The sequence below is a fragment of the Rhinolophus sinicus genome, linkage group LG06, assembly GCF_036562045.2.
Source record: "Rhinolophus sinicus isolate RSC01 linkage group LG06, ASM3656204v1, whole genome shotgun sequence".
NCBI classification, from domain to species: Eukaryota; Metazoa; Chordata; class Mammalia; order Chiroptera; family Rhinolophidae; genus Rhinolophus; species Rhinolophus sinicus.
In genome coordinates, this window is record NC_133756.1 from 96,197,494 (window position 1) to 96,269,582 (window position 72,089).

Here is a 72,089-nt window from a genome sequence, read left to right on the forward strand (position 1 = left end):
CTAAACTCAGTGATAAATTATCTGACATTTGCCCTGTGGATTAGGGGGCTTCGTGCCAATGTTGTTTAACCCACGCTCAGCTGTGACTGAGGAAGACCATGGTGGCTATAAAAACAGACTATATCAAGAAGCTTAAGAATGCACAGAAAATCCCCAAGCACCGTAAAAGCAAGCTAGCTATAGAGTTAATTCTCTGTCCTGTAAAAGAGCAGAAGAAGTCCATACATTGCCATCCAGTCCTTTCTCGCTTAGAAAGAAAATACACACAGAACCCAGGAGCAGTTTAGGACCATGGGAATCAAAACATAAAGTCCAATGTTTAAAAGTCCATGGAGTGCTCTGTGTGGTGTACGTTATAGTGTAGATAGTAAGGGCCATTCTTAGGATAGCACAGAATTAATAAGAAAATACACTGTAGGGGATGGGGTGCTTATTTTTGTTGATGTCCTGTTTGATCATAGTCATGAGATTGCAAAGGCAAACATTAACCTGATGTATGTACAATCTCTGATGAATGTTGAGACAGCCCATTGCAAATGAAGAGGATATAAATCAGACAGCTTTTGCTTTTCTGAGGATGCAAGGACCCTAACTAAGGGGGAGACTGCAAACTGAAACCCAGAGCAGCAGGAGGTGGGGAGCCATCCATTTCCTTGAGCTGAGAAGGAAGCCAGAAGCCAACATGCCCAGTCTTCCTCTGCTCCTGCTGCTGCTCTGGGATGGGGAGTCTCACGGCTTCCCAGTGACTTCAGAAACACAAGAGCAAGATACAGAAATTATAAACACCGAATTCCACATGCCAGAAATGCAAGAACACAGTCTTTAACTTTATTTTGGAAAACACCAACTTTTTTGCCAATTCTAGGGAAGTCATGTTAACTCTTTGTTATAACCTGCATGCATGGACTGCATTTTTTCACCATACCTGGAAAAAAATATTAGAAGTATCAGAATATGTAAATAATATAATAACAACAAATAACACAACATTCACAGAGGACTCTCCATGTGCCAAACACTATTCTAAGTGCTTTGTGTATACTGATTCATTTAATCTTCACAATAAATCTAGAGATAGGTGCTATCTTTATCTCCATTTTGCAGAAATCCAATGACTACTTAAAACAATTCTGTGTGGGCATATCATTGGCATGAAAATGATAAAGCATCCTGGTTTAATGGGGTTATAAGATTGGGATAGACTAGACCATCCCTAAAGTGACATCAACTCTAAAAATCTGATTCAAATTTTATCTCGGGCTCCGCACTTGGCCATATCAAGGGAAATATGCTATGGGAAAGAGCGTTCCCTTTGAAAGCCTCTGCTTTTTATGTCCTTTTAAAATTCAATCCTACAAGTCCCTTGCCTTCCAAGGACAGGTATAGTGTGATGATAACAGGTAGGGGATTAAATGCTGCTCAGCCTGGCTTCATCAATTTGCAGAGGAGGATGGACTTCCAGCACAAGTGAACGATATTTGTAAAAGGCAGCTCTCCTTTCACTGAAGTGATCTGATGCCCTACTATTTCCAAGGGTCTGTCTTCACCTCCTTCAACTCTTATTGCCAACAAAGAAGAATGTCTTTCCAGTTTTCTCCTCGTGAACAACAGCATTATTTTTCTTCACTCTTTCGGGGACACCAAAGGACCTGTAGATATCCCTGGGGTATCCATACAGCAACCAATCCCCGTTAGTGACTCAGTATTCACTGCACATCAATCAAAAAAAAAAAAAAAAAAAAATTAGCTCTAAAAAGATTTGCCTGGGACTCTGGAAGACAGTAGGCAGGGTTTCCTCCAGACATTCCCATCACAAGAAGTGGACGGAGAGTTTTATTCTAATGCAAGCTGCATCTGAGTGAGACATTCCTCCTTGGTGTAATTAGCTCACTTCTCTAGCCGCACAGGAAGTATGCATGAGCATGAGTGGTCCTGCAGTTGTCCCACAGCTCTACAATTTTTTTCCATAGCCTTTAACACTTTCTAGCATATTAAATAATTTAATCACTTACTATGTCTACTCTTTATTGCCTGTCTTCCCCTGCTACAATGGAAGCTTCATGAGGACAGCAGCCATTGCAAATTTGTTGTTTTGTTAGTTTGTGTTTCGTTTGTTTGTCTGCTGTACTGGTGTAATTTGTGAGCCAACTAGGTGCTCAATAAAAATTTTTTAAATAAATTAATGCAGAATTAATGCTGCTTGATGCCAGCAAAACTAGGAAATCAATAAAAAGGTATGTAGCTCAGCTTAACCAACTCCTGAAGGACTCCTTCTTTTCATCCTCCCCAGCCCAGATATTAGAAAATTACAGACATAGCAGCAGCCCTCAGAAATGCTCAGAACCTGAAGCAGAACTTCTGAATGGTCCCTCAAGGGAAGACCTACTGATGAGGATGAGAAATGAGAGTAGTTGAGTCCAGACTTTATCACCAAGCACCCTGTCCTGAGTTGCTTCAATTCTATCCCAGTCCCCAAACTTGGAAAGACAGCAAGCCAAGACCCAGGCTGTAACCTATCTAAAGAAGCCAGGAAAACTGATAGTCCCATGGAAATATGAGCATACGGGGAAATATTTATTTGTAACACATATATCTGACACAGGATTTTTATCCAGAATATATTAAAAGGTCCTATAGATCAATAATCCAATTAAAAGTTCACAGAAGTCTTACTCAAATCAGACTCTTCACAATAAAAAAGACATAAATGGCCAATAAATGCACCAAAAAAGTACTTAACATCATTAGTTATCAAGAAAATAAAATTCTTGCAAGGTATTAACTACAAAACCACTAAAATTATTACTATTAATCAGACTGACAACACCAAATGTTGATGAGGAGCTAGAATATCCAGAACTCTCATACAGTATGGAAATTGCTCATAAAGATAAATACTTATCTATTTTATGACCCCTTCTACATATTTTCTCAGGATAAATTAAAACATAAGTATACAAGAAGTTTGTTCAAGAATGATCATAGCAGCTTTATTCATGGTAGAGCAAATCTAGATACATTATATTAATACAATATTATAGAAGAATGAAAGTGAATGATCTATTGGTAATAAACACAACATAGGGGCCAGCCTGGTGGCTCAGGCGGTTAGAGCTCCATGCTCCTAACTCCAAAAGCTGCCGGTTCGATTCCCACATGGGACAGTGGGCTCTCAACCACAAGGTTGCCAGTTCAACTCCTCGAGTCCCACAAGGGATGGTGGGCTCTGCCCCCTGCAACTAAGATTGAACACGGCACCTTGAGCTGAGCTGCCTCCCAGATGGCTCATTTGGTTGGAGCAAGGGCTCTCAACCACAAGGTTGCCAGTTCAATTCCTCAAGTCCCACAAGGGATGGTGGGCAGCGCCCCCTGCAACTAAGATTGAACACAGCACCTTGAGCTGAGCTGCCACTGAGCTCCCAGATGGCTCAGTTGGTTGGAGCGCATCCTCTCAACCACAAGGTTGCCAGTTCGACTCCCGCAAGGGATGGTGGGCTGTGCACCCTGCAACTAGAAAACAGCAACTGGACCTGGAGCTGAGCGGCACCCTCCACAACTAAGACTGAAAGGACAACAACTTGACTTGGAAAAAACAGGCCTGGAAGTACACACTGTTCCCCAATAAAGTCCTGTTCCCCTTCCCCAATAAAATCTTTAAAATAATAAATAAATAAATAAATAAATAAATAAATAAATAAATAAATAAATAATAAACACAACATAGATTAATTAATCTGAAAACCATTATTCCAGGCAAAAGAGGTCAGGCACAAAAGAGTATACACTTTTAATTCCATTTATATGAAATTTATGATTAGGAAAAGAATCTATATGGAAAGAAATCAGAACAGTAGCTGACTCTAGGGAGAGATTAGGCTTGACTGAGAAAGTGTGCAGAGAACTTCCTGGAGTAATGGAAATGTTCTATTTCTTCATGAGGTATGGGTTCCATGGGCATACACATTTATGAAATTCACTGAATTATTCACTTACGATTTGTGCACTTCACTGTATGTTAATATCTCAAAAATACATAAACAAAAAAGAAACCAACAGAAGAAAGCCTTAATTATTATTTAACTGCTAAAACAATTAAAAACAATGGTTTACAAATGTTCCCACAAAGAAAACACTGGGCACAGATAACTTCATTTGTTTGTTTTGGTTTGAAGATGCATTTCAAGGAATAGATCATTCCAATCGTACATAAACTCTCTCAGAAAAAACAAAGAGCACATATTCTACTGTCACCATACAGTACATATGGAGAAATTTGAGTCATTTCCTATTAATACTGGAAACATAAGAAGGATACCTGCTATTACTGATACTTGTTCAACATAATCCTTGATGTCTGGCCAAAAATTAAGACAAGAGAAATAACAACAGTATGAGGGTTAAAGAGAAGAGTCCAAATTATCATTATTTGCAGATAATTTGATCATTTACATAGAAAAACCCAAAAGAATAAAAACTCTTTAGATAGGAAAGACATTTCAATGTTTCCAAATATAACATCAACATATCAAAATCATTTATATTCCTATATTCATAATAAACAAACAGGTAAAAAAAAAAGGTAAAAATAAAATACTAGTAGCCACAGTAAAATCTATAATCTGTCTAGGAAGTAATCTAGCAAAAACAGAATTAAGACCTTAATAAATAAAATTTTAAGGTTATTAAATATACGAGGTGTGATCAAAAAATATGGCGAATGTTTAAATAAAAAAAATTATTACAGTAAAAGACATATTGTCATTAATCCTCCTCAAAATGCCCCCGTGACTTCAAACACACTTATCTCATCATTCTTGCCACTTTCTGAAGCAGTTCTGGAAGTGTCTTTAGTTGTGCTGTCATGGCTGCCTTGATGTCTTGAATTGATTCCAAACATTTACTTTTCATGGTCATTTTGACTTTAGGAAGAGCCAGAAGTCACATGGTGCCAGATCTGGTGAATAAGGTGAATGAGGACACACTGCAATATTTTTATTTGGCAGAAATTGCAGCACCAGAAGCAATGTGTGACATAGAGTGTTGTCATGATGGAGGATGAAGTAAAGACACTCACAAAAGAGGACTTCCAGAACTGCTTCAGAAAGTACAAGAAGGATGGGATAAGTGTGTTCGAAGTGAGGGGGAATATTTTGAGGTAAATTAATTGCGATGTGTCTTTTACTGTAATACAGTTTTTTACCTAAAGATTCACTGTATCTTTGATCACACCCCATATATAAGAAAAGCTGAGTACCATATTCATGTATAGAATGACCTAATACTCTAAAGATGATAACTTCCCCAAATTAATTTATAAATGTAAGGAAACTTCAATTAAACCCCAATAGGATAATTGGGGAAATTTTAAAAACTTATTTTGGTGTTTTTATGACAGAAAAAATACACACCGGAAATAAGAATTTTGACAAAGAGTAGAGAAGGAGAGAACCCCACCAGACATTAAGACATCTTACAAAACCACTGTGCACCAGCAGTGTGGAACTGATACAGAAGCAGAAGTTAACGGAACAAAATATGAGTCCAGAAACATGTCTTTGATGTGACAGAGGTGGCATTATAAATTGGAAATAAAAGAATGAACTATTAAATAATGGTTTGGAGAAACTTGGTATACTATGTGGAAAGACATAAAGATGGGTTCTATCTCCCATCAAGCATGCATGATTCACACTCTCCACTATATACAATGTCTGACAATTAAGTTCTTGAACTTGTTGCACTGATGTTGCTAACTTTTTTGATATCAGGGGAGAGGGATTATTCATTATGAATTTGTACCAATTGGACAAACAGTTAACCAATTTACTATTTGGAAGAGCCGAAAAGGCTGCTTGAAAAACATGAAAACTACCTGAAATTTTTGCCGACAATTCAAGGCTATTGCATCATGACAATGCACCAATTCACACGGCCCTGTCTGTGAGGGAGTTTTTTTGTTGTTTATTTTTGTTTTTTAAGATTTTATTGGGGAAGGGGAACAGGACTTTATTGGGGAACAGTGTGTACTTCCAGGATTTTTTTCCAAGTCAAGTTATCCTTTCAGTCGTAGTTGTGGAGGGTGCAGCTCAGCTCTAGGTCCAGTTGCCGTTGTTAGTTGCAGGGGGCACAGCCCACCATTCCTTGCAGAAGTCGAGGAATCGAACTGCAACCTTGTGGTTGAGAGGACGCGCTCCAACCAACTGAGCCATCCTGGAGCTCAGCAGCAGCTCAGCTCAAGTCACTGTGTTCAATCTTAGTTGCAGGCGGCAGAGCCCACCATCCCATGTTGGATTCAAGGAGTTGAACCAGCAACCTTGTGGTTGAGATCTCACTGGCCCATGTGGGATCAAACCAGCAGCCTTCGGAGTTAGGAGCCTGGAGCTCCAACCGCGTGAGCCACCAGGCCGGCCCTGTGAGGGAGTTTTTAGCCAGTAAACAAATAATTGTATTGGAACACCCTCCCTACTCACCTGATCTGGCCCCCCAATGACTTCTTTCTTTACCTGAAGATAAAGGAAACATTGAAAGAAAGGTATTTTAATGACATTCAGGACATCTAGGGCAATACAACGACAGCTCTGATGGCCACTTCAGAAAAAGAGTTCCAAAATTGCTTTGAAGGGTGGACTAGGTCCTAGCATGGGTGTATAGCTTCCCAAGGGGAATACTTCAAAGGTGACCTTAGTGATATTCAGTAATGAGGTATACAGCACTTTTTCTAGGATGAGTTCACGAACTTAATTGTCAGACCTCATATGTCCAGGACACATGGAAGAATTATACTTTATAGCTTAATTGCAGTAGGTTGGGGCCAGATAACTAGTTCTGCATAGTAAATTGTGAGTGGAGATGACAGATGGCTCTTCTGGGCTGGAACATTTAATTGTCTATCCAAAACCCTTCAGACATCTTTTTCCATTCAACAATAATTGACAGAATTCAAGATCATGGGTCCTCTGGAACTCGGAAATCTGGGTCACTGCCATGAGCAGAGTCCTTCGATCCAACCATGATGGACATGTAGCATGAGCAAGAAGTAAATTTTTGTTGCTTTAAGAGATATTAAAGGACTCAGGGCTTATAATCACAGAATAATTTGGCCTGTCCTCTGATGTACAAAATTAAACTTTGAATGAATTTTAAGAACTCAGTGTGAAATGTAAAACTAGAGAAACATGAATATTTTTGACACCTTAAGGTGAGGAAGAATATTTCAAACAACACCAAAGAAGCATAAACTATAAGAGGTAAAGCTGATAGATTTGACTGCCTCAATTAAAGAATTATATTAAATGAGGGACGTTAAAAACAAAGGCAAAGAAACACTGAAAGACAGAGAAGATACTTGAAACATAGGAAACTAAGGAAGGATTAATACGTGGTCCATACAAGAAATTCCTGCAATTCAACAAGAAGATAAGGAATCCAATTGAAATATAGGCCAACAAAGTAAACGGGCAATTGACAGAACGGGAAATTTGCATAGCAAGACAATATGAAGAGATATTCAATCCTACTTTTCAATCAGAGAAAAACAAATGTAAACAAGATACAAATTTATACTCACCAAAATGGCAGAAATTAGAAGTTCCAATAATATTAAGTGCTGGTAAAAACATGAGGGAAATGAACATTTATTCATAGCTGGTGGGAGTGTTAATTGCTAGAACCATTGTGAATCAAAATCTGGCTGTATTGTAAGAATGCGTATGCCCTAACCCCAGTAATTCCACTCTTGGGTATGAATTCTGATCATTGTCCATAGGAGACTTGCAGGAGGATAACCGTTAAACAACAATTTGTGAGAGCAATGAACTAGCAGCTGTATGGGTAGCCTTTGTTTGGAAACTAATAAAAAGGATGTGATACACACACACACACACACACACACACACACACACACACACACACACACGGTTGGACAATTAGGTGACAATTAAGTTCGTGAACTCATCTTACAAGCAGTGCTACATACCCCATTGCTGAATATCACTACAGTCACCTTCAAAGTACTCCCCTTGGGAAGCTATGCATTGATGCCAGTGCCTAGTCCACCCTTCAAAGCAATTTTGGGACTCTTTGTCTGGAATGACCATCAGAGTTGTTGTATTACCCTTGATGTCCTGAATGTCATCAAAATGTCTTCCTTTCAATATTTCCTTTATCTTCGGATAAAGAAAGAAGTCATTGGGGGCCAAATCATGTGAGTAGGGAGGGTGTTCCAATACAGTTATTTGTTTACTGGCTGAAAACTCCCTCACAGACAGTGCCATGTGAGCTGGTATATTGTCGTGATGCAAGACCCGTGAATTGTTGATGAAAAGTTTAGGTCATCTAACTTTTACATGCAGCCTTTTTAGCAATTTCAAATAGTAAAGTTAGTTAACTGTTTGTCCAGTTGGTACAAATTCATAATGAATAATCCCTTTGATATCAAATAAGGTTAGCAACATCGTAGCAACAAGTTCACGAACTTAATTGCCCGACCTCACACCCGCGTGTGTGTCTGTGTATGTGTATATGAATGAATACCATGCAGCAATGAGAAGCAGTACACTGGAATATACTACTAGTAGTACACTGGTAGTACACTGGTACACTAGAATGACTTTAGAGCAACATGGACCAAAAACAAAATATTAGTCAAAAAAGGAGGAAACAATGAAATGTAAAGTGCAAAGCCATCTATGAAAACAAAATAAAATCCACACAAAACAATACTATATATTTTTCAAGAATATATGCAGATTTAAATGAACATTTGGAAGGAAAACTACTGGGTTTGTGCAAAAGTAATTGCAGTTTTTGAAATTATTTTTAGCCTTTGAAACCACAATTACTTTTGCACCAACCTAACAGAAGGATAATATTAGATAATATTAAATACATTACATACAGGGGCGTATTTGACCTGTAGTTTGGGGTAAAGAGGAAAACAGTGATAAAAATAATAAAAGGAATCATGTATAGACTAATGAGGATAGTGTGTCCTGAACTGAGGGCTACAATTAACAAAATGAATGTCTGAGTTCAGAAAAACAGGAAAAATGGAAAAGGGAGGGGAAGGAAAGAGAAGGGAAGGAAGAAAATGGGAGAAAAGGAAAGAAAAGTTGAAAAATACTAAACACTCCAAAAATAAAACAGAAATCGTCTGTAATCATACTACCAAATGATAAGCACTGTTAACGTTTTGGATTGTAAACTTCTAACATTTTGATACTTATGTTTGTCTTTATAATTATGAAAATATATTGTACATTTTTTATAGCTTAGATTTTTCGCATAGTAAATATCATATCAAGTGGTTCCCTGTATGTATTAATTGAAAAGTACTTACTCATCACCTACTGTATGGATGCTCTGTTTTAGGCATTTTGGATATATCAGTAAACAAAATAATAAACACTGTCTTCATGGGGCTTACATTTCTGTTCAGGAAAGACAGATAATAGATAGAAAATATAATTTTAAAACAAAGTATATAAGAAGATGACAACTATTATGGGATGGAGTACACAGGATGAGGGGAATGAAGAGTTCTGGGGAGGGGAAGTCAACCAATCGCTGATTCATTAGGATAGTCTGCTTAGGATTCATTGACAAGTTGTCCCTTAAGGGAAGACTTGAAGGAGAGGCAGGGACTGGCCACTTGAATACCTGAAGAAGACCATTCAAGCAGAGGCAACAGCCATGACAAAGGCTCTAAGATGGGGCATGCTGATGGGTTCAAGGAAAAGCTAGGTGATCTGTGTGGCTCCAGAAGAGTGAGAGAAGCCACAAGTAGGAACTGAGGTAAGGTTCTTATAGGCCATTGTAAGGAGTTACATTTTCACTGTGGGTAAGAGCAAAATGGGGAGCCCATGCAGCATTTTGAGCAAAGCAGTGTGTATTCACTGCTGTGTTAAGCATATATTGTAGAGTAACAAGAATAAAAACAAGAAGGCCTATTGTCATGGCACGAGATGATTGTGGTTCAGACCAAGGTAGTAGTAGAGGAAATAAATGAAAGAAAACATTTCTATGTTTCTTTCTAGTCTCTACACAAATATCAATTTTCTTGCAGGTTCTTCTGGGCCTCTTTCTCGTTGATGGTAAGTAATCATCAAGTCTTCAACTGTTATTTAACAGATGTACAATTTTTTGTTTTTCCACGCTCCAAAGCAAATTGAGATGTGCCTGGACTTTGGGGAGCACCCTCCTCCACATATGAGGTCCACTTCCACTGAATTTGTTGAGAACTTCTTCTCAAGTGAGAAAGCTTCAGATGCTATACTACCTTGTTGCCTCAAGACCAGTCGTGGGACAAACTGTGAAGCATGTTCAAATAAGCTGTGTGGTGGCCACTGTGTGGCCATATATGGTCCTATCAGAGACCTTCTAAAACTGCTAGCCACCATATGGCATTAAGAAGATGTTCTTCTGGAGGACAAATTGTGTGCTTAGGGAATTTGTGGCCACTCTACAGAATTTCTCATTCTGTATTCTCACCTACAGCAAACTATACATTTTAATAAGCCTTAGCTGAGTCTCTCGAATGCCCAGTGCTCCGACTAACCTGCCTTGTTCAAACCCTGGGCTCATCCTCCTTAAATAATATAATAGTGACCATCTGTGTTTCTATTTCAGACTGTAGAGCTGACTAAATATTTCACTGTGGACTTTGAGCGCCCTCTACTGGTTTATATAGGCATGACCACCATTACCTTCCCTGCGTGATCAGAGTCTTCTATGGTTTTGATTTGCTTCTTGACACCATTCTACACTGTAGACACACTATAGTCCTGGAAACTTCTTCTACAATAAATAACAATCTTTACTCTTTGACATTAAGACAGAAAATTATCTGGATGAAACATATCAAAATGTTAACAGTATGCATTTGTATGTACTAATAATAAAACATCAGAAGGAGAAATTTAAAAAAAATCCCATTTACAATTGCTTCAAAGACTATAAAATAGCTGGGAATAAATTTAACCAAAGAAGTAAAAGATCTGTACTCAGAAAATTATAAGACACTGAAGAAAGAAATGAAAGAAGATAATAACAAATAGATGGAAACACATACCATGTTTATGGATAGGAAGAATTAATAAGTTAAAATGTCCATACTGCCTAAGGCAATATACATATTCAATGCAATTCCTATCAAACTACCAATGACTTTTTCCACAGAAATAGAACATATAATCCTAAAATTTATATGGGACCATAAAAGACCCCGAATAGCCTCAGCAACCTTGAGAAATAAAAACAAAGTGGGCGGTATAACGATACTTGACACCAAATTATACTACAAGGCTACAGTAATCAAAACAGCATGATACTGGCATAAAAACAGACACATAGATCAATGAAACAGGCTAGAGAGCCCAGAAATAAATCCATGCCTCTGTGGCCATTTAATCTACGACAATGGAAGTAAGAATTTACAGTGGGGTAAAGACAGTCTATTCAATAAATGGTGCTGGGAAACCTGGACAGACACATGCAAAAAAAAGCTGGACCACCTCCTTACACCATATACAAACATAAATTCAAAATGGCTTAAAGACTTAAATGTAAGATCTGAAACCATAAAATTCCTAGAAGAAAATATAGGAAGAAACTTCGCAGACATTCCCCGGAGTAAGATTTTTACTGATATATCACCTCATGCAAGGGAAGTAAGAGAAAAAATAAACATGTGGGATTACATCAAACTAAAAAGTTTTTTCACAGCAAAGGAAACCATCAATAAAACAAAAAGGGATCCTACTGAATGGTAAAAGATATTTGCCAATGATGTGTCCAATCAGTGGTTAATATTGCAAATTTATTAAAAACTCAACTCAACTCCAAAAAAAACAAACAACCCAATTAAAAAATGGGCAGAGGACATGCAGAGACATTTTTCTAAAAAGGACATACAGGTGACAAACAGATATATGAAAAAATGCTCAACCTCCCTAACCATCAGATAAATGCAAATAAAAACCACAATGAGATACCACCTCACCCCAGTCAAAATGGCTATCATCAATAAATCAACAAACAACAAGTGCTGGTGAGGATGTGGAGAAAAGGGAGCCCTTGTGCACTGTTGGTAGGATTGCAGATTGGTGCAGCCACTATGGAAAACAGTATGGAGGTATCTCAAAAATCTGAAAATGGAACTACCTTATGATCCAGCAATTCCACTCCTAGGTATCTATCTGGAGAAATTAAAACTCTAATTCAAAAAACTTTGTGCACTCCTATGTTTATTGCAGCACTATACACAATAGCCAAGACATGGAAACAACCGAAATGCCCATGGGTAGATGACTGGATTAAGAAACTGTGGTACATTTATACAATGGAGTACTACACAGCCATAAAGAAGAAAGAAATCTTAGCATTTGCAACAACATGGATGGACCTAGAGAACATTATGTTAAGTGAAATAAGTCAGACAAAGACAAATACCATATGATCTCACTTATATATGGAATCTAAAGAAAAGAATAAGTGAATGAACTAATCAGAAACAGTTGTGGAGACATAGAGGAAAAACTGAGGGTTGCTAGATGGGATGGGAGTGGGGATAAGGGGGAAGGTGAGGGATTTAGAAAGCAGTCAGTAACCACAAGATTGCCACAGGTTACGAAAGTTAATTTGGGGAATGTAATCAATAATGTTGTAAAGATTTTGTAGGGTATCCTATGGACACTTGTCTCATTAGGGAGACCACCTCAGGGATGATGTAGATGCCTGATCACTGCACTGTACACCTGAAGCTGAAGCTGAACAATAATGAATGTCAACTGTCACGCGTCCAGCGCAACACGGGCATTGAGGGAACGTGAAAGGGCACGGCTTTAGGTTAAGTTTTAAGAAGGAAAGAAACAGAGACTTAATGCAGTTGAATCTCAGAGGGTCAAGGGTCTCACAGTCATGAAAGACTGGAGCACAAAATCAGGCCAACTGGTGGCTTTTATTGATTGTACAAGGGAGTAAAAATTATCTATGGTCTGTAAAACTCATCCATCATATCACAAAGGTGATTTAATCCAATTGTCCCGGCCTGCAAACAGCCGGAGCAGAAAGTCCTATGATGACTTATTTAAGGTGTGTTCCCTCCTGGGGATAAGTCTCTCATGATAAAACTTTGTTGTTGAGCTAAACAAGGAGAGCAGATATTATCACTCTCCTAACTTCTCTCACAATCAGGTGAGAGGGAAAGCCAGTGTCAGCAGTGGCTTCCTTTAAGCAGGGGGAAGGGGAGGCAATGCTACTTCCCATATTTTCCATAGTAGCTCATTGGGGGTCCCCACATGGTTCTGCCTGTCTTAGGTTGTTCCTCATGTGAGAAATCTTACCCATCCTTGGCTGGCAAACCGTCCTTTGGGGACCGGACAGAGAGACATGAGGTGTAAACATAAAGATGAAGCAAAGTCCCAAGAAGGAACAGTCTCACAGACTCTTCTTTCCTTAGGGAAAGGTATGAGGGGACAGTCGGCTAGACTGCTGCGTGACAACAGTCAACTACAAGTTTATATATATATATATATATATATATATATATATATATATATATATATATATAGTCATGTGGGGGACCCTGCTCGCTGTGCCATTTGTCGTGCGGGACGGCCTGCGGGGTCTCTGGTCCCGCTCCCCATACAAGAACGCAGGATATGGCGAGGCCAAAAAGGAACACCCATGGAGCCATAGGTAGGGGAGCCATACCACTATATTCTCTCTGGTGGCACTATACTCTCACTGGAGGCTGGCTCCACACTGTCCGCAAACCGCCATCCACACTTGCCAGCCCAGCCGCCATGTCCTTGCTAGCCCCCATCCTTCTCCTCTCTCTTCTCCTAGCGTAGCCACAGCAGTCATATTAGTGGCCAATGGCTCACTGGTTACAGCTGACGGCCAACTAGCCACAGCTGATGGCCATGCAATCACAGTTGATGGCCATTTACTACCTGAGCCAGCACCTGTCTATGTGAGGCCGAGAGCCTGGAAACTACTTTCTGGGGCTCTGCCCCCACATATATATATACACACACACACACACATATATGTATATATATACATATATATATGTATATACTTACAAGAAGCGGAGTACAGCATTAGGAATAGAGACAGTGGAAATGTATTGGCTGTGTGCGATGTCAGAGGGATAGTGGATGGGGGGGGTTGACACAGTGTGAGGGATATAAATGATAAATATCTAACTATTACTTTGTTTTGTGCACCTAAAACTAATTAAAACAAACAAGCAAACAAAATAACGTTAACAGTAGTCACCTCTAGAGGACGAGAGCAAAGTGAAGTGTGGGGCTTAGGCAGTTTCACATTTATTTTTCATACTTCTGTGTTTGAATTGTTTGAATTTTTAAAACAAATTAACATACATTCTTGTATTACTAGACTGTTTTTAAATAAATGGTTTTTAAAGTAAAATATATTCTTTAAACAGCATTTCATAGTTTATAATCTGCTTTTCATCCATTATCATTTTAGAACCCACGGCGATTCCTGTGAGATATTTTCATATCCACTTGTCAGAAAAATGTAATTCTTATCCTTTGTTTTGCACTGTGTCCTAGGCCGTGTGTTAAACACTTTCCAGGCATATCTATAGTTACTCTTCCCCACATTCCGAAGATGTAGTTAGTATTGATTGTTATGACCATTTTATACATAAGGAAACTGAGGCTTAAGGATTTGAAGTCAGTTGCTCAGGGTTCCATGGCAGTAAGTGGCCAATCAGGAATGTGAAACTGAGGCACAGAGATGAAGAAATTTGTCCAAGGTGAAGTGGATGGTAGAGAGGGATCAAATCCAGGTCTCCAGACTTCCATTCCACATACGGCCTCTCAGGCTTGCCACCTCAGGCTTCTTTGAAGTTCTATCCTCATGTACTAGGCAATCACACTTGTAGAATTTGGAGGAAGGAAGGGTCAGAATAGACGTTTGGTGAATTAGTGTAACATTTGAACTAAAGAAGCTACAAAGTGAAAGGTCAACTCCCGTCTATTACTTTGTTGAGCTTTAATGAAAAGAGCTTTGGAGTCAGAGTGATGAAACCAAACCTGGATCCCACACTCCACCTTCCATTACACACCTGCTAGCTGTGTGACCTTGCGTAATTCACTTAACTTCTATGTTCCTCAATTTCTGTATTGCTTTAAAAACCCACACTTAAGAGATTTACATGAAAGTGACTTTGCAAAGGAACTTACAGGCATACCTTGGAGATACTGCAGGTTCGGTTCCAAACCACCACAATAAAGCAAATATAGCAATAAAGTCTGTCACAAATTTTGTGGTTTCCCAGTGTATATGAAAGTTAAGTTTATGCGATACCATAGTCTATTAAATGTGCAATGGCTCTGTCTAAAAAGAAACAAACATACAAACCCTAATTTAAAAATACATTATTGCTAAAAAATATTAACCATCATCTGAGCCTGTAGAAAAAAATGACACCAGTAGACTTGTTCAACACAGGGTTGCCATATAGCTTCAGTTTGTAAAAAAAAAAAAAAAAAGCAATATCTGTCAGGTGCAATAAAGGTACAATAAAGCGAAGCACAATAAAAAGAGGTATGTCTGTACTACAGCACCTAACTTATAATGTGTGTTCAGTAAACACTCAAATAGTATGTTCTTGGCATTGAAAGTCAAAATGGGGACCAGATCATCCTGAGATTGTAGGGCATAATCTCCTAAAGCGTTTTCAAAGCACCCACAGGTGTTCAGGTAACCTTTCTGTGCAGTCACTCCACACACATTAACTCACCACCCCCATCTCTTCCCATTGAAAATTATTGCCTGGTGGGTGGAATAATGGCCCCAAAGATGTCCACTCCCTAAATCCCTGGAATCTGTATGTTGGTTTACATGGCAAAAGAGACTATAGGTGTGATTAAGGAGAAGGCCCTTGAGATGGGGAGAGTAGCTTAAATTACCCAGGTGGGCCCAATCTAATCACACGAGTCCTTAAAAGTGGAGAACTCTTCCCAGATGCAGTCAGGGGAAGACATGATAATGGAAGAAGGGTTAGAGGAAAGCAATCGTGCTGGCTTTGAAGATGGAGGGAGGGGGGCCACAGCCAAGGCAGCTTCTAGTAGCTGGAAACAGCAAGGGGACAGATTTCCCGCTGGAGCCTCCAGAGGGGAATAGAGCCCTGATGACACCTTGATTTTAGCTCAGTGAGACCCATAACAGACATCTGACTACAGAACTGTAAAACAATACATTTGCCTTATTTTAAGCCACTAAGCCTGTGGTAATTTGTTACAGCAGCCGTAGGAAACCAATACACTACCCTTGATAAGCCAGTCACCAAAGGGCATATGCAGTGTCTTTTTGATACATTAGACTAAAAAAATAAAACTAAGTTGGGAGTGAGAACAGTATCTAATAGGGACTCTATAGACGTGAGACAGTTTATTCAAATGAGCTCTCCTCGACTCCAACAGTGTCGCTCAGGGTGGAGGCTGGACTATGTGGGGTAAGGATCAGGTGTGTGGTGTGAGGAACTGGAGCACCCGACCAGGCCTCCAAAAAGGTTGAGTGTGAGGGAAAGAGAGCAAAGACTGCAACTCAAGTGGTTAGCAGGCTGGAGAGAAGGCTATTCGTTTTTGTTTTGGTTTTTGTTGTTTTAATAACATCTCATGGCATTTTTTTGTAGACAGAGGGACAAGTGCCAAAAAGGGGGAGGGGAGAAAAGCATAAAGACGATAGTTTCTGGGTAGAAATACAGAGAGATCCATGGACATACTTGTTGTGAGTGCCTGAAAGGGCAGTTGCTACATTTCAGTCTCTTCCTGAAAGTCAAGGGGACATTAACCCGTCATCAGGGCCCTATGTCCCTGAGTGGTTGTCATGCGGGAGACCCTGCTTGCTCCGCCATTTGTCATGCAGGGAGGCCTGCGGGGTCTCTGGTCCCGCTCCCCACATAAGAACGCAGGACATGGTGAGGCCAAAAAGGAACACCCATGGAGCCATAGGTAGGGGGGAGTCATACCACTATAGTCTCACTGGAGGCTGGATCTACACAATCTGCAACCTGCTTTCTGCTTCTCTGCCTGCCAACCAAACGACTGACTCGACTCACCAGTGCAGCCACAGCAGTTATATCAGGGGCTAATTGGCTAACTGGTAACAGCTGATGGTCAATTAGCCACAGCTGACAGCCATCTACTACCTGAGCCAGCACCTTTCCTTGTGAGGCCGAGAGCCTGGAAACTGCTCTCTGGGACTCTGTCCCCACAGTGGTAGTCGTGAGTCTAGTGGGGAACAAAGTCCTGGCACACATGTTCAGATAGAGTGAGTAACACAGCTTTATTTGGGAACCAAAGTCCCTCCAGAGGCCAATGCTCTGGGAAGCACAGAAGGTTATACAGAATAAAATAGAATTTAATAACAAACCAAATCCCAGAGTCAATTGAGATGAAGAAGTTTCCTGATCTGGAAGAGCCGACTGGGGCCACACCAGGTGTGGGGCAAGTTGGTCTTGCAAAGAAGAGCTTCAGAGAGTCCCGGAGTATCGTGGCTTGGACCTCGCAGAGAGTCTTAGCCAGAGTGTCCAGTCAGACTAATGTCATCGCTCTGGAGTTCTGCCTTTATCCTCTTTTCCTTGGACTTGTTTACTTTACTTCTTAGGTGATAACTGGAAGTTGTTTTGGTGAACGTGATTACCACTCAATTTTGTTATTCTCAGTTTCACACAAAAACATGTTTTTCACTTCACTTTTATCAGTCTTACACATGTCTGGCCATATTCCTAGCTCACACCTCTACTAGTAAACAACTTGTTTTGCAAACCTCCATCTAATGTATACAATATATTTTATATACTCTACACAACACCAAAGACAGTTGTCAGGAGTCTTGGACAAGAGAAATCAGACTTTACATGATGGAAATGAGAGAAAATGAGGCTTTTCACCTACGGTTAGAAGTAATGTCATCTCTTGGTAGAGTTGGGCATGAGGTTAGACAATAAAGAGTGGAGAAGATTTAGAAAACACACGGCTCAAGAAAAATGAAATCTGAGACATCCCAGCCACAGAGCTGGACTAATTGAGGAAGGAAGAGAATTTCGGCAAATTCAGTCAGCAGTTTCCTGCCGCCACCAACACAGAGCAGCTTGGAATGGAAATGCTTATCATGTCATGGTCTGTTCTCCCAGGTCTCTGTGAAGCTGGTTTGTGGACAGTTACTGTCTGTCAATGGGCCATTTTCTCCATTCTGTCTTATCCTCAACATTCTCCAGTTGGGAGGGGTGCTAAAGGGGAAGAAATAGAAACGCTTGAAGCTAACAGATAAGTTAGGGATTGGGTTCTCGTTGCTAACTATAGTTACCTTCTCACTTGCCTGAGCCAACACAGCTGCTCAACCAGGGTTACTGGACTCATCTGCCTGTTGAATTTACTACCACAGCTTTTGTAAGTCCTCTCCAAATCCTTCAAGCCCCAGCCCTAACGTCGCCTCCACCTGCCATCCCCAACAAAACAGCTCTTACTGTATCCACACAATTGGTATTATCCAGTTTGGACTCCCCAGTCTACTTCTGTGATGTGAATGGCTGCCCCTAGAAATGTGCAGTGTGTTGGCCCAGGTGCCCTCCTGTCCTCTTCGACCTCATTTCTTCACCACCCATCCTGCATAAAGGGAGATGTGCCTGTCCTCTTCATGGAGGGGGACCTGTGACCACCCCCAAAGCCAGGTCCTCGGGAACTTGCACTGAAACTTTTATTCCACCCTTTAATTATTCTCCTTATTTACAGCTTCTCCCCACCTCAGTCTGTCCTAGACACTGTGGCCAGGTTAGTATAACTCAGCTCAGAAACCAACAATGGCTGTGTGCTATTGACTTTTTGATGTCGAATTCCGGCCCCTCCATTGTCTGGTTTCAGCCTACCATCTCAATCTGCTTCTCTTTATAAATTCTATGCTTAATCACCTAGAACTGTGTTAATTCCTACCTATCACCTAAGGTTTCTCGTCTCTCTGCTTTTGCTCTCTGTTTCTACCAATCCCACCCTCATTCATTCCAATCTAACTGCCACAATTCAATCCATCATTGGAAATTCATCTCAAGGGCCACTGTCTCCATGCAGAGACTTTGCTGATCTCCCCAACAGGACGTTGATTGTTCCTTCTTTTAAATCCTTAAGGTGTGGATGTTCACCTCTCTTGTTCTATGTCTTCTATCCTCCCTTACAATAGAAGTTCTCATGTCACCCTCAGAGTCACCTGGGTGCTCTCTAAAATTGTATATGACTGGGCCCCACCCCAGAGTTTCTGACTTAGTAGCGGGAGTAGAGCCCACATCTGTATTTTTAATACAGATTCTGATGTAGAGCTAAGACTGAGAACCATTGCCTTATTTTGATTTTTTCCTCACCGACAGAACAAAGGAGACTACTAGGAAGCATCAATGGAAAGTTAAGTTTGAATCAGCTCTCAGAACCTCAGTTTCCTTATCTTTAAAGTGGGAATAATAACCCCGACTTCTTTGGGTTGTTATGAAGCTGAAAGGAGATAATAGTGAATCTCTAAGAAGGAGTACTACAGAGAGAGTGCAGATGATTAATACACACGTTTTCCTCACTGGAGAGTAAAGACTGCAGCTTAGCACAGTGCTTAATACATGCTGGTTTCTGTGATTGTAACTTAACCATTTATACTCTGTGCAAAGGCTATATAAGTTACAAGCCTATGTTTCCTGGCTGCACTGAGCCCTGGATACTAAAGGAAGCTGTATGGAAGTTACTTCATCACTCTGTGGCTTAACTTTGAAGCACTTCTCTTTCTGGAAAAGAGGGCCTTTTCAACATTGCTAACTCAATTCTCAGAATGGACGCACGAACTAGCATGGCCATAACTTCATCACATTTATAACACAAAGAGGACACCACACTAGAGGGTTTACACAGAGCTTTTATGTATACTATCTCATCTAATCCTCTGGATGCCATACGAGGGGGATGTTAATTTACTAGTTTTAAAGATGTGGAAGTTGAGACTCAGAAGAATTGAGATGATTTGCTAAAAATTGCATAAGTAGAAAATGACAGAACTACGATTCAAACCCGGGTAGTATAATTTCAAGTTCAAAGCTCTTTACCCTTCTCCACAACTGACCCCAACAATTATCCTATTAACTTGATCAGACAGGTATGTAGACATCCATCTTGATCATCAAAGTTAAAAATTCCTAATGCAGAGGACATTTTGCCTTGGCTTATATGAGTCAAATTAGCCACATGCTTCACTGGGTATACGTTTGAGTTTAGAGCACGTTGTTTCCCCTGTTGGCAAACTCCTACTCCTCCTTCAAGATTCAGGCACACATGCACACTTCCAGGCAGCTTTCCCAGCTACTTATGCCCATCCCAACTGGCTGGACCCAGTCTTTTTTTCTCTTTAACTAAAAAGAAAACAGACTATATTTATGTTCTCAGTTTCATCTCTTGAGGTCTCAAAAGCAAAACTGAGCTGTAAAAATACAAGTTGCGATCTCTGCTGTGGACCAGCGCATCAGGTGATCAGATGAGGTTGCTGCCTACAGCGGTGGCCTTAGGGAGACAGAACGAGCCTCCATTGCCTGTATTGTATTACCTCTGTCCAAAACTAAATTTTCTTCATCTTATATGCTCTGAAATTCATCTTATAGGGAACAATGCTTCCTTTTCTTTTTTTAATTTGTTTGCTTGTTTGTTTTTTGTTTTGTTGTTTTGTTTTGTTTTCTTAGTAAGTAATTGACTTAAAAGGAAATAGTTCACACTGAGGTATAAATAACGGTAGCTGATCCTTTCCCAGAAGCAGGATTTCCTGTAACAGTTCTGGGTTCCAGGCATGAGAAGGGGTGAGGCATAGAAACAATGTAGGCAGGTGGTGGTAATGTGTAAAGAAAGGATTCAGAAAGCAAAAGCTAGAGGTCCTGGAAACAAATGAGGCCTTTTCCGCCACTGCACTGGGGTTAGACCTATTGTCAGGGATCCAGACCCAATAATTCTTTTTAACGCAACATTTATACAAATGCCAGAGAACTGCATCCACCAATGTGTTAAATTATTATGTTGAAAAGAAAATACATTTATAAATCTTTTAAACAAGTCAGTGCAGCAAAATAACTCAACATAGGGTAGACCAACATCACGGCATTCTTATTCAGAAAAAACAAAGGTTTTTTTCACTAAAGACCTAACGTGGAGGAAGCCACATCTGACTAAATTGTGCACCCAGGGAGGGTTAACACTATCATGACCGTAGAACATCTTGAACAACTTGTCGGAGAAAGCTACCACATGCATACAGGGAACAGTTCACCACGTTTCTGCCTATTCACCATCTACTCCTTCAAGGCTCAGCTGAAATTCTGCCTCCATCATGAAGCCTTCCTTGAGTCTACTTCCCCCACATTGCTCTTTCCTCCAGACTCCCACAATATTTCATCTGAACCACTATTAACTTATCTCCAATAATCTATTACCCATCACAGCCCCTGGCATATGGTAGATGGCAGGAAACGTTTACTGAGTGAATGCACTAATCTACACCATGAACACTAATCTGCTGTCCAAATACGTTCTAACCCTAGACACATTTCTTCAGGTTGTTTATAAAGATTGTAAGAAACATCAGGAGAGAATGGCAATACTTACCATAAAATCTCAAAGACATTATTTACATATGAACACATGTTATAGATCACCTATGTTGACATATATTTATACATAAAATACCTACCGTTAAGAATATATGTAAATATATGTAAATTAATAAAAGACTCTATGGTAACATAACCCACATGTACATAGAGTCAGAATAAGTGGGATGAGGTAACATGATTTGAAAAGTAAGCCCAAGGGCACCTGACCAATACAGATTGCTATGTAGCCACATCGTCTGCAAATCCTCTCTCAGTGTCATTTTCCCTGGGGAATATATGGCATCTCATTCTCCCTTTCCCTGTCTCCTTCTCCACGAACACAAACCATTGTAACCGGTTGTTACAGGCCTAGAGCTTCTGCTCTATTATGGGCCAACCGGGACACTTGAGTGCAGACTATAAAACAGCCTGAGATACCGTGTTTCCCTGAAAATAAGACCAGGTCTTATACCATATTTCCCCAAACATAAGATCGTGTCTTACCTTAACTTTTGCTCCAAAGGCGCATCAGGGCGTATTTTCAGGGGCTGTCTTATTTTTTCACATAAAACAATCTACATTTATTCAAATACAGTCATGTCATCTTCTTCTGGAACATCGTCATAACGTACTAAATGTGTCTGTCTGGCTGATGATCTTAATTGGGGCTTATTTTCGGGGTAGGTCTTATTTTGGGGGAAACACGGGAGTAGCTGCCAGCTCAGTCTCTCTAAACATACCACCTGGAATTGAATCCTGGCTTTTCCACAAACTTAGCATGTGACTTTACAAGTCGTCTCACTTCTCTGGATTTGATTCCATCTGCAAAATGCAGCTAATAGCACCTACCTTCCAAGGTCGTGTGAGGACAGCAAGAGGTAATATTTGTACAGCATGTATATCTGGGACACAATAAATATTCAACAAATTTTATTATTATCCTCATCAGTATTGCTTTCTTTGTCTTTCCTGTGGAAAACCAGCTTGTAGGCTGGAAACTTTCTACTACATTAATGCCAAAACCACATTCTTCTGAAGCTGATCCAAGACTCCCATACAAATCCTGCTTTGTGACAACACACCCAGACACACTCTTCTCACATGCAGTAAGGGTGAGTAAGTACAGAGATTCTCGAACTGGGCTCCTTGGTCCCAAGATAGCTACTGCTAATCTAACAATATTCCCCTACGTAAATTAAGAGAGCCTCAGTGTTTTACATACCCAGCAAATGCAAACCCATAGATAACTGCTGTTCATTAACTTCAAGATTAGTCTCCTATTCCTTTTCCTTGACCCGACAATTTTGCAAAAGTAAATACCTAACAAAAAACCCCAAATGCAATGAGTAGCAAATTGTATTTTTTTTTCTGTTGAAAGACTCCTCCGTTTTTGGGATACTAAATCGTATGATATAACATTGCAAAATTGTCAGACTGTAATTAACCTGTGTTTCTTCACATTCCTCATGTGGCAATTGTTTAAGGCATGGCTTTATAAAGGGCCAACAGAGAGGAGTGAGGAACACACAATTCTGTAAACGTCTGGGCACCCACCAGGGACGGACCCTACACAGAGGGGCAGAGAGGAAGGCCACGAGAGGTAGAGTTTGGAGGAAAAGCCATGTTCAGTCTGATGATGCTTCCACCTCTGCTCATACTCAACATGGAGCTTTCCAAGGCCGTTCCAGTACCTTCTGAATCCCGAGAAGAGAAAACTATAGAAATGATTCAGGTAAATTGACAGATGGGTGGTTGACTTGCTGATTATTAAGAAATTGTGTGGGTTGTGTTCTCTTTTTAGTTAAAGCAGCCTGAAAGAAATTATGCAGATGATTTGTTTGAGCTTGAACAACTCATTTCAGTGATTTGGGGGCTTCCAATTTGGATCCTCTGAAAGCCAGGCATGAAAATAAGCTGGGTTCTTCAAACCCTGGGAAAACCCTGTTACCTCCAGCAGGGGAACCCTTTTAGCAGGAATGGTTTCTTTTTTTTTTTTTTTTTTTTTTTTTTGGTTTCAATTACAAAACTAAATGATTTTCTCTGCTACTTACCTAAGATTTTCCCTTCTAGTCTAGCTGCACCGGTTACTATTAATATATGTCTGGTGATTTCTGGATGACTTATCTTTACAGTCCCAAATCCCAGGTGTACAAAACAGCATCAGAATGGGATATTATAAGGAACTAAAATCTGTTTATAGTATGATCAGATTTCCTTATACTAGATTATGGGAATGTTTACAAATAAACTCTTGGAAGCTCTATAAAAGCAGAACCCATAGCTTTTTTCCATTGTTTCACAGTATGAACATCAGGCCAAATTTTTAAGAAACACAAGGGAATTCTGTCACAAATTTGTCATGCACAATTTTCTTAGCAATACAGTTTCAGTAAAGCATTCTTGTTGCTTTTTCTTTTACTTTTTAGAAGTATCTCACAATGGTAGTAGTAACCTCTGAGCTAATAGCTACAGTATATTGAGTATTTACTCTGTACAAGGCACTCTGCTAAATATTTTGCAAATGTTATCTCATTTTAGCCTTACGACAACCTTGTGAAAGGGGTATTCTTATTTCCACTTTAGAAACTAAAGCAAATCTTAAGTCAGTTAAGTAATATTTCCAAGAGCTCAGTTACTTTGTAGCAGAGCTCAGATTTGAACCCAAATCAATCTGATCCCAAAGCCTGTGAGAGCACAAAAGTCCTCTCTCCCCTGTCACTTGCAAAGCGCCAGGTGTTCACAGGATGCTTAAGGTGGGAGAAAGAAGTCTTACGATTGGCTTTCTGCCCCTCAGAACATTTACTTCTTAATAAGTGTCTACCCTTTCAAAGAGTTACTGTGGTGGGTAAAATGCTTATGTCAGTGACACTGCAGTTGCCCCAGAACTTATTGGGGTTCTTCTTCTGAAATTGTTAATTCTCATTTGAAAAGCAACATGAATTGTCATCTAGGCAAGTTCCTTCCTTCTCTGTAGCTCCATTTCTTAAATGAGGATGAGTAAATCCTCTTTACAGTAGTGAAAAGAGGATTAAAAGAGAATCTGCACTGATGCAACTAATCCCTTAAGAAGTCAATAAAAGTTAGTGATATTCTTTTGTATAAAAATAAGAAGGCAGTCTCCTGATTGTATTCTAGCGTTTTGCATGAGGACTTAGACCTTATCCTTTACGAAATACCTATTTTTATGCATAAACATTAACTGGAGCACTGACAGAGGGGCTCTTCTTTCCAATAGGTACTGTTCTTTCAAAACCAACCTACAAGTTTGTGTTTTTGTACCTGTGACTATCAGGTTATTAGATTGTTACACTCATAAGTCTGCAGTACCTTGAAAGGAATGCAAATGCCCAGAGAATTGAAGGTAATTTCACAGCAAGTTTCCTCATGTTTGTCTTTGTCCAGCGTTACCTAGAAAATTTCTACCAGTTACCAAGTACCAGATACCGCTCTGAAAGGCAGAACAGCGCAAGTGTGATGGTTGAAAAACTTAAAGAAATGCAGCAATTCTTTGGGTTGAGTGTGACGGGGAAGCCAAATGAGGAAACTCTGGAGATGATGCAAAAGCCGCGTTGTGGAGTACCTGACCTTGGTGATTTTATGTTAACCCCAGGAAACCCCAAGTGGAAGCAAACCAACCTGACATACAGGTGATATTTCCAGTTTCAAAATTCATTCATTCAGTCAGTGTTTATTGAGCATTTATGATGTGCCGGGTACTGTTCTAGGACTTGAGATCCACCAAAGACAAATAAATAAACATCCCTATCCTTGCAGAGTTCAGATTCTAGTGAATGAGTACAAGAATGAAAGGATAAAGATCTCACGTGCTCTCTTCACTCCAAAGTCTGCCATTTTTTGTTTCCCTTCTCTAATAATCTAAAGAAGATTATGGCAATATTAGCTTGTCTCTCTGATAACTCACTTTAGGACCCAAAAAAGTTTAATAATTGCTGGAGAGAATTTAGCCCCACCTTTCATGCATCTTGATGATGACGACGATCATAATGATAATACCCAATCTTTGTTGAACACTACTATTTGCCAAGTAGTGAACTAAACACTTTATATGTATTTAACCACCCACAATAACTATGAGATGGGCCCTATATTATTATCCTCATTTTATAAATAAGGAAACTGAGTTTAAAGACATGTAACAACTTGTCCAGAGCCCACGTCTGTCTTCAACCCTACATCCGGCACTCCCTCCCTATACCCTCTCCAGTGGAAGCTCATCACGTATGCAACTCACTTTAAAATGGAGAAACTCAATCTGTTGATGGACTGCTGTTCTAAACAATAATGAGCCCTTCACACATCTTCTTGTTTTGAAGGATTGTTAACTATACTCCACAACTGTCAAAAGCTGATGTGGACACAGCTATTGAGAAAGCCTTTCAAGTCTGGAGTGGTGCATCACCCCTGACCTTCACCAAGATCTTTGGGAAAGAAGCAGACATCAATATTGATTTTGTCCACGGAGGTGGGCTAGAAGCAGTCATGCTCAATTTTGCTTTCTCTGGCTAACATGAGAGTTGGCAAAGACCTAATACAAATTGTTTTATTTCAGATCACGGTGACAATTCTCCATTTGATGGACCCGATGGAATCCTTGCTCATGCCTTTCAGCCAGGCCAAGGTATTGGAGGAGATGCTCATTTTGATGCTGAAGAAACATGGACCAAAACCTCCAAAAGTAAGTTAACCAACGTTAGATCAACATGCAGCTTCTTAATAAACATTTGCCCTATTAGAATTTACACACACACACACACATCCAAGTTGTTGTAACACTTCACACTCACACAAACTGACTGTTTAAAATTTTCCCTACCTCAAGATACTGTCAATTTAGGTTTAAAAAAAATCCTAAGGCTAATTACTGACCTTGTTTACTACGACAGGAATCAGTAAGCTACAGACCATGACTAAATCCTGCATGGCCCTGTTTATATAAATAAAGTTTTACTGCAACAGCAGCATACTTACTTGTTTATGTATCATCTATGGCTGTTTCCATGCTCATTAGCAGAGTCAAATAGTTGCCACAGAGACTGAAAATAATCACTAAGCCTGAAATAGTCCCTATCTGGACCTTTACAGAAAAAGTTTGCTGACCACTGACTGCCTTAGGGTATATCTTTCTTTTAATATTCTGAAATTTAATGATGTTTGAAAAAGGTCCTATTTTTGGAAATTCAGAAATAATTGAGTTCGTTTAGAAAATTGCCCTACTTAGAAAAGAGCAGCCATCTTTTTTTTTCATCTACTTATTTTGTCTTCACCTAGCTCTTTTTCAACCATATGTCCCTACATAGCAAGCCCCCTTTTTCAGAAGAAGACTCAGAATAAGAAGATTTGACCACTTGAAAGGAAGAATTGAGGCTAAGGACAAGGATATCCAGTCCATATGGTACTTCACTAGGCCATATGTCACAGAATATGTCACAGAATACTTTTTAGAAGACAGTAGGAAAGGAACCTTTCACCTTGCTCGGCCTTTTTTCTCCCACCATTTATTCAAACTACATGTTGCAAGTATTTATTCTACCCAAGTCCCTGTGCTAAGTGCTGTGCGTACCCAAAGATAAACAACACTCATAACTACTTTGCATTCCTATTGCCCTCTCCACTAGTTCAGACGGCCATTACCTCTCATCCAAACTAAATGATCCAGATTCCCACCTGGACTGTTCACCGCCGATCTCTGCTCCCTCTAATTTTTCCCAACACTGTAGCAACGTTTGTCTTTGGAAAGCCCATCTGGGATTACATTAGTCTCCTGCTTAAAACTTTCAGTGTTTACATTTTCTGGACCAAATAATGTCCAAATACCTTCACTTGACACTGAAGCTCTTGATTTTCCAACCTCATCTTTTCATGGCTTGTCTTCATATTTCACATACAGTGGCCACATCGTACATTCATTCTTTGTAGAACACACCAGGTGCTTTCCAATTTTCCTCTATTTGCTTGCATTGCTTCCTCTTCCTAAAATGACCTTTCCCACACTTCAAACACCCCAAATTTCTCTCTTCCCATGCTATGTCAAATGCCACTTCCATCTTGCCTTTCAACTGGAAATGAGGTCCTCCTCCTCAGAATCCTGACTGCTCTCCTCATTATTCTGTCCATTCAACTTTTTGTATACATCTCCCCTTTCAGACTATTTGTCATGATAAATGCCCCAGAGCCCCTCTCACAGTACCCAGGCACTCAAAGATGTGTTTTGAAATGCATTCATGAATGCAGGGGGCAAAAAAAGGATGTGTTGCTCAAGAAAGTAGATCTTGGAGCATGGGTAGAATTTTACCAGGCTACTTATCAACAGGAAGCTGAACATTGTGTTAATAGCACAAGTCTTGTCATCGTTCCTAGGATTGACCCCAGCTCTACCACTGTAAGTTGCAAGACTAATAACAAGATATTGAAAACCTGTGGGCTTTAGTTCCTTATTGTAAAAATATTTCTGACAATATTTCATAAAAATGTTGTGAAGATTGAATAATATTACACTTCTTAGTATATAGAAAGTGCAACTATGACTTAAAATGTCAGCATGTAAGAAAATGCACAGTGTGTTTGTGAGACGGCCCGTAGACTGGCTGGAATGAAGGGTTCATATCAGAAGTCAAGCCCTCAAATATCTGCTGAAACCAAGTGGAGAGATCTCAGACTTGGCAAAGGTGCTTGGGTTTTGTTTAATAAGAAGTATGAGTCTAGGAAGTTTTTGCGTTCCCAGTTGTTAAAGGCACTATGTTAAAGGCCGAGCAAGGTGGAAGTTAAAAAGATGAGGGAAGGGAACGATAAGAGGCAGGATATGTCTCCTTTTGGTAGAGAATTCCTGAAGTTTCTTGGAGAGCTCAGAATGAGAGAAGAGCTGGTGCAAAACTGTGGGTGATAAGTGAGTCTGTTCTGCATCTAAGGCTGCTGCCTGGAAGGCTTCTTATGTTTCTATATGTTTACTGAGACTCTACTAATGGAGCTGACATCTGGAAGACTGCAGAGGGGTGCGAGTGGATACACAACAGAAGAGGGCTTCTGAGTATCATGAGACCTGTGATAGCTCTGCCATCATTTCTCTAAGCCTCAGGTCCACACCCACAAAATATGCAAATCAGAATATAAGCAGCTTTGCTTGATTCTAAGATTTGATGAGAAGCTTACATTCACCTAATCTCACCCTATAATCCCTTCTTTGATTCCTTTTAATCTTCATATTTTCAGGTACCTGAAGGGAAAAAAGAAAAAGGCAGGCATGGGAAGGGCTATTTCTCCAGGCAGTTTTGGCCCAGAAGCTACATTCCTTGAGATCATATTTCCACCACACTTGGATATACTTGGAGCCATTCACCATACATGCTTGCATTTCAGATTACAACTTGTTTCTTGTTGCTGCCCATGAATTTGGCCATTCATTGGGACTTTCTCACTCCACTGACCCTGGTGCTCTGATGTATCCCAACTACGCTTTCAGTGAACCCAGCACCTACGCACTCCATCAAGATGACATCAACGGCATTCAGGCGCTCTATGGTAAGGTCACTGTGAGACCTCAGCATGTCAAGGGTGTACACTGCAGTCCTGTCAGTGTGGTGGATGTTGGAGGCTACCTGGGAGTCCGTTAGGAGGAGAATGTTCAAGTAAAATGTACTGGATCCATGCCATAGAGTAATGTGCAGCAGTGAGAAGCACTGAGTTAGATGTCCATATGGCAACAACATATATGGGGCTTTAAAACATTGTGCTTCATGGAAAAGAAATAGAATAATACACATTACATAGTGTATGAATTAAATTACACAATATATGAACCTACATAAATTAGAAATGCACATAGATAAAGAAAGGAATTTTCAAGAAACATGCTAACCAAAAGATATATGTATATTGAACACATTAAGATTGTTGTCTCTGGGGGGAAGGAGGGGACTGGAAATGGAGCATGGAGAGATAGAAACATTTTGTGAAGACCTGACTGAAACCTTCCAGGGAGGAATATAGAGGCCTCTGGCCCTGTTATAAGAAGTACAGTAGTACCTCGGTTTTCGAACGTCTCCAGTGACAAACATTTTGGTTTATGAACGCCATAAACCCGGAAGTAAATGCTTCAGTTTTCGAACACAACTCAAAAGTCGAACATGTCACATGGCTTCCGCTGAGTGCAAGATCCTGAGGCCTAGCTGTTGGCTGTTTTCGAACATTTCAGAACTCGTGGATTACTTTCGAAAACCAAGGTACCACTGTACTGTCTGGGAAAGACCGTTGCATGTCCTTTCCCTCTTGCCCTCCTGCCCTCTAGTGCCTATAAGAACGAGAAACCAGAGAAGAGATTTGCAGCTCTCTAAAAAGTGTTGAAGGGAGTGGAATGGAATAGATCTGGGAAAAGCATTCTGTCCTCTCTGGTGGGACAGCATTATAAAACCAAGCAAGCCAGGATACCGCAACTAGGGAATTTTTTCATCACAGTAGAATTTTTAAGAATGAAAAGACCTACTCTAACTGTCTCTATTCCCTAACTCCTTTCCCCCTAAAAACATCTCTTTCTTTTGCTCATCAATATTTTAAATCCTCTTAACTATGTGTATAGCCCTTCTACAATGAGAAAACAGTTACAAGCAAATACTTATAGAAAAATTATTCCTAAAATTTTATTTAGATTTATGGTGTGGGGGTAAAAGATTGATATCAGCTCCTTTCCTGAAGCTGGATTTTGGTGGGGAAGTAGGAATTGGATACTAAGTGACCAAAAATGCAGAAAGAGGAAGCAAGAGAGGCGAGAAAGATGGGATTAGAATTTTAAGTGGAGGGGCATTCAATTCAAATTTCTTTACTTCACAATTTGACCTGGAACTGTCTCTAAAAATCATCATTACTCTTATTAGAAAAAAAAAATTAAGAGGGCCAAATGTACAGTTACTTTGATGCCTGTGTGATGGTCTGGTAACATTTCTCTGTATGTGAAGACACTTCACCATCCTGAGAAGTGCTGAAATACAATAAAGAATCACAGTGGACTTATCCTTATAAAAAGCCTTTTTTTTTTTTTCAGGACCTTCAAATAACCCTATCCAACCAACTGGACCAACCACACCCAGAGCCTGTGACCCCAGACTGACATTTGATGCTATCACCACACTCCGTGGAGAAATGCTTTTCTTTAAAGACAAGTATAAGATTGAACTATTCCTTCCTTTCATTTCTTGCTGGCATAACTTAAAACAAGATTCTAATTAAGTATATATTACACATTACTCAGTTTTTTCTTTGAATTCTACACATATCATCTCATTGGAATTTATAGTGTTTTGTAACTCTGTAACTCAAAACATCCAGAAAAAGAAAACTGAAACATTCATGAACATTCAGACGTTTATGGTGATATAAACAGACATAGGCTCTAGCTGCTTGGGAACTGCATAGCTAGATTTGTCCAACACCAAAACATCGTTTAATTCCACTCAAACTCTGTCAAGTAAATGAAAATTATCACCTAATAAGCTGCAGGGCAAGTCATCTAAGTGATTGAATTTTTCAATTTTCCATCAGCTATTTTGTGATTATGTAATCACAGGCTGAGTGTCCTTGTATAATTTTTGCTGGAATATTCTAAATATTCTCATCATTTTGTAGGAATGATAATCAAGGAGACTAAAATAATATTTGTGGGGGGAGGGCGTGACAGTAAAAAATGTAATCAAATGAGGTCACTCCTACAACCCCTCTGAAAACAGATGGACAATACCACCATAAAGCACTGGCGAAATGTTGGTCACTGTGCTAGAAATTTTGTATTCACTATATTGTCATATCTTCCCAGCAATCTTACAAGAGCCAGTACAAGCCCAAGACTCTCAGAAGCTGCCTACTTAGTCGATAGTGTGTGATTTTCTCCTTGGTGTTCTATTAGATACTTCTGGAGAAGGCATCCTCAGATACCAACAGTTGAACTCAATTTTATTTCTCTATTCTGGCCATCCCTGCCAACTGGTATACAGGCTGCTTATGAGGATTTTGACAGGGACCTAGTTTTCCTATTTAAAGGTAAGTGCCTAGGGTTTTCATCTCATTTTCATTCTGCCTGAAGGGAGGGGAAGGATTTCTTTGTGATCCCTACCAGGTTTAGAGGAGGTGAGCCAATGAGAGAGTGTTACGCTGGACTGGCTTTTGTCTAGAGCTCCGGTAGAGTCCCATCTCTGTCACTAACTACTGTGTGAACTTGAGCAGGTTGTAGCCTCCTCAGGCCTCAGTTTTCTCATCTACAAAATGAGAAAAGCTTAATAGATCACCTTTAGTGTTACTGCACCCTCATCCTAGATATAATTTCCTAAGATTCCCCTAGGCTATAATTTAATCTCTGTCTAGAAGTCCCATGAGACAAGACATCCAATTGTGAGGCCCTAAATGTGAGACTAAGCAGTCGGAATTTTTTTTATAGGAGCTGGAGAAACACTCGTCTATCACAGCCTAATGAACTTCACTTTTCCACCTTGATATTTTAAAGACTATTTGCCCCATTTTCATTTCTACGTTAAATTTATGCAAAGACTAAGAAATGATTCACATTGTTTTGTAGGAATGGAAGAACGTTATCTAACATATAACTGGAATCATTTGCAGGCAACCAGTACTGGGCTCTGAGAGGCTATGACATTCAGCAAGGTTACCCCAAGCATATATCAAACTACGGCTTTCCAAGCAGTGTCCAAGCCATTGATGCAGCGGTTTCCTACAGGACAAAAACATACTTCTTTGTAAACAACCAATTCTGGAGGTAAGGTAGACTATTTTTCCAACTAGAGATTGAAATCTCTTTACCCTGTCTACAAACCACTAACAATCAGGCACCAGAGGTTTTAAAAATCTAGGCGGTCTTTGATAGGCATTCTTTTTCATAAGAAGATTGATGTTGCTATGGCTTTTGAAAATTTCATTTTTATAAAATTAAAATACCTGCACAAAAGTATTGAAGATTCTATATCACGAAACATAGCAAGCCTTATTAAAGCGCTAGGATGGGATGCAAAGAAAAAGTTAAGCTAATTCTCATTTGTGAGTTAAATTATAACATACTCAAGCAGATATTATCCAGAAAGCCTACAAAATTTGGTGCCCACGTTAGACTTACTATTACATTTGTCCAGAGAGAGAGACAGACAGAGAGAGGCAAACTAACTGTGTACCAATTAATTAAAAGCCTTAGAAAATACAGCTCTTCTTTTTAAAAATAACACTGCACCAGCAATCAAAAGCATCTCTTTAGTATCATTTTAGTATTAATGATACCCATATATTTTATAAATAGGTATGTACACTTAGGTAGAGAGGTTAACCAATCTTAGTCCCAGTAAATAGGACATTGTGAAGAACGAATGAGAAAATAAGTGGGAAGGCACTTTGTAAATTATATGCAGTTTGAGAAAACCATTATCATTATATACTGTTCTGGTCTTAAAACATGGGACTTTTTTTTTCTCATCAGATATGATAACCAAAGACAATCCATGGATCCAGGTTATCCAAAATGCATAGCAAGTAACTTTCAAGGAATAGAAAATAGAGTTGATGCAGTTTTCCAGCGGAATGGTAAGTAGAAAAGAAAACTAGTAATAAATTTGTTTAAAGATTTAAAATAGCGCATTTGCATTTGAATGTTATCTTGGGATAGGAATGGGGTCTTTTTAATTGAAAACATCTGAGATGTTACTTCTACAGGTTAATTCAATATATTCTCTCTTTTTTTTAAACAGATTTCTTCTATTTCTTCAGTGGACCAACATATTATGCATTTGATCTTAATAATCCCAGAGTCACTAGGGTTGACAGAAGCATTAGATGGCTTAATTGTAGATAAAGTTGAAGCAAAATCAAACGTGTTTGTATCCATTTTCTGAATATGAAAGGGAAGTCTAATTTGCATATTCATTACATAATGTTTTCTCAACGTTAAGTAATGTTGTTTGCTATCCCTATATTCATTGGACCTGCCCTCAGTGAAAATACATTTAGAGTATTCCACTGTTTGCAGAGTCTGATTTAGTTCTTTTATATTCCATTTCAGGTTAGTGAATCCATCACAAAGAGAAGGAAATTAAGTCCTCTTTGTCACCTCAATATTCACTATTTTCATTACTGGTTTATTTGACTTCTAAAATGCTTATATATTCCTATGTCTCTTTAAACATGTCTTAACTATATTGCTATGTGCAATTTAGCACTGGATTTTAGTTAGAAATAAGGATTATGAACAATATAGACAGTACCCCTTGCCTCTACCGAAAAGGTGGTGCTATTTTCCACTCTTGGAAAGAAATATTGCTGATTCATGTTGTGCGTTGAATTGTGTCCTCCCCACCCCCACCCCACCCCCAAAAAGAATGCTGAAGTCCTAACCCCAGCTATCTATGAATGTACTTTATTTGGAACTAGAGTCTTTGCAGATGTAGTTAGTTAAGGTGAGTTTATATTGGATTGTGATGGGTCTAAGAACTGGTGTCCTTCTGAAAAGAGGAGAGACATAAATGCACAGTGAAGAAGGTTATGTGAAAACAGAGGCAGAAATGCCAAGAATTGCCGGAAACGACCAGAAGCTAGGAGGAGGCAAGGAAGGATCCTCCCTAGAGCCTTCAGAGAGAAGAACATGACCCTCCCAATACCTTGATCTTGGACCTCTAGCCTCCAGAACTATGATAGAATAAATTTCTGTTGTTTTAAGCTACCAAGCTGTGGTACTTTGTTACGGCAACCCTAGGAATGCAATACAGTACATTTGCACATAAAAAAATAAATCAACACAGAATTACACAGTTGAACCCCCAAGTAAGGATTATTGGCAACTTCCTAGGGGGAGCAACAAAAAAAATAAGTACCTCTTTCTCTCTTGCTTCCTCCCCACCCTATCCTGCTAGAGTCAAGTAAACGGGCTCCTTGGAACTTTTTTTCCTGGTATACTCAGGAGGACAACCTCTACTGATAACTTGAGTTTACTACACAAACAACAATGCTGGGCACAAAATTTAATAAAACTCATTAAATTCAATTAAATTGAGCTTAGATGCATAAATTTGCTAATGGCTCTTCTCTGTTAAGAGCTTTAAGATTTGTGAGACTGTAATGGATAGTCTAGATATCAAAATCCTCACAATGTCCTATTTGCAGTTGTTAGAATGTAATGTATCTTATTACACAATAAATATGTGAATTGTAAAATATATTTATGACTAGCACATCCTATTCTCTTTTTCTGTTAAAGTTTTTAAATTCCAATAGATAATTATTATTTAGTATAATTTAGCACCTTATTCTGGTTCAAAATTATCTATTAAATGAGTTCAAAATAAATATTTTATTTTAAATAACTGACTTGTGATCTATTATTTCTTAGATACTACCACATAATTCATTTAAAGTATTAAAAAATAGTAAATTTTGATATGTTTCGATATATTTCCCTGTCAGAATTATAATATTGGTGTTAAGATTTTAGATATTGCTTTGTTGCTGAAAAGCAGTGGGGACTGAGAGACTCAAGGAGCACACAGAGATTAGGGAGAACACAGCTTTATTACGCCGGCGGGCTCAGTGGGATTATTCCCAAAGACTGAGCACTTACTGGGGTCGGGTGCTTTGTTTTATAGGGTTAGGCCTCCGGGTTTGGGGCGAAATCTGGCTGGGGTGCCGGGGAGGTCCGTCCCTAGCAGCTGTGATCACTCAACATTCTTTTGACGGGAAGGCCTCTAACTGTGGTGCCCACCGAAGACTGCTCCAATTAGTATCAGAGGAGGGGGATGGAGCTCCTAACAGTGCCCGCAGGAAAGAAACCGTCCCTATAGCTTCACAGATTGTGAAATATTTTATAAATACTCAAAAATAATTCCCTCAAATATATCAGCACAGTACTCTTAATTTATTTTACAAGATGAAAAAACAGAAACTAGTATATACTATAATTTTAATCATTTGTTCACTTATTCAACAAGAATTAATCAGTTCCTTACACATTACAAGTGCTGTGTTAGGGAGAGAGATATGTAACTAATTCATAGTATCAAGGTAACAAGTGCACAATGACCTGTAAGAGCTAGGTATTTCACTTTTAACAGTACATTCAATTTCAGACTATCATATTTTCTAAAACTTATGTCGATTTTTACAAGCATGAAGATGGGAGATTCATCTTCTCAGAACACCTGCCATTTGTCCCAGCTAGTTATGACAGATTCTTGGCCCAAACCTCATCTATACATTTTTGAGTTAAGAATTGAGTTAATATTCTTTTTTCACCATATGTCAGTCATAAAAAGTGAACAGAAATATGAATACAGAATTCAAAACTATGGATTACTTTTTCTAGGTTCTTTTCTTGACAACAGGTATTTTCTGGCTGTTACACTGCAATTTTATATGAGTAGAAGAAATGTAAGAATCTAAGCTTAGAATTTAAATAATGAGATTACTTTTTATCTTAGTTTGAGGTTTTTGCCAGAAGCAAAGCCTAAGACCTTGGTGCACTTATTTTATTCGGGACATGGTCTAAGGAAGCAAAAGTGAAGTAGTAAACAGACTGAAACAGAGAAGGAAGGAAAGTCAACACAAGTATGTGTTATCAATTTTTGCTGTGGGCACCTGGAGCTCAATTTCATCAGGACCGCCTGAGAAGCCTACAGAACGCCATTCAATTGTTCAAATCTCCAGGGACGAGGAGGCTGGGACATTCATCTTTCAATCCCCTTCACCGTTGGGTGGCTCTAAGGCATTGACCTGTCAGGCTCTATGACATCCCCATGCTCTGGGCAGAGAGCAGAAGGACACCCAGTATGTGCTTAAGGTTGGACTTTGTCAGAGCAAGGTGTGTTACACAGACCTGTCCACTGCCACTGAGGTGTGCCTAAGGCCACCAGAGGCATCTCCTTCGTCTTTGTTGTTGGGAGATTAAAATGAGGGAAAATTGAAGGAGTCTTCTCTGGACAAACTGACTAATCCAAGAAAAAACAACAACAATTTATAGATACTAAAACTGTAGAAATCTCAATGTGGCAGAGGCTGCTCGTTGTCTACGTTAATGTGATTATCCTTTCTTTGCTGCAGTAAGACCCCAATTTCATTTGAGGTAGCAGTGACTCCAGCTAAAAATATCCAGCTAAAAGAGTTTGCTACCTTTCTTACAGCTAGATGTGGCTATCTGTTTAATTTCTTGCCAAAATGTGAAAGCAGAATATTGTGTCGGCTTCTAGGAAGAGTCTGGGAATTTACTTTCTTTGCCTTCCCCTTTCTGCTGCCTGTAATGAAGATACAATGGCCAGAGTTTTTGAAGCCACCTGGACCTTGACCCATTGCACAGAAAGAGTGGGGCAGTAAGATAGACGTTGCCTACATCCTTGGTGGTGTAGAATTGTCATACATGACCTGGAAAACCAAATCTGGACTTCTTCCATATGAGGGAGAAATAATTTTTTTAAAAAAGATTTTATTGGGGAAGGAGAATAGGACTTTATTGGGGAACAGTGTGTACTTCCAGAACTTTTTTTTTTTCCAAGTCAAGTTGTTGTCAATTCAGTCTTAGTTGTGGAGGGCACAGCTCAGCTCCAAGTCCAGTTGCCGTTGCTATTTGCAGGGGGCACAGCCCACCATCCCTTGCTGGGAGTCAAACCATCAACCTTGTGGTTGAGAGCACGTGCTCCAACCAACTGAGCCATCTGGGAGCTCAGCCACAGCTCAGCTCAGGGTGCCATGTTCAATCTTTAGTTGCATGGGGCGCTGCCCACCATGCCTTGTGGGACTCGAGGAATTGAACTGGCAACCTTGTGGTTGAGAGCCCACTGGCCCATGTGGGAATCAAACCAGCAGCCTTCGGAGATAGGAGCACGGAGCTCTAACCTCCTGAGCCACCGGGCCGGCCCCGGGAGAAATAAATTTTTATTTTATTATTCATTTGTTATTTTTGGGGTTATTATTATTCAACCCCATTGAATACATCACATGAAACATCTGGAACCCACCCCACTTCCAGGCAGTAAATGTGAATGATTGAATAGCCCTGCACATATAGACAAAGCTTCCAGTTAGCTTTCTTATCTCTCATTCTTTAACAGATTGCACAACACAAAGTCTCCAAACACTTGGAAAGAAAACTTCTAATGTGAAAAACAGACACCAAAAAAGAAACTTTGAAGAAATAAAGACAGTCCTGGGAGCAAAAGAAAATATCAAAATAAACTGAAATTGTACTTAACACTCTCAAATCATAAGGCCTATTTTACGTCCCAAAACACTAACAAAATGCAAAAAAGTACAAAATAAAATAAACTAAAAAGACACTCAGAGAACTAAAAAGAGATCTTAGAAATTTAAAATATCCCTAAAGTAAGAAACTCAATAAGTGAACTGGAAAATAAAGTTGATAGAAAATAGTAAAGGATATATTAGAAATACAGATATTCAATCCAGAGGTCCAAGATGTGTATTTCAGAAAGAGAAAGAGGAAAGAATTATACAAGCAACAACATAAGAAAATTCCCTTGACTTGAAGTTTTCATAAGGAAAGGCCCAATGCTAACGCAAAAAGACCCACCCACATCAAGGCACATCACTAGGAAATTTCAGAGTATCTAAGTAAAGAGATTTCTAACATTTGTCAGAAGAAAAAAATAAAAAAATCAAGAATCAAAATAAAAGGCTCCTCAATAGCAACACTAGATTCTAGAAAACAATGAAACAGAACCTTCAAAGTCCTAAGGAAAATTTATTTCAGCCTGAAATTCCATATCCAGGCATACTCTCAACCAAGTGTGATGACAGAATAATAAAGGGCATTCTTAAGCATGAAAACAATTTCCTTGCACCTTTTCTTAGATCCTTCATCTCCCGTGGCTGTCTATGCATATATTTGCTCTGGTCAGACCAGATTTTTAACAGCTTATTTCTGCTGTTGTAATTGCTTCCTACGGCCTCCCTCCACTCATATGCCTTCTCCCTTCCTCTGTGCATTCTTCAAGACCCAGTGCAAGCCCTACCAGCTTAAAGACTCTAGGTCACACCCATCAACAGTGATCTGTCTATCTTCTGGCCCTTCTCAGTCTCTGGAATCTTCATTGAGCATGGGCCGCTTGCCTCCATTTTGTCTGGCATTAGTCTCAGTATATGATTAAATTCTCCAACAAGATTAGAATGGTATTTTGTTCATGCTGTATTTACAGTGGCAGGGAAATAGTAGGTACTCCATAAACATTTGATGTTTACCATGGTTAATGAGGGCAATCCAATTTTTAATTCAACTGTCTCTTTATGATACCATGCTTCCCAAGATATTTTAAGGTTTCATCCCCAAAAAAAATTTTATAGACTCTCAAGAATTTATGGATAGGAAAACCTTCAACTTTGCAAGGACAAAAGTAACTCTGAGGCTGACTTCATCTTATATTTTATTCAGTAATGAAGAGTAGCTCTGTTTACTAAACCACTGCAGATCATGATTGCAAAATCAATTCAACCTAAAAAAAGAAAAGCATATCATGACACACTTCATGGCAAATGTCCTTTTTCTGTTATTAATTAAGTGATGATACAAGCCAATTCATGCCACGTCTCACTATTGTTTTCTAAATTCTATGCAAACAGAGCCAGGCTTCAACTGAAGAGAGAGAGGAATGAAGAGCCTTCTACTTCTATTTGTGCTTTTTATAGCATTATCTTCTGCGTATCCTACAGACCGAAAGACGGAAGATGAAGAAAACATGCAACTGGCTCAGGTACTGGCTTAATAAATGTTATTAATGACTATAAATTAAAAAAATCATTTTGTTGGTTGTCTTAGGACCTAAAAAGACAGCAAATTCCTAGAAAAGAGTCCTGTAAGACTCTTTTGTGAGAAGCAGCTGCTTTTCATTTTCCTATCTCTAAGGACATTAAGGCACTGTGTGAGGGGTGGAAAGTAGGATGCAGAGGGGGGAAAGGCAGGATTTGCCACAACTTTAAGCAATGGTAACAAGTGAGGAACTAGTGAGAGAAGAAAGAGGCCAGCCCTGCAAGAAGTGGAGATCCATCTAAAAGCATTTCAAGACCAGCCAGGAGGCTCTAACTATAATTTGGAGCCCCTTACATGTTGATTTGGACACTCCCTCTAAAAAGCAGTTCAATTAATTTGCCACAGTTGGTTAAAGCAATTGAATTTATACAAAATGAAAAATCAATTATTTCTTCTAGAATTTGTTTCAAAGAAACACCAAAATAAAATTAACAGTAAAACTATGCAAGATATGTGATAATTTGACACATAGAAGAAGCTTGATTCTCCTTTGTGGAGGTTTGGAGTTTTATGGGCTGAGTGGTTTGGCTAATTCGAGTGACACATAGCTCAACCAGCTCTTGGAATCTGAAAAAAACAGGGTGATTCCTTTCTTTCCTCTTTGTTTCCTTCCATTCTTCTTTCCTCCCTCACTCCTTCCTTTTTCTCATTACTTATTTTCCCCACCTACTGCCAAAAAATATTTCAGACAATTTTGTTTTATCCTGCGATGGAGATTTGCTCTCCAGTAGTCTGTGACTTTTTTTTTTTGTCTTTTTGGTCAGGTGTATCTCAACCAGTTCTACTCTCTTGAAATAGAAGGGAGTCATCTTGTTCAAAGCAAGAACAGCAGTCTCATAGGCGGCAAAATTCGGGAAATGCAAGCATTTTTTGGATTGACAGTGACTGGAACACTGGACTCAAACACTCTTGAGGTCATGAAAACACCCAGGTGTGGGGTTCCTGATGTGGGTCAGTATGGCTACACACTCCCTGGCTGGAGGAAATACAACCTCACGTACAGGTAATACTTCTGCAAACTCATTTCCTTCTAAACCAAAAAAAAAACCCCAAAAAACAACAACAACAACAAAACACAAGAACAAACAAAACAAAAACAAAAACATGGCATATCCTCCAAAGAACAAAAATAGTAATAGTTTCTTTTACTGCACACTTCCTATGCACATGGCACCTCATAGATTTCATTTATTCATCCTCCCAACTAACTTGTGATGTAAGCACACAGAGAAACTGCAACAAAAGTTATTTACCATGATACACAGCTCTTACCAGCAAATCGGCTGTGGCAGGTCTACTCTAACCTCTAACCTCTGCCACCTCCATATAAGCTCAGGACCAGAAGTACTGCCATCTGATTGCACATGTTTGAAGGTACAGATGAAGTGTGCTCAAGAGAAAAGGGAGAGACCTTAGAGCACAACCAATTCATGTTAGAGACTTGTGTGAGTTAGAATTATCAAATCTCAGATGGACCCTGAAAGGAAGCATGGGCTTCTCATTGAAAGGGAGCTGACTCATTGGCAGAAAGAGTATGAAGTGTTTCTGTGACCTGAGCTAGAGTCAGTGACCTTGATTAGCTCTCTAGAGCCCTCATGACTGGCCCTAAAGAGTCTTTCTGATAGTTCTTCTTTCATCTTACTGAGTCTTAGGGCTTGAGATAAAAATAGGTTTAACAAAAAAGGGAATATAAACAAGAGGAAAATCTGCCTGAGAAACTAACTCTTTGTGGCTCTTCAGTGAGACTCTTAACATGTGACGCGTGCATAAGACTGATTTCCATAAGCCATTTGAGAAAATAAATCTCAGCTCTTTTTAGAACATTTATAATACAGTCATATACACAGCAAACACATACCTGAGACTAATGCTCTCTCACTTAGGGTGTGATCTTAGGGAAGTCATTTAACCTCTTTGAGCCTTATTTGTTAAAGTGTTATAATACTACCTGATTAATAGGGCAGATGAGAGAATTGAGAAAGTACTTTATTTAAACAGTAAAATATTATATAAATGTACGAATAGCACCATAGCAAAAGTTAATGCAGTATATGGTTAATAAGAGAGAAATGCTTTTCTTTTTGTAGTATGTGTGCATACATGCATGTACAACCACCAACTGATATATTTTGTTAATTTTTAAGAATTGTGAACTACACTCCAGATATGGCACGAGCTGATGTGGATGAAGCTATCCAAAAAGGTTTAGAAGTGTGGAGCAAAGTTACTCCACTAAAATTCACTAAGATTTCCAAGGGGATTGCAGACATCATGATTGCATTTAGGACCCAAGGTAAGGTTTTTCAACAGAGAGAAAACTATGGCTATTTTCATCTCAGGAGCTTTGAAGAGGCTGATTTTTTTCCTCTTATCAACTGTATCTTAGTCCATGGTCAATGTCCTCGTTATTTTGATGGCCCCTTGGGAGTCCTCGGCCATGCCTTTCCTCCTGGTCTGGGACTGGGTGGAGATACTCACTTTGATGAGGATGAAAACTGGACCAAGGATGGAGCAGGTAAGCCCAATTTTCTTTATAAACAAAATGTTATTATTCTAAAGAATCCCTAAAAAGAATAGCTTTGCAATTACGAGTAGTTGCTTCTTACTTGCCAATTTCCTCACAATTTACCATATTTCAAGATGACATTGATGGAAGTGTTTAATATCTATTCAGACAATTGTGCTTGTACAGTTCAGAGCCTTATCCACACAACACGCTCATAAAGTTGCTAATCCTGTTATGATCAGAGCAATCTTCACTTACTCATACATTCATTCATGCACTCACAAAGCCTGAAGTTACACCATGAGTCTGGAACTATGCAAGGTGTTGCACAAACCACAGCATTGTACTATAAAAGTTCCAGCCCTTCAGAGGTTAATGATCTTGTGTGGTGTATAAGGTCTAGACGTACATACTACCATCATGGCAGCACATGCTATATGTTGTACCAGCGGTAGAAGTCATCTGTGGGTATGAATTGGAAGAAGATTCTAGAGAGGTGGTAATTTTGAGTTAGTGATTAAAGGATGGTGTGTGGGTTCATGGCCTATACAGGTCTGTTTATAAGCATGAACTTCCTCTTCTAACACTTGCCCATCTGCCAAGGAATTAGACATAATCTTTATATTTGACCTCCTTAAGAACAACTGGGTTGATTTTTTTTCTCCTAAAGGGCCTGCTTGACACTAAAATAAGAGATATTTTATTACTTTTTAAACAAAAAAACAAAACTTTACTACACTAAAATTATGTGAATCAAACAAAGGAGCTCAGTAGATTCTCAGGTTCTCTCCACTCTTTTTTTTTCTATCATTGACAACAGTCATCTTGGGTCTTGCATCTGGTATCCAGGGTTCCAGGAAAGCAGAGGTGGTGGCTCTGCTGATGGGTGGTGTATGGGTCACCATTCATTCCTGACCAAGTAACTCCAGATAGTCTGTAGGTCAATTTTATAGTTTCTTCAAAACTGAAAGCTGGTGACACAAAATGGTTCATGGCCCCTCATTGCTAAGATTGAACATGTGATGCAGTTGTTTTTCCAAGGGCTAGTGATCAAGGAGGGTAAATAAGTCAGTACTGGCTGGACTTGAGGCACCAGGGGAAGTCTGGGGGTGGTTACTGCCATTGCCACATAAGACAGCATCACAGACAAGAGGAAGAAGGAGATAGGGTGACACCATCATCCAAGTGACAGAGGAGTTGAATGGACTATTCTTGTTGTGTATCTTCTGCTGAGCCATGTCCCAATACTTCTTTGGATCTGGCCTAAAGGCAGGTGGATATGTCCAATGAGGCAGTTATAGGAAATATCCTAATGCTTGCCAAAATCAAGATGACTTCTCTTGCTTGGTCAGGCTTTACTTTCATATCTAGAGGCAGAGATTAATCAAGGACTTCACTGTCCTTGTATTCCTATTAAATCCAATACATAGTAGTAATTATTATTGTCTACACAGCTATAAACCTTCTGCCAAGAGGGAGGTGTGATGCAGATTACGAAAAAGTTTAAAGAATTCTGAGCCCCAAGTTGGCAAATCTTGCTTGAGCTGGGTAGGGGATAAATGGAGCCTTCCACATAGTTCTGGGTGGACTACCAAGCAACAGTACCCAAATGGGTTGTCTTCTAACTGTTTTAGTACGTTCCCTCAAGGTATAAATTGTGGGCCCTGGGAAACACCCAACTGTATGACTCTTAGCTCAGTGTCATAAAAGGGAAAATGTCTTCCTGCTTGCTAATAAAAACAGAAAAAACACCTCGAGCAAACGCAATTTCATGCACTCACATACGGATTTTTTAATATAAAATGTGACAATAATGTATGATATATGATAACCTCTGTTACTGGATTATGTAAACTCTGTCTGTGAAAAGGGCATAAAAGTCTTAGTGTAACTTGCTTAAGAGCGATAGACAACAGTCGTCTCCTCATCCCACTGCTTCCTGCGGGCAGGACAAGTCATTGCATGGTGATGGTGAAGGGGTTTGAGCACATATAGTAGAGATTTTCCCAGAATCTCCCAAAGGGAGGCCAGTGTCAAGCCTGTATGTGAATGTATTTGCGTTACACACACACAGGTACACTAAAGAACTGAATCAGGACTTTTTTCCTGTTTCAGTTGTTTAGTGCACATGTATGCACTAAACAACAGATGTGACAGAGGCAGTGCTGTGATATGGAAAGAGCAACAGTCTCTGGTTTGGCAGACTCTGGGCTTCCCCATTTACTACCTGAAGGACCCTGGGCAAGTTAATTTTCTTACTCTCCATTTCTTTATCTATAAAATAAGGCTAAGAATGCCATTCTTGCAGGAAGGTGACACAAATCACCTGTACTAAAGGTGAAAACACCTTGCAAAGCACTTGCCCATAGTGAACATTCAGAGTATTCGACATTGATGATTATGCTGATGATTATTAGTATTGATTATGATGATGATTAAAGTGATTTCCAGGCACAGCAATAAATATTCACAAAGGTACCAGTGTATAATTTATCTATTTAATCACATCTCCAAGAAGGCAGAGATGTGATCTTTGTCCTCCAATAAGATACGGCCTGTAATATTGTCAGCACATGAGAAATGCTCTACAAATATTTGGTAAATGGAGTCATTCAACAATCTATTACTCGACATCTACTGTGACCCAGGTTCTATGATAGAAACAGAGTATGCAATAGTGTACAAGACACAGGCCATGCTCTCCAGGGCTTTACAGTCTAGGGACACACACTCAAATGGCAATTCAAATCAGTATGATCAACACAGGGGAAAAGGAAACAATGGCAATATAATAGGAGCACAACAAAGAAATTCCAACCCAAATACAGAGGCCAGGGGAGGAAGTGATGCCAAACCTGAGAACTGAAGCCTAAGCAGGAACTCGGAGGGCAAAGTGGAATAAAGAGTGTTCCAGGCAGAATAACTTAACCTACTCAAGTATTAAAATTATGATGGAAGAGAAGGCTAAAATAGTGAGTAGGATACAGATAATAGAGGGTCTTGAAGGCCAGGATAAAAGTTTGGACTTCATTTAGATGACCTAAGCTTGAATTCTTTTTTTTCAAAGAGTTACTTGTTCCATCCTGTCTGAAAGCTCACCCAGTAATACTGCCAGCCAGACAAGGGCCAACAGCAAGGGCCAGAGCAGAAAAGCATGAAAGACCATAAAATAAGCCTTTGCCATTCCATGTGTGTTTTGTGCAAATATCACTGGACAAGTTTCCATCATGTAAGTCCCAGTCTTTTCCCTAGGACCCATAGGCTCAGTTGCAAGTCCAAGAATATTCTATTGTATTTAGAACCATACAGTCTAGTGGTAGAGACAGAAATAAAAAGGAATTCCACCATGCATGGTAAGACTTCTGGTATGGATAAGTACAGGTTACTATGGTCTTGTGTAGGAGACACATCTAACCATTCTTTCATCCAAATAAACACATTGATACCTAGCAACCATTATTAAGCACCCACCATTAATAAGCTGCTTAGCAGTCACCAAGAATAAAAGATAGTTGACACATGGTTCCTGTACTGAAAGGGTGCACAGCTTGATGACAGAAATAGACAATGCGTAATGCCTTATGTGCTATGACAGAATCAAGCACTGAGTCTACGGAAGCCCAGAGAGGGGCATTTAACTCAGCTGGGATAAGAGCTGGGGGGATAAGGGAAGCCTCATGAAGGAGATGACTCCACAGTGTATTCCTGAGGAATAAGTAGGATTGCTAGGCTAAAGTGGGGTGGGGAGAGATGATATTCTGGGCAGAAGGAATGGAGATATTAAGACAGAGATTACAAAAAATATGGCATAGGTGAGACATGCAAATGATTCAATATGGCTAGCTCATGCAATATGAAAATAAAAGATGAGGCTGGAAAAAAATGCAGGGAGTAGATCATGGAAGAGCATGTTAGGGCATTTGAAATTTTATCCTACAGCCAATGGAGAACCTCTGAAAAATATTAAGTAGGAGGAACATGATCACATATAGCACAGCCTCACAACCACCAAAGCTGGCAGCTTCAATTTTTTAAATACCAGCCATTTCTGAGACAGCTATATCCCACAACTTGTTTATTCTGGGTTATATTTCTCCATGATGTAACTGATATCAACTATTAGTGTTGAAATATTTTTCATATAAATATTTTTCATATGCATACAAAGTCTGACAATTAAGTTCGCGAACTTTGTTGCAACAATGTTTCTAACTTTTTTTTATATCAGGGGGATTATGCATTATGAATTTGTACCAACTGGAAAAACAGTTAACCAACTTTACTATTTGGAAGTGCTGAAAAGGCTGCGCGAAAAAGTTAGACGACCTGAACTTTTCACCAACAATTCATGGCTCTTGTATCACGATAATACGAGGCACTGTCTGTGAGGGAGTTTTTAGCCAGTAAACAAATAACTGTATTGGAACACCCTCCCTACTTACCTGATCTGGCCCCCAATGACTTCTTTTTTTTTTTTTTTTTTTTTTTTTTTAAGATTTTATTGGGGAAGGGGAACAGGATTTTATTGGGGAACACTGTGTACTTCCAGGCCTTTTATTTTTCCAAGTCAAGTTGTTGTCCTTTCAATGTCAGTTGTGGAGGGTGCGGTTCAGCTTCAAGTTGTTGTTCTTTCCATCTTAGTTGTGGAGGGCACAGCTCAGCTCCAGGTCCAGTTGCCGTTGCTAGTTGCAGGGGGCACAGCCCACCATCCCTTGCGGGAGTCGAACCGGCAACCTTGTGGTTGAGAGGATGTGCTCCAACCAACTGAGCCATCAGGGAGGCAGCTCAGCTCAAGGTGCCGTGTTCAACCTTAGTTACAGAGGGCAGAGCCCACCATCCCTTGCGGGACTCGAGGAGTTGAACTGGCAACCTTGTGGTTGAGAGCCCACTGGCCCATGTGGGAATCGAACTGTCAGCCTTCAGAGTTAGGAGCACAGAGTTCCAACCGCCTGAGCCACCGGGCCGGCCGCCCCAATGACTTCTTTTTTTACCTGAAGATAAAGGAAATATTGAAAGGAAGACATTTTGATGACATTCAGGACATCAAGGATAATATGATGACAGCTCTGATGGCCTTTCCAGAAAAGAGTTCCAAAACTGCTTTGAAGGGTGGACTAGGCACTGGTGTTGGCGCATAGCTTCCCAAGGGGAGTGCTTCAAAAGTGGCTGTAGTGATATCCAGCAATGAGGTATGTGGCACATTTTCTAGGATGAGTTCACAAACTTAATTGTCAGACCTCGTATGTTACAAGAATTATCTGCTGTATGGCAAGCCATTTCTTCTTGCCCCTTAGTTACTTCCTAATCTTAGATGTCACCATTCTCCTTTTGAGTAACTCATCTACTCCTGTTTTCTTTGTTTTTGTTAAGGATTCAACTTATTTCTTGTGGCTGCTCATGAATTTGGTCATTCACTGGGGCTCTCTCACTCCAACGATCAAACAGCTTTGATGTTCCCAAATTATGTCTCCCTGGATCCTAGCAAATACCCACTTTCTCAGGATGATATCAATGGAATCCAATCCATCTACGGTGAGTAACATGATAAATACAAATATACATGAACTAAATAGGAAGTTTTCCAGGAAGGAAGCTGAGAAAATCACTTCGTGAAATATTATCATGAAGAAAATATTCACTTTGGTAAGATCCTCCTGTAGGTATTTCCACATGCCGTCTCAATTCACTGTGGTATTTCTTTTCTCGTCAAAGGAAGTCTGCATAAGGTACCTCCTAAGCCAAAGAGACCCACTGTACCCCATGCCTGTGACCCTGCTTTGACTTTTGATGCTATCACCACTTTCCGCAGAGAAGTAATGTTCTTTAAAGGCAGGTAAACCCATTCCCTTAAATACCTTAACTTCCTATGGAGATTTTTCTTTTCAAGAGATTTCAGGATAAAGAAGGCATCATGGGGGTTGTAAAAAAAAAAGAAAGTGTGCTTTTTTTTTTTCTTTCATGTTGTAACTGCCCATACTGTTCAAATGTTTTACTATGTGCATATATCTCTTACCTGTCTGATAAATTGATTTTTGAATGTTTTATGTTTTTTAAGCAAATTTTAAAATTGCCATTGTATTATATAAGAAGGTGAAGTGGAGTCTACTTTCAGTGACTTCCTAGCTTAAATAATACACCAATCCCAGTGGTGTGTTGGAGCTGACATATGCCATTTCAAGATCCGATTGTTAAATTTTCAGTTCACATGGCTTTGGTAGTTTGAAACTGGCCATTGTTGGAGTGTTTACACTCTGGAAATCAGCAGATTAAAAAAAAAATTAGGAATTTTTCTTACCTGCAGAGTCAGTTGTTAAACACGTATCAGCAGACCATTCCTTAATGTTGCATCAATAAAGTGTTAATTATAGTAGGAAATCTCTTCTCACACTATGTATAATTTGTTGGACTTAAATTGCAGCATGGTGTGTTAGTTATGTATACCATAACCATATTTGTAGAACAACATATCAAGACATATACCATCCGACAAAGATATAAAGGCAAAAGAAAAGAATATTTGAAATCAGACTCCTTTCAACTCAGAACTATGTAGCACTATAATGACATGCTATCACTTTTATGCTCCTAACAGCAGAGGCTGAGAGACCACTTGTCAGGGAAGAGTTGCCAGCATGGGAAGGGGAATAAAATATAAGGATTTTTTCAAGTCTCATTCATAGACTCAGAACTTTACAGCCAGAAGGGAAAATGTTTTGCCACACCAATGATAACATTTCTTCATTCTAGCAAACATTGGCACTAGGGTTTCCAGGTAGGAATTCCCACCAGTTCTCAGGAATTTTTTTCGCTTTCCCGTTCCAGAATCCCGAGATATAAACTGTTTCTCTTCTCCACGATGAATCATTTCCACAAAGTGACATCGGATACTACCAACCACCTGGGTTCAAGGAGCCAATTTTCCCGATTTCCCGACCAACTTTTCTTGGGATTCAGGAACTGGAAATTGAAAAAAATTCCTGAGAACGGGCAGGAATTCCCGCCTGGAAACCCTAATTGACACCAGCAAGTTCTTGGAAGGCTTGGTGCTGGTTTAGAATGTTTGAGTTTTGCTGCTTTGGCAAAAATGAGGCCATTGTACGTACTGAGTACTGTTTATGGGATTTCCATGGATAACTTTCTACTCTAAGTAGCCAAGTGAGTGAGCACAAAGGCACGTCCTGACCTTGGCAGTCCGAAGGTTAGAACTAAACTCACACCCCCCCTACATTTGCCAAGGGAAATTGTGTTAGTGCTGTAAATTATTTGAGGAATATATCAGCCAATTAGATCAAAGACAAGCCTCAGTCTGCAATGCTGTCATTGACATAGATATGTGTAGGCTGTATGTGTAAAGTGTTTTTTCTATAACACAGGCACCTATGGAGGATCTATTGTGATATCACCGATGTTGAATTTGAATTAATCTCTTCATTCTGGCCATCTCTGCCAGCTGATATTCAAGCTGCATATGAGAACCCTAAAGATAAAATTCTGGTTTTTAAAGGTAACTTTTTCCATCATGATTTCCCCATCCCCAGCCCATATGCCTGAACTTAGGTTCCTGTCATAAAGAATAACTATCCAGGGATTCTCTGTGGCTGTAAAAAGAAACACCATCCCAATTACACAGGTGCTTTAAAAAACACAGTACGACAGAAATTAAAAGACAGTCTTTTTTCTGCCAAATAAAGGTATCCCACCTCTCTTTTATATTCCTTTTTTGTTCTATAGTCGCAGATTTGGCAATTAAAAATACAAGATGTTTTGAATTTGAGATAAATTATTTTAGTATAAATAATTTTTAGTAAATATTGCATTTTGGATATACATATACCAGAAATTAGTCATTGGTTATTTGATATTCAAATTTAACTGGTATCTTACATTTAATTTAGCAACACTATTTTTCATAAGAATTTTATCAGAATACTTGTCTTTGAGAACACTTGGATGCTAAAATTTAGGAGAACATGTCCAAACACACTTGTTTCTTTTGTCCGAGTTAGAAAAGCAATCGGTACAGTGAAACCAACTGACATGGGTATGCATACTATTAATTATAGGTATATATTATTTGCGTAATATTAATGATATAAGCAGCTTAAAAAAGTGGTAAGAATAAATGGAGACATAAGATTACTACATCTCTAAGCATTGAACCTGAGAGGAACTAGGCATCTAATTATTTTCAAACTTATTAAGATGTCTATTTCTCACTCTAGAAAATAGATGATAAGATAAACACTTTCTCTCTTTCTAGATGACAATTTCTGGATGATCAGAGGATATGCTGTTTTGCCAGATTATCCCAAATCCATCTATACGCTGGGCTTTCCAAGATATGTGAAGAAAATTGATGCAGCTATTTGTGACCACAATACAAGAAAAACCTACTTCTTTGTGGGCAAGTGGTGCTGGAGGTAAGTTTACAAAACAATGATTCCTTTCTCTTATTCTGGAGAAAAATATTCACATAGCATCATTTTAACATAGGCAAAGATAAAACTAACCTATAATCTTAAAATGAATTATGTTGAAGGCAATTTCAGGTAGATGACATTCATCAAACAAAAGACTGTTTTAATGAGTCCAAAGATCTTTCTCTCACTTAAAAAACAAAGATAAGATAAAATAATAAAGCTGGCAATGTCAACCAAATTGCCAAAGACACAAACATATCCAGTCAAAATCTATGAAAGCTCCAAGCTGAGCCCTCACTTTGATTTAAAATTTCCTCAGAATAACATCAATCTGACAAATGATGTGGTTTTTTCCCTTGTTGGTTCTTGTTTTCAAGACACTATAAATGATTCAACAAAACATAATCTTTGCCATATATTTTTATTATTGATCCAAATAGTTTTCCTCTACTTGGCTTACTTTTTCTCCACATCACTGCTTGGCTCCAAGCTGGGCAGTAGAATAATTAAGCTCCCCAAAGCAAAGAACCGCTGGAAACTTTTGAAATCCATGTATCCAGGTATGACGAAGTGACCCAGAGTATGGACAAAGGGTACCCAGAGAGAGTGGTAAAATACTTTCCAGGAATTGGTGTCCGAGTTGATGCTGCTTTCCAGCATAAAGGTAAGTATCAAGACCTAAACTCTTAGGATACTAGAACACTTTATTGATTATAAAAGAAGACAACACAGACACTTAAATGTTTCCATTTTAATGTAATTTTACTACTCTTGAGTACATGTAATGATAAATTTTAATCCTGTGGACATCATCATAAACTGAGTCAGTAAGTCCTGAGTTGTATTCTCTGTTACACCATTTTAAATCCACGCAAAAAGTACCAAAATTAGTTTTACTTCTCATTGATCCAAGATACCTCCTAAAAGATACCCCCTGAAGAGTTTTAAATGTAAAAAATGACTAAGCACATAAACTGAACAATAATTCTCAAACTATAATGTACATAGTTTAATATACTTTAATATACATTAGGGTTTGTGTGTGAAACTACAAATTTTTCAGAGTTTCTGAGGCAGTGGTATTATGGGTGAGATCCAGGAATCTACAGTTTTAAAAGAACCTCAGGCAATTAAATGTACCAGTCCACCTACTATTATCTTTAAAGACAATGGCCTAGACCATGGAGTAAACAGGAGTTTAAAAATGTTTTTGAGGTATACAACCTTTTATTCCAATGATATCAAACACAGAACCTCAAAACCTAAAATGGGTAAAGTAAAACACATCTAAGGAAATGAGGATGTAAGGCCCGAGGCCATACCCATGGGGGCCTTCTTCTCCCCCTCACTGAGACACTTTTGAGAGCTAGTTTGAGAACCTCTGGCATAAACCAGTCTGGCTAAAAAGATAGTAAGTAAGCCCCTTGAAGTTCATGTTTTATACCTTAGCTTCTTCCTCAGGGAAATAAAAATAATATTTCTCATGTGATAGTAATAAAGTTAAATGTATTTATATAATTACATAAGTTTCTTTTCTTTCCATAATGTTCAATGATTTTATTCTATATTCATAAAATTAAAAAGTATGCAACCATTATACAGTTGTGCAAGATAACTAATCATGATTTTCTTTCTCTAGGATTCTTCTATTTCTTCTGTAGATCAAAGCAATTTGAATATGATCCTAAGACAAAGAATGTTACCCGAGTGATGAAAACCAATACTTGGTTTCGATGTAAAGAACCGTTAAACTCATCATCTGATTTTAGTACCAGCGAGGAAAAAGTAAATTCAAGAGGAGTGGAGATGTTTTATCATAAAAATTTAAACTTGCTTATTTTCAGTATTGTTCATGTGCTGAAAAAAAACTATAGCTATCAATAAATTCATAGCCCTAAAATAAACCTAAAGAGGTCTTTTACTCTGAATTCTGCTTCAGAGTAGAATAAAACTATAATAGCAAGTTGCCAGGCCTGGTCATAAATATCTATTGGGTAAAGATTCAACAGTTATTTTGAGGTACCTGATTCTTTTTGCAGGAAGTTATTATGTATAAACAAAACTATCACTGTACTTTAAGTCTATTTTATACTTTGTGGACTTGAAGAAGTAAGCCATGTGTCTTATAATAATTAAATATTGAAGACATTTATTAAATCAATGTTTAGCATTCTATTTTGCCTGGACCTTTAAAGTTGGAGAGGCCCTATAAACTGCATCCCTCATCCATACCCACATTCTGAACCCACTGAGAAATAACACACAGTTGGGAAAGCAAACTCCCACTTTTATTGCTGATAAAGCTGATATTGGTGAATGTATCTGGGCAAGCAAGTTTCCTAATGTCAAATTCTAGAATGAGACGTACTTACACACAAATCATGGAAAGAATTGGAAATCACCAAGCCTTTCCAAGAATGTGAGCTCCATATAGGCTGAGTGCAGCCCAAAGAGAAATAAACAAAGATGGAGCTACATATGCCCAGTTTCTACACCCAAATTGACCAATCAACTAAGGTATTCCACTTGCCAAAGACAAGAGTGACAGCCTAGAGAGATGCAGGAAGTGTTATACTAGAGGTTATCCCCCAACAATTAAGGAAATAGCAGGAGTAGGAAAGTAGTGTTCCCTGCAATCACACAAGCATAGACCAATGCATTCCTTAGAGAGTTTAAAATCAAGGCTTTTTGCACCACTGATCTCACATACTAGAAATGCAGAGATTTCCTCCCTGTGTTTGAGATATAAGAGTCACCTAAACAGAAACCTATACGTGGAAAGTCCCTGTTCTCTTTATTACACCATGTATTTGCTGAAATTCTAAATTCTTATGGTAGGCTTTTACCTTTACACCCTCAAAGCTAAATGCTTAATAAAGCTCTTCATAAATTTTCTGACCCAGAAGGTAGGAGGTTGTCAGTTGAACCTGATTCTGATGAGGTAATAGACTGAGCAGATGTCAAACTGATAGAAAATAAGCATAGAAAATCTCAGAATTCCTACAGCTACTCCTCCCTACTTACAAATTTTACCTTGAGTTCAGTGTTGCCAAATCCCTAAAAAACGGGGGTATAGAAAAGATTTAATGTATGTTTGAAACAGGAAGTAAATTTTAAGAAGTACAGTTTAATACCTAGCATGTAGTAGATAGCATGTTTGTCTTTGCAAAAAATAGTGCTGGAATAATCAAATATCCACACACATTTAAAAAAAAAATTTCTCAACCTTACCCCACATAACTCACAAAAATTAACTAAAAATGGGCCTAGACCTCTAATAGAAAAATTAAAAATATGAAACTTCTAAAAGAAAATGTTTTTAAAAAATTTGTGACCTTGGATTACATAAAGATTTTTAGGTAGAACATAAAAACGTGAACCATAAAAGAAAAAATTGACAAATTAAACTTCATCAATACTTACAAATTTTGCTCTTCAGAAAACAAGATTAAAAGAATGAAAAGTCAAGCCACACACTAGAAGACAATATTGTGTGTGTGTGTGTGTGTGTGTGTGTGTGTGTGAGAGAGAGAGAGAGAGAGAGATAAAGGACTTGTATCCTGAATATATAAAAAATGCTTATAATGCAAAAATAAGATTACAAGTAGCTCAACTTTTTTAAATAGTCAAAATATTTGCTATACGAGTGACAATATAAGAGATTCAACACCTTTATCGTTAGGAAAATGCTAATTAAAACCACAATAAGATACGACAACATACCTACCAGATGGTTAAAATTAAAAAGACTGAAAATACCAAGTGCTGACAAGATATAGAATAACTGGAACTCTCTTAGAGTGCTGGTGACAATGAAAAATAATACAGCCTCTTTGGAAAACAGTTTGACCATTTCTTATAAAGTTAAACATACTCTTACCATGTGACTCAATAACCCCACTCCTAAATGTTTACCCAAGAAAAATGAAAATACACTCACATGAATAGCTGTACATAAACATTTATGATAGCTTTATTTGTGATAGCTAAAACTGGAAACAACCCAAGTGTCTATCAATTGGTAAATGGATAAACATACTGTGATACATCCAGGTAGTAGGAAACTACTCAGCAATAAAAAGCAACAAAAGACTAATATATATATGCAACAATATAGATGAAGCTCAGAAGTGTTGTGGTAAATGAAAGAAGCCAGACACAAAAGATACATATCATTTGATTCCATTTATATGAAAACTTAGAAAAGGCAAAACCATAAAGATAGAAAGCAGATTGCTGGTTGCCAGGGGCCAGAAGTGAAGGAAGAGACTACAAAGGAATGTGGTATTCTGTAGCACAAATACCTATGATATTATAATCTTTTGAGATTTAAATAAACTTTACTTCCAAAATCCTATGGGGATTCTAAGGCCTTCCACCATCATAAGGGGAAACATTCTTATTCTTTTTTTTTTTTTTTTTAAGATTTTATTGGGGAAGGGGAACAGGACTATTGGGGAACAGTGTGTACTTCCAGGCCTTTTTTCCAAGTCAATTGTTGTCCTTTCAGTCTTAGTTGTGGAGGATGCAACTCAGCTCCAGGTCCAGTTGCCATTTCTAGTTGCAGGGGGTGCTGCGCACCATCCCTTGTGGGAGTCGAGGAATTGAACTGGCAACCTTGTGGTTGAGAGCCCATGCTCCAACCAACTGAGCCATCTGGGAGGCAGTTCAGCTCAAGGTGTGTTCAATCTTAGTTGCAGGGGGCGGAGCCCACCATCCCTTGCGAGACTCGAGGAGTTGAACTGGCAACCTTGTGGTTGAGAGCCCACTGGCCCATGTGGGAATCGAACCAGCAGCCTTCGGAGTTAGGAGCATGGAGCTCTAACTGCCTGAGCCACCGGGCCGGCCCAACATTCTTATTCTTAATGTCCTTTCGCATACCTAAGTCATCTTCCCAGTCACTTCTCCCCAGCTTCCAGCCTCCTGTTTCTCTGACTCCCTCCCTGCTTTACCATCTCTGACAAACCCAATTTATTATTTGATTATTATTTTTACATATATATTAAGCAATTAAGCAGTAACTTTGTTTTGTTGTCTCTTAAACCTGCCAATAGGGCCTCCCCTTTCTTGGAAAAGCTTAAGTAGGTATTTTTTTCTCCTAGAGAAAAGCACCAAAATACATTTTCACTGTGATTCATAAAGAAGACATTTTGATTTCCTTTTGCTAGCTTAGAGGCTGGGTAAGAATACGGGCTCTGGATCCAGAATACTTAGACTCTTGGCCCAGTTCCTCCACTGATTAGCTGTGGAACATTGTGCAAGTTACTGACTGCTCTGTGTCTCAGATTCTCCACCTTTGAAATAAGAACAGTAAGACATTCAGGCTCATAGAGCTGTTCAGAGTCTGAAACAACTCACGTACAACATGTAGGATCAGTATTTGAGGGATAGAAATTGCTCCATAACTGTAAGCCATGATTATTGTAATTAGGTAAGTTAAGAAATGTATCCAAAAGTACAAACAACTGGAAAAACTAGAAGCTGATCTCAGAGTTTCTCAAAATTGAAATAAAGTATGAACCAATTCTTTCTCTGTGGTACCTTACACTTACAGGAACAAATTAACTAGAACAACAAACTTTGTTCCATTTGACTGTGTTCTTTCTGGTTTTTTCAAGGACCTGTGACCAAGTCTTGACAGAAAGAAACAGCCTTAAAAACAAGCATGAACAAGACTATGTTGACAATAGTTATTTATTTTGGAATTCTGAGCAGCTGAGATGAAACAGAAATGAATTCACACAGAAAGAATGTATTTGAATTTCTTCTTGCCTGGGAACTAAGAGAAACTCATCATAACCTTTCTATTGTTCATCATGGGTAAACTCTCCTGACTCTCACCTGAATGAATCATTTGTCCCAGAAGAAATAGAATGACTGTTGTTGTTGTTTTTTGGTCTTGAATTTATTTTAAACACAATATGTCTTTAGGCTGGAATTCAATCCCTTGTTTGTCTTCAAATATACAGAATCTTAAAAAGGAAGATCAATGGCTAAAAAATATCTTTAACATACTTAAATTGGTCACAAAATCATAAATGTTAAGTATATATTTACTCACTACTCAGATACCATTATCAATCTAAAGTTCTTTTTTTTTCCTGAGATTTCCACAGGGAAATAAAAATTCAGCTGTTTGTGATATGAATCACTTAGAATATGATTTCTTAGGAGCGGTCAAGAAAATACCCACAAGATAGTCGACATTGACATTAAGACTTCCTTATAGTGCAAAGTTTCCAGAACACAAAAATGTTTTTGTCTGACCACTATTTATAGTTTCATGCAGTGTTTATTGCTTAATTAACCTCTATAAAGCCAGGTTTGGTTTTAATCTTGAAATTTAATAAATTAATAATTTTCTGTCCATTTACTTCTGAATTACAGTGTTCAATTTTATTAGTAATAAATAGTGCAAGCATTTATTTTCAAGGTTGTCATTGTTTTTGACAAACTGAATTCAGAGTTTCAGATTTCCTGAACTAGTTTTAAAACTTAGAAGCAATAAAAATCAAATAGGGAGCATTTCAACTAGACAAATTCATGGAGATGAAATGGAAATTAAATGAGTCAAAAAGCCCTCAGGAAATACAATACTAAGAATTTGAAGGAATCATATATGAAAATGAGTCATAAATTATAAGGCTCTTCAGCTGAATGTGATTTGCTCAGGAGTCTTAGAAAATCTGTTGAGATGGATTTCAACTAAGATGGCATCTTGTTCTTTTTCAGATAAATAACATTTACCTTGGTATTGTAATTATTAATCAATCTCATGTATTCAATATATTCGTTAAATTCCTTCCATAAGTCAGATGCACTGTCTGTTGAGGCATAGTCTTTTATTCAACAAGTATTTACTGAATGCCTACTATGTGCCAGGCACTGTTTTAGGAGCTAGAAATGCAGCAGTGAACAAAACAGCAAAGCTTTTGCCTTCAGGAACCCTCTATTCCACTCAAGGTAGAGAAATCACAAATAAACAATTGTAAATATGTCATAAATGCTCTGAGGAACAATTGAGTGGGTTGTGCCAGTGCTGGGCCTGTTCTCCTTCAGATTCCGTCCTCTGTTAAGAACAGGGTGTTCGGTGCTGCCCACTGCAGGCTGAGCACAGGCCTCACTGTTAGTCCGGTCGAGGTTAGTTCATCTGATGGGAGGCACTGAGGGAGGCTGGAAGGCAGGAGGGAGAAGCCAGGATGTCTCTCCCTCTCCCTCCTGTGATAGCATCTGTAGTGGTGGCTGCCTTTTCAGTGCTCCAGCTGCTGCCACAACCACTGTAGTTCCTGCTTTGAGTGCTTTTCTCCCACCTTCCTGGGGGGGAAGACTAGTGGTTTCCTATTGTTTCTAACTTCCGGGTTGCTTCATTGTCCCCTCTGGCTTCTCAGTCTCTTCCATCACTCATCGAACTAATTTCCTGCATTAAAGTCCCCATTTCAAATACTCAGCATGATTTCTGTTTTCTGGTTGACACTTGACTAATACTTTAAGTAAGGGGATAGAGAGAGTGACAGATAAGTGGTGTTTGGGGATGAATTACATAGAGTCCTTAGTGAAGATCTGAGATCTGAATCTGCAGGAAGTGAGCAAGCAAAAGAGAGATCCGGGAGGAACAGTTCAGTGCAAAGGTGCTGAGGATCCGTGAAGAAGCTTCTGTGACCAGGGAGAAATGGGGGCAGAGGGTGGAATGAGGGGGAAGTAGATGAAGTTGGAGAAGTGGCAGGGAGACAGATCACTTAAGGCCTTATAGGTGCATTATATAGAGTTTAGATTCTAGACATATTTAAGAAGAGAAACAATATTACTAATTGACTTGTGTTTTAAAAGAATCACTCTGGCTGTTCTGAGGACAATAAACTATACCAGAAAAAGAACAGAGACAGGAGATCTATTAGGAGGCTACTGCAACAGTAGATGATGGTAGTAGCAGTGAAAAATAAGCTGACGATGTATTTTGAAGGTAGGATGACAGGATTTGGTAATTGACTAGATATGTGATGTGATATAAAGAGAGGAGTCAAGTATAATCTGACTTTCTTTTTTCTTCTGAACAACTGGAAGAATGGAATGTCCATTCACTGAGGTGATCAGATCTGGGGGTAAAACAACTTTGAGGAGAAAACCAAGACATCCTGTCAGCAGGTGAATACATACTTAGGTCTGGAGTTCAGCGGAGAGCCTGAGCATGGGGAGATAAATCTGGAAATTGTCATTGTGTAGAGACATGAGATTGGATTAGGTCACCAAGAAATTGAGAACAGATCCCTAGTTATTAGCAAATTAGTTATAAACTGTGCTATACATTTTATTTGATCCCCACAGCAATTCTATTTATGCACGTGGGCACATTCTTCCTGTTGGTGCTCATTCTCCATGCTGTATGCCATGAGCTGGCTACTTGACCCTGCATGACTTAGCGCAACTTGTAAGCCCTTTTAGTGGATTCTCCAAACCAGAGCATGGGCGCATCCTGCAGGTTGGGGGTTGGGGGGGGGGCAGGAGAGCACAAATTAGAACTCTCAAAAGTACATGTGTCGCGTCCTGCACAACAAGAGCTGTGGGAAGCAAGAAGGGCGGCACAGGGTTAAGAAAGACAGGAGCCAAGAGTAGAGTGCAAGTGAGGCCAAGGGACTCAAGTCTCAAAGACTGAGCCCCGAATCGGGCCAAAGCATAGCTTTTACTGGTTAACCATTCAGGAGGTAAAGTTTGTTAATCTCAAGATCTGTGAGTTACGTGCCTGCTGGCTGTCTTCCCAAAACTCCCCAAAAGTACAAGTGTTCCAGCTTGTACTTTGCCTTCACACACACACTCACAACCCCAGGGGATCCATTGAAGGGGAGGGACCAATATGATTCCATCGGGTCTCAGTTTGCTGAGACATCCCCTCAAGGAAGCTTTACCGATGTCTTTCCATATCTTTGCTGAGGCACTCCCTTGTGAAATCCTGGAAAAGGCGCCGAGGGAAGAAATGGTTTGGCAGCTGTAAGGCAACATACATGAAATCGTCTGTGTCAACAATGTATACCCTGGTTTTATTTAGCAAACATATGAGAAGAGCATACATTTTTCATTAATGCGGAAAGTTTACAAAATGAGAAAACTTCCATCATGCCATCTTGATGAGAGACCCATTGCCTGTGATATAGTAGAACTCTGCCTTGCCTCCTAGCTCGAGGGTCTGCAAGCTGAGATTCTGGCCTGTGGGCTAGTGACACTTTATCTTAATAAGCATTGTAAACATTATTGACATTTTTTTCTCTTTCTATATGAATGAAACTTATTTTAAGAAGCTACAAAAAGAATCAAATCAATTCAAAAGTGTTACGGTGACATTTCTAAAAACAAACAACAAAAAACACCTCTCTTGATCATTTCCCACCTCAGTCCTTGCATTCAAATTAGGAAAACATCCTGCTAACTCCCAGTGGCAAGAACAGGACATTATCAGAATGGAGTGCCTACCCTGTTTGGAATAGATACTCAAGAGGAAAATGAGTTCCTATATTTTTAAGCCCTTTCCTTCACTTTTAAAGATAGCTTATCTGTAAGCTAGTCCTATAAATAATCTAAAGAATCATAATAATAGTGACTAGTTATTAAACACAATATGCTAGTTACTTAATGGTATTTCATTGATCCTCATAGCAATCCTACAAGCGTAGGTATTGTTGTATTTTATAAATTAAGATATGAGATTTAGAGAGATTATTTTTCTTGCCCAAAATCCCTTGAAAAATGTTAGGCTCCAAATCCTATTTCATATATTCACATTTTGAATCTTCCCATGGAATACGAATGTCCTAACACTCTATCATGCCTTGTACTCACCACCACTCAAAACAAAGCAAAACTCCCTTGTACACATTTATCTTTTAACCTATAAGGACCTGATTCTTCCGCTCACCCCCAAGCTTGCAGCAGTACCCAGCAGGCTCCATTGCAACGTGTTTTCTGGTTCTTCTGCAATGTGTTTCACCAAAGCTCTGATTTCATGATTGCTGTGGTTTATTTTCTTAATTTTGTGTAAAGAAAAAAGAAGGAACATGGTACATTCCCATTAAGCAATCCTACAACACACCAAGTGACAAAAGATAGTAACCGATATGATTTCATAGGGTCTCAGCTTGCTGAGACATCCCCTCAAGGAAGCTTTACCTTGAGGTAAGCTAAAGGATATCTTTCCATCGGGCCTCAGTTTGCTCCCACTTAAGGCTTTCAGTGGTGCCTGTATCATTCCAATAAGACATTCTTGCTGAATGCAATTGTCAAAGAGGCTCTGGGGAACCAACTGTGCCTCAGCTCTCAGCCCCCCAGCCTGGGACTCTGCTATTTCACAGTAATAAAAATAACTAAAAATATTGGCTTGCAAGTTATCTGCATAGAATTATGTAAGCAAAGTATGACAAAGTAACAATTCAAATTTTGTATTTCATTAATTATTTTTGCATCTATGATCATATTTGGTTCTCAAGATAACCCTGGGAAGTAAAAAAGAAAATGCTGATGGTGATAAATCTGATGCATCCATTTTATGGAGAAGAAAGCTAAGATACACAATGAGCTGCTAACAACGACAGAATTCATATTTAGATACCATGGTTAGTGGTTCTGTGTTCTTTTTACTACACCTCTTTCCTGTACAACATTCTTTACTTTTCCATCTTTTTTTGTTGTTGTTGTTAATTGTTTGTTTTTAGTCTTAACTGACCCCTTCCTAAATGTAGGAACTGTGCCTTAGGCATATTTATATTTAGTATAGTGTCTAATTCTTAAAAGGCCTCAGAAATATGCATTAGATTGAAGTAAATGATCTCACACTTCCAAGATCTTGTTTGGACATGAAGTTACCTGCATTTATTCCATGAGATACGAAGGTGGGGTACCAGTGGTGGTTTAGGAACATTAAAATGCAACTCACCACTTTGTATCATTCAAAGAAGAGGAGCGTTCAGTAAATTTAATATTCAACACTTAAAGATATAACTGCCAGTCCCCCCAAGGATTATAAGATCCTGGAAGGAGGCCTTAAGTGGGAGCAAATGTCCACAAAATCACAGAGGAGCAGCTTTCTTAAAATATCACATATTCACACAGTCAGTTTGTTAACCAGAGTGATGAAGAAGCTGATGATTTCTAGGGAGGCTACCAGGCCAGTTCTGACCATCATCCAGTTGGTGGGGACAGTCCTGAAGCTCTCCCAACACTGTCTTCCCCTTTGCCCTGAGCTGGGCCTCGCTGCTGGCTAACCTCGGTCCCCCCACCCTCAGGCAGAGCCCAGGATGCGTCCCACCATCTCTCATCCTGAGACCTGCCCACCTTTCTCCTTGGTTGCTGAATATGGGCTGGGTTGGAGTTGAATTTGGACAGCTGGGCCCTTCTTTTCTTATTACCCATTTCAGTTTTTCATAGCTTTCATCTCACATTGATAGTAGCTTGATGTTAGTTATTTGCTTCATTCCCTTGAGGGAACTTGAAAGCATCATTGGCTGATGTTGTGCCACTCATAACATCTGGCCTGATTCTTCCACGCCATCTTCTACTGCTGACACTCTGAAACCTACTCCTCTTTGGAGAGAGGAATGATAACTGAGCTCGGTAAATCTGCAAAAGAAAATCATTTATATCCTTATGTCTGTGAAGAAAGGATCACTTTTTCTCCTGGAAAATATAAATTGCATTGAACAGTTTCTTCCTTGAGCAGTAATTCTCAATCCTAGATGTGTGCCTTAGTCAGTCCAGCTGCTACAACACAATACCATAGAGTAGGTGGCTTAAACAACAGACATGTATTTCTCACAGTTTTGGAGGCTGGAAGATCAGGATGCCAGCATGGTCAAGTTCTTGGTGAGGGTTCTCTTCCTGGTTATGTCCTCACATGGCCTTTTCAGTGTGTGCAGAGAGAGAGAGAAAAGAGAGAGAGAGAGAGAGAGAGAGAGAGAGAGAGATCTCCTGTCGCCTCCTCTTTTTATAAGGGCATTAATTCCACCATCAGGGCCCTACTTATGACATAATATAACCTTAATTATCTCCCAAAGGCCTGACCTCCACATACCATCACATTGGGAGTTAGGACATTAACATATGAATTTGGGAGGGGGGACACAAACAACACCCAGTCCCTAGCAATGCACACTTAGAATCACTTGGAGAGTTTTTTAAATTACCAATAACTGGACTCCTCTGTCCTAGACCAAGTAAAGCAGAACCTCAGGAGGGTGGGGCCTGAGGTTCTCATTTCTAATTAGCCCCCAGATAACTCTGGTCCACAGACTTTCTTTGAGTAGCATTGACTTTCTCAAACAGTGGTTCTCAAATGTTCATGTGTGTCAAAATTACCTAGAGGGGTTGTTAATATAGATTGTTGGCCCCCACTCCTAGATTTTCTGATTCAGTAGGTCATGGATGGGGCCTGATAACCTGCCTGTCTAAACCACTCCCAGGTGATATTGATGCTGCTGGTCTGGATACCACACTTTGAAAACCACTGTACCACACACCGCCACCCTCCCCTGACCTTGGCTGCCTTGGTCGTCCTTCTAATTCCATCGTGGCTACAATGGTGAAGATCTGGGAACAGAGAAAGCAAGACCAAGAAACATAGGTCGAAAGCCCCTCTCCCTTTGAGCGTTCTTGGGTCTGGCTCCATAAATTCAACTTCCTAATTTGGATCAAGGCAACTAGCATTTGCCTCTGTCCACCAGTCCCCATTTGTGTGCCATATGTTTTCCAAACAGAAGCCAGCCTCACATTCACTCAGGCTTCCTAGTCAGCAGACACTCAATCTCCAAGGAAAATAGGCAGCCCCCTTGGCGGGACCTAAGGGTTTGGAACACTGGAGTGAGTGGTTAAAGCCAGTTGTGAAATATCTTTCCCAGAAAATACCAACACCCACCTGAACTCCGAGAGTTCAGGAATCTAAAGCATCAAGACCCTCATTAAATCAATTTGAAAAACTGCTTGGAAAGAGAACTTGCTAACAAGAATAGTCAGGGGACAGAGACATGCATCTCTATAGTGACGCATGACTAGCTGGCGAGGAGAATAGGAAGCGCCTGGTTGTCAAATGATCCCTGATTTATTCTTCTTGCCCAAAGAGGGTTGCCATCGTTCATTTTCTCCATTTTCACCCCTTGGGCTCTGAGTGAAAGAAGGAGAGGGCAAAGTAAATACGTCTTCTAGCTTTGACAGCCCAGGGCATGAGCGCAACTAGCCGATTGCTGGTGCTACCTAGCTGGGTTTAGCTTGGATTGGGCTGTTACTAAAGACGGTAATGTCATCAGGAAAAGTCAAAACCCCCTTTCTAAGGCTTGCTAGAAATAAGTCAGGTGCCACAAATCTCCATGGAGTTATCAGGAAGAAAACATCAGGCTCTGCCATGGAGAGGACATTCAGACCAATGACAAGAAGAAAATAAAATCAGATCACAGAATTCGGCGTTCTGTGATCATTCCCTCCTAAATGCAATACTGGATTAGCTCTCTCGAAACTTCTCATAAAATTGATCCTCAGCTGAGTGGACCCAGCAGGTCAAGTCTGGTTTTCACAATTTTTCTAATTTAAATCTTTGAATCTTAAGCACTATTTAAAATTCTCCATGCGCCACCTAGTGAAAACTTCAGGGAACTGAAAGGTGCTCTTTCATCTATCCTGTAGAGTGTGACTACTACCTCTAGAGGGGGAAATGCAAACACACACCTCCTTCAGTGTTTCTCTCATTTTAATGTGCGTATGAATCACTTGGTAAAATGCAGATTCTGATGCAAGATGGCCATGTGTAGGGCCTGAGATTCTCCACTTCTAAGGAACCCAGAGTTCATGCCCATGGTGAGGTTCTCCATGCAGCACTTTGAATAAAAAATGATCTATTTCACCTGAACTGGTGTTTTAGATTACATTGCAAATGTTAACTTACCAAGAGAGCACATGGGATAATTTTTTTAAATATTTTTTTTCCTTTGTACATAAGTCACAAACCCAGAAATTACAATGGAAAAACTGAAAAATTTGACCAAATAAAAATTTAAATTTCTCCATGGCAAAAAATACTATAAGCAAGGCAAAACAGGAAAAATATTTGCATCTGGAAGGGGACTGGTTCCTTCTTTAATGTTGAAAGCTCTTTTAACATCAGTAAGAAAATGATCACCAACTCAATTAAAAATGGTCAAATAACAGTTCATGGACAGTGGCAGGAGGGCTTATATACGAATCTACGCTCAATCTTACTCATAATTGAAGAAATAAGATAAAAAGTATTGAGGTACTTTTTTTTTAACTTCTTGTATTGTCAGAGTTATTTGTTTGCTTTTTAGTGTCCTAACACACAGAATTAAAGGTGTTCTCATGTCCCGCAATTACAGACGTAAACTACTGTGATGTGGTTGATGGGAATTAAAATACACACACTGCTTTTGATCTAGTCGATACCACTTCCAAAAATTTAATCTAAAGATATATTTGTACACATACACAAAGTTGAATATCCACAGAAAATTATTGTCCCATTGTTTGTTATTGGAAATTATTGGAAATAACTAAATTTACATAGATAAAGGACTAATTAAATAAATGACTATACATCCATACAACTAAATACAATGCAAGCCATTAAAAAGAATAACAGAATAACATAACATATTGTTGATATAAAAAAGATCTTCAAGAGCTTTATCAAAATTAAAAACTTTTGCTCAATGCAAGACCCTATTAAGAGGAGAAAGAAACAAGCTACAGACTCGGAAAAAATATTTGCAAACCACATAGGTGACAAAGGCTTCATTAAAAAAAAAAAATCCATTTAGAAAATGGGCAAAGGATATGAAGAGATAATTCACAAAGGAGGCTATATGGACAGCAAAAGGCACAGGAAAAGATATCCAATGTAACCACTAGGAAAATGCAAATTAAAGCCAAAATGAGACATCACTCCACATCTGTTAGAACAGCTAAAATGAAAAATAGTGAGAATACCAAATGCTGAAAACATGGAGAAACTGCCCTCTCTTACGTTGCTGGTGGGAATGTAAAATGCTACAGTTGAAAAATTAATTTGGCAGTATTTTAAAAAAGCTAAGCATATATTTTTACAACCCAGCAATTGCACTCCTGGATATTTATACCAGAGAAATGGAAAGTTATGTTCATATAAAATCAGTAAATGTTTGTCAGTGCAGCTTTACTTACAATAGCCCAAAACTGGAAATAACCAAACTGTCCCTCAACAACAAAAGGTGAATGGCTAAACAAACTGTAGTACACCCATACCATAGAACATTACTCAGCAATTACAAGGAATGAATTATTAATATACACAACTTGGATAGATCTGAAAAAGACATTATGGTAATGGAAAGAAGCCAATCTTAAAAAGTCACATATTATAACATTCCATTTATATAATATTCTCTAAATGACAAAATTACAGAGAAGGAAAACAGATTAGTGTTTACCAGGATTTAGGGATAGTGGCAGGTTGGGAGGAAGAGAGCAGGTATAACTTTCAAAGGATCACGCAAGGGAGTTCTTGATTTCAGTGGTGGTTACATTGATGTTGGATCTGCCAGCAGTTTCTGGGTGTGGGCCGGGCCAGGATCGTGTCTTGTGAAGCAGGAGAATGGACACACCGACCTGGGAGAGGCAAAAAGTTTTAAAAAGAGGATAGCTTATTAGATACAGAAGAAGAGGTTGCATCTCCCGAGCGAGAGGGGGTCCCAAGTGGGGGTGCCCACTGGCTAAGGCAAAAGGCTTTTACTTTTATACTTTCCCTTGGCTGCTTGGGGAAGGGGGCTGGATCCCTCTAATTGAATTTATCTATCAAGTTTGTCCTGTTTGCTCATCCTGAAGGGATTAACGAACCAACCCATTCCTATCTATCAGATCTGCTCCTTTGTCAGGCCAGAAGGGATTTGAGATTATCTATTAACCTTAAGGTGTATTCTTATGTCTCTGTCCTGGAGTGAAGGAGACATTCCAGGGCCTGGAGTTTCAGGATATGGCTGCTTTTTTTTGTTTGTTTATTTCATCAGGGACCGCCCCACCCCACCCCCATCTACCTAGCAACCATACTAACTAGCCTGTCTCAACATGAAGTCTTCACATCTGGTAAAATGACTGAACAATATACAAACATTGTACCAATGTCAATTTCCTGGCTTTGATATTGTAATATAATTGTGTGAGATGAAACCATTGGGGGAAACTGGGGGAAATGGATTATCTTGGCAACTTACTGTGAATTTACAATCATTTTTAAAAAAAAATTTTTTTTTAAACCAGTCATGTTAAATTAACATTTAACAGTTGACTGTGTGTTGCAAAAAAGTTTTAAAGACAGTAAGTGAGAAAAAAAGCAAGAATGGTATACAATATAATGTGCTCCTATTTTTTTCTTTTAGAAAGGTTATTGTCATGAGGGGTGTTATACAGGGTCTCTGGTCCCACTCCCCACATAGGAATGCAGGATATGGTGAGGCCAAAAAGGAACACCCACGGAGCCATAGATAGGGGAGTCATATCACTATATTCTCACTGGTGGCTGGGTTGGAGACACAGGAGGCAGGAGCCACATGATCTGCAACCCACCATCCACTTCTCTGCCAACCAACCTCACGTGCTAGCTACAATCCGCCGTGCTAACTGTAATCCGCTCTTGCTAGCTCAGCCACCATCTTGTTGCTAGCCCCCATTTACTGCTAGCGTAGTCACGGCAATTATGTTAGTGGCCAATGGCTCACTGGTTACAGCTGACGGCCAACTAGCCACATCTGATGGCCATCCAATCACAGTTGATGGCCATTTACTACCTGAGCCAGCACCTTTCCACGTGAGGCCAAGAGCCTGGAAACTGCACTACTGGCTCTGTCCCCACAGTTATATATGCATATTTATATATATATATAGAAATTTTCTAAGTGATAATCAAAAAACTAACAGGAGAGGCTGCTCCTGAGCAGGGGAGAGATTGGGGGAACTTAGAGTGAGAGACACCTTTGAAGGTCAAAGACACTATAATAATGATTGCACAGTAACAACAGGCATTAACAAGGGCAAAACTGGGAAAGCCAGAGATTGTGATCACTGATAGTACTCAATAAATGTCAGTTATTGTTATTATCTTTTTTCTTCCTTATATTTTTATCTATCATATACAAATAAAAAGTTTATGGTAATGGGGGAACAAAATTATTTGTATTGATCCTCCAGCTGAAAACAAATTGATATACTAGTTTTAAAATGTTGTTAGCCCATCCAATATGTGATAGGATATCTCTTAAAATACCTGTAAACTGATCAGTGGTCAAAACCCAAATTTCTACCAGGCCAGGCAGGTAAGGTGGATGTGTGAATTGGGTCATGTGCATTATTTGGCAGTGGAGACTGTAACAAATTGAAAAAAACTCCCAGACAAAGCATTCAGAAGCAAATGCTTACAAGACATGACCTGAGCCAAACAAATCACATCTATGTCCCTGCCAGCCCCCATCCACATAGGCTTGCTAAGGCATCCTGTTCCACTGTAGACAAGTCTAATTTCTAGAAAGTTCTTTATGCTGAGCTGATATTTACCTGTGGTGATTTCTTCCTATTAATCCTAGTGTTACCGGGGAATGGGTTCTTGGTATCGTCACAGGAAATAATTCAAGGACATATCAATAAGTCACGCAAACCAAGCCAAGCAAGTAGTGGATTTATCAAATAAGAAGGAAAAGGAGGAGATAGAGAGAGAGAGGAAAGGAGCGAGGGAGGAAGGAAGGAAGGAAGGAGAGAGAGAGAGAGAGAGAGAGAGAGAGAGAGAGAGAGAGAGAGAGAAAATACTCGCAAAATAGTGGGAGTGGGCAGGCCATGAGGAGAGCAACTGCAATGAAGAACAAAGAGGTTTAGGATTTTATTAGAATAAGGGTGCAAAATATTCAAGTTTTATGGGTTCCCAGAGTGGGTCCCCACTGTCCTCACTGATCACTCCTTCCCGATGGGAGGTGGGATCCCCTTGTTCTCATCTGGCCCTTGTCAGAACTGTCATGGAAACACAGGGCATGGAGATTATTCCCTGCCTGCAATGCTAATAGTATTATAATCCATTACAATGAGCTATAGCCGCACCTTTTCTTAAGAATGATCTCATGTCCCCTCTTTTTTGTCTCCCACTCTTCTTCCTTCCCTCTCTTCCCTCTCTCTCCGAAGCCCTGTTCTTTCTGCCTACAGTAACACTAGTTTTGAGAATTTCCTTCATGATGAGATTTAGTTGACTTGGTTTCAGACAGTCTAATTGGACTTGCTGGTGTCCGATTAAGAACTAGTTACTTGACTCAGTGCTCAGAGCTACCTACAGGCAACGTAACTCAGGTTTGTCTTCAGACGAACTAAGGTTAAATGCAAACTCTGACATTTAAAATCATTAAGACCATGGAACAGTAATTTAATCTTTAGATACCTTCATATTCAAAATGAGAATAATAAAAATGCCCAGTTTGCAGTTGCTGTGAAGATTAAATGTGGAAACATGTAAAATACCAAGTAGATTTCAAAGTAGTGACATGTTTTGTCAGGAAATAATTGTGGTAGAAGTTCTTTTGGACTAATTTTTCAACTTTGATTTTTGTGAGAATAGGAGATTCGCAAATTCTCAGAGTAATTTCATAGCCAAGGATGGAAGGTTGAGCTTCCCCCTTCCCAGTGTACGAGGTGTATTTCTTCACTTTGTCACTAGATGGCACTTGCCTCCTAGAGCATTTGAGCGGGAAGGCAGTAAAACCCTCAAGTTGGCTGCCAGGCTGATTTTCATGTTACAAATCAGGACTTAGAGCCACACCAAGTAACAGGGTAGCCCCTCAAAGGGAATTTATTCACTCGGTAACTAAGAAATTCAGGGCCCTTTCCTGAAATTCAAGGGTGGAGGGGATGATGGTCCAGAAGAGCAATTTGACATTTTCCACAAAAGTACTCACTCAACTAACGTGAGTTTGCACCTGCTACAGAGCCTTGGCACTTGCGGTGCCATCTCCTCTTCCCCTGGTCGTCATATAATCCGCTCCTTTATGTATTTACTTACTAACTCCTTACCTCCATAATGTAAGTCTCAGGAGAACAGGGGTTGTGTTTTGTTTCCTACATCATCCCCAACCTCAAGAACTGTATCTAATACATAATAATAAACATTTGCTCTATAAGTATTTATCAAATGAAAGTGAAATAAATACCCCCAATTCTCAAAAGTTGCTCATCCACTAGCTGAAATAACACCCTTTCTCTTTTCCTCAAGAAACCAAATCCAGATTCAAATGAACGAGAGAGACTCTATGTCCAACCAGCCCAGGGCTGGATGCTGCAATGGTACCCCACCCCTCAGTTGTGGAAATCGCATCTCGTGTCCTACATTCATTGAACCTCCACTGACCATTGCAAGGCTAATAAACTGTGTGACTTGAGATAGTCTTACCTTTATCTCTCTGTGCCTGGCCCCTGAGATAATAAGAAGTCAGGAATGACTTCTTTCTTGCCTTATCAGTAACATGACTTTTAAAAGAATTATTCTGGAGAAAAAGCTGTTGCCAAAACCAACATCCCCTTCATGTAGACTTTCATCTACACCTCTACGTCTCATAGGTGCTTCTAACTCAAATAAATCCATTCTCTTCTTCCATAAACTGATAATAGCACCTCAGTCACAGGACTTCAGGTCATTGCCCTCCTTAGACCCCACATGTAATTGTCACCCCCTCATAATCCCACCTGAAATGTGGCTCTATGTTCCTCTTCTCCATTCTTATTACCAGCACCCAGGTTTAGGCCCTCATTTCCCAGGGCTGCTATAACAGGTTGTTTGATGAAATGCACAGCTCTGACTATGACCTTCTGCTCAAAACCATCTATGGACCCTTTAAGGATCAGTTTATTCCATCTCCTTTATGAAGCTTTCTTTCTCCCTGCATCTCTGAGTAGAACCGACCTTCTCTACCCTGTGTCTCCACTGTGTGTCATGTAGACTTCTCTCATAGCATCTATTCCTCTTTATTGCAAGGAATTTTTAGCCAGCTGCTTCTTACTAGACTAGAAGGTCTTTGAGGGCTGAACAACATCTTATTTGTTTTTTGTTTTTGTTTTATGCCCAGCACCTAAAACTGGATATGGAGCATTTCGATCCCCATAACTGATTCCCATTACCCACCAAATAAATTCTAAGCCCTTGCCCTATAATTAAAGGTCACCAAGCATGTCCCCTAATTACTTCCCTACATGTCCTTCCTATCCACTCCCAGGCAGGCTGAACACCCGAGGTATCCCTGTTAGCACATATCAGAGACTACCTAGTGCCCCTGGAGAAAGGACCCTGAATGATAAACTGTAAGTACATGATGGTAGAGCATACTTAAAATGTTACTTAAAATGTTAGAATGTTAGTTAACAGTGAGGTTCTAGAGCTATTTGCCTAGGTTCAGATCTCCCTTCCACCACTTCTTGGCTGTGTGACTTGGGAAAATATTACCTTAACATTTCTGTGCCTCAGTTTCCTCAATGGCAAAAAGGTGCTAATAATAATACCTTTCCCATAAGGGGTTATTTTTGGATTAGGTTACCATATGTAAAGCTCTGAAACAATCTTGCAACATAGTAACCATTCAATTAATTCTAATTATTGAGTGTCTGCTATATTTTAGCTGTGATGCTTGAAACTTGACATATTACATATAATCCTTACAACACTGAAAGGAGGCAGTATTTTCCCCTTCATCTGGTAAGAGGGCTGAGGCCCATAGAGGTTAAGTATCTTTCTCCAAATCACATGGTCAAGAAGGGCTGAAGCAAAGATTTTAACCCAAAGCTGTCTCTCTCCTTTACGCTAACTCATTTCAAATTTCAGTCAACTGCATACAACTAATGCGACTTTTGCCACATCTGTACTATTGTTTACTAAATATTCTTTAACTTGGCTCATTTTTTCCTTTAAATAAATGTAATATAAATGTAAACTTCATTTCACTTTCACAAATGAGATTGATGTGTTTGCCAGTTATCCTAATTCACATGAAAAACATAATAAATCTTAAATGTTTGTTCATTTATTTTAATTGGGGAATATTGGGGAACAGAGTGTTTTCAGGGCCCACCAGCTCCAAGTCTTTGTCCTTCAATCTAGTTGTGGAGGGTGCAGCTCAGCTCCAAGTCCAGTCGCCGTTTTCAGTCTTAGTTGCAGGGGGCACAGCCCGCCATTCCATGCGGGAATTGAACCGGCAACCTTGTTGTTAAGAGCTCACGCTCTGGGTGGTCGGATGTCTCCGTGGGTTAGAGCGCGAGCTCTAAGCAGCAGGGTTGCCAGTTTGATTCCCACATAAACCAGTGAGCTATGCCCTCCACAACTGGGTTGGAGACAAGGAGCTGCCACTGAGCCTCCGGAGGGGCAGCCGGATGGCTCAGTTGGGATGGTGGACTGTGCCCCTGCAACTAAAGATTGAAAAGAGCCACTGGACTTGGAGCTGAACTGCGCCCTCCACAATTAGATTCAAGGACAACAACTTGAAGCAGATGAGCCCTGGAGAAACACACTGTTCCCCAATATTCCCTAATAAAAAATATTAAAAAATAAAATAAAGAGCTTGCGTTCTAACCAACTGAGCCATCCGGCCACCCCCACCTCATTTGTTCATATTTCACCTTAGTAAACACAGTACTGTGTCATGCTGCTTAGCCTGTTTTTGTTTATATGAGTTTTACAAGAATAAA

General features: G+C 39.3%; 2 protein-coding genes across 2 annotated transcripts; both read left to right on the plus strand.

Annotated features, from left to right (window-relative positions):
• Positions 1-23,178: 23,178 nt before the first annotated feature.
• MMP8 (matrix metallopeptidase 8) lies at positions 23,179-34,361 on the plus strand. Its single transcript, XM_019712676.2, has 10 exons — positions 23,179-23,375; positions 25,046-25,290; positions 25,978-26,126; positions 26,214-26,339; positions 29,018-29,179; positions 30,696-30,813; positions 31,554-31,687; positions 32,264-32,417; positions 33,126-33,229; positions 33,394-34,361. The coding sequence occupies exons 1-10, from the start codon at positions 23,265-23,267 to the stop codon at positions 33,495-33,497; spliced, it is 1,407 nt and encodes a 468-aa protein (XP_019568235.2). The 5' UTR covers positions 23,179-23,264; the 3' UTR covers positions 33,498-34,361.
• Positions 34,362-39,288: 4,927 nt separating this feature from the next.
• On the plus strand, positions 39,289-52,438 carry MMP27 (matrix metallopeptidase 27). The gene is made up of 10 exons (XM_019712679.2): positions 39,289-39,390; positions 40,211-40,449; positions 41,591-41,739; positions 41,833-41,961; positions 47,323-47,484; positions 47,665-47,785; positions 49,326-49,456; positions 50,213-50,372; positions 50,933-51,036; positions 52,012-52,438. Exons 1-10 carry the CDS (start codon positions 39,289-39,291, stop codon positions 52,254-52,256), a joined length of 1,542 nt encoding a protein of 513 aa, XP_019568238.2. The 3' UTR covers positions 52,257-52,438.
• The last annotated feature ends 19,651 nt before the right edge of the window (positions 52,439-72,089 follow it).

Excerpts from the sequence above, each read along its gene's own strand:
- MMP8 (XM_019712676.2), top strand. The coding sequence starts at position 23,265 with ATGTTCAGTCTGATGATGCTTCCACCTCTGCTCATACTCAACATGGAG. Across the intron at positions 25,291-25,977 it reads CAAACCAACCTGACATACAG|GATTGTTAACTATACTCCAC; the intron begins GTGATATTTCCA and ends CTTGTTTTGAAG. Across the intron at positions 26,127-26,213 it reads TATTGATTTTGTCCACGGAG|ATCACGGTGACAATTCTCCA; the intron begins GTGGGCTAGAAG and ends GTTTTATTTCAG.
- MMP27 (XM_019712679.2), top strand. The coding sequence starts at position 39,289 with ATGAAGAGCCTTCTACTTCTATTTGTGCTTTTTATAGCATTATCTTCT. Across the intron at positions 40,450-41,590 it reads AAATACAACCTCACGTACAG|AATTGTGAACTACACTCCAG; the intron begins GTAATACTTCTG and ends TTAATTTTTAAG. Across the intron at positions 47,786-49,325 it reads GTAATGTTCTTTAAAGGCAG|GCACCTATGGAGGATCTATT; the intron begins GTAAACCCATTC and ends TCTATAACACAG.